Source organism: Protopterus annectens, chromosome 3.part0, assembly GCF_019279795.1.
Source record: "Protopterus annectens isolate FY-2018-M chromosome 3.part0, PAN1.0, whole genome shotgun sequence".
NCBI classification, from domain to species: domain Eukaryota; kingdom Metazoa; phylum Chordata; order Ceratodontiformes; family Protopteridae; genus Protopterus; species Protopterus annectens.
This window is the reverse complement of record NC_056731.1, coordinates 1,990,686,305-1,990,758,393: the sequence shown is the minus strand read 5'-3', so window position 1 is coordinate 1,990,758,393 and position 72,089 is coordinate 1,990,686,305. Positions and strand designations below refer to the sequence as shown.

At 39.8% G+C, this 72,089-nt stretch overlaps 1 pseudogene; it reads right to left on the bottom strand.

Annotated features, from left to right (window-relative positions):
- Positions 1 to 38,406: 38,406 nt before the first annotated feature.
- Positions 38,407 to 48,338, bottom strand: LOC122797238 (annotated as a pseudogene).
- Between the last annotated feature and the right edge of the window lie 23,751 nt (positions 48,339 to 72,089).

Sequence of the window (72,089 nt, the reverse complement as noted above, 5' to 3'; positions counted from 1 at the left end):
AGTGAGCAAATGATATAGCCCTAGGAGGAGTGTTCAAACACAAATTTACAGGAGGGGCGGTCAATTCCAAAGCCACCAAGATAAATACCACAACAAGAACAGGGAGTCCGGGTAGGAAAGTAACTGCAGAGACAGAGAGAGACCACGGTATTCTATGAAACAATTAAATAGAAAAATAAATAACTACAGAGAGACACAGACCACAATATTCAATGAAACAATTAAATAGACAGAAAAATAAAATGCAGTACAATTTTTAACACTGTGAGTTTGTACTTAACTCAGATAGTAATGCAGTTGATTGTAGGTATGTAGCAGGAGCCACACAACTCAGATATTGAGCAGTAATAAATTCAAAGATATGTGACTAACACTTATAAATACAGAGAAACCCTCTAGGCTAAGAGTTTAACACTGAATATCAATGAAGTGAAACACAATAGCCCCCACTTACTGCAGAGACAGAGACCACAGTATTCTATGAAACAATTAAATAGAAAAATAAATAGCTACAGAAAGACACAGACCACAATATTCAATTAAACAATTAAATAGACAGAAAAATAAAATGCAGTATAATTTTTAACAACTTAGGTTCATAGGTAGGTACTAGGCTATTGGCCCAAGGGCCTACATAAGCCTAGCCAACAAGGTTCCCTGGCTTATGCCACCCAAGAAAGTTATTTTCCTGTGCCACTGTCGAGCAGGGACACAGAAGTGATCCCGGGGTGTATTTCCTATGTCCCATCCACTCATAAAGTTTTTTCTTGAAGAGTGATAATGAAGAACTTTGCTTGACATAGATGGGTAGCCTCCTCCAGAGTATGGGAAGTCTCTGGGACAGGAATCTATCCCTCCAGCATGTCCTGTTTATTGTGGTGACAAGGTTTTGGTCCCTAGGGCATGTAGCTTAACTCAGCTAGTAATGCAGTTGATTGTAGGTATGCAGCAGAAGTCAAACAACTCAGATATTGAGCAGTAATTAATTCAAAGATATGAGACTAACACTTATAAATACAGAGAAGCCCTCTAGGCTAAGAGTTTAACACTGAATACCAATGAAGTGAAACACAATAGCCCCCACTTACTACAGAAACAGAGAGAGACCACAGTGTTCTATGAAACAATTAAATAGAAAAATAAATAGCTACAGAGAGACACACACCACAATATTCAATGAAACAATTAATTAGACAGAAAAATAAAATGCATTACATTTTTTAACACTGCAAGTTTGTACTTAACTCAACTATTAATGCAGTTGATTGTAGGTATGTAGCAGAAGCCTAACAACTCAGATATTGAGCAGTAATAAATTCAAAGATATATGACTAACACTTATAAATACAGAGAAACCCTTTAGGCTAATAGTTTAACACTGCATATCAATGAATTGAAACACAATAGCCCCCACTTACTGGAGAGACAGAGAGAGACCACAGTATTCTATGAAACAATTAAATAGAAAAATAAATAGCTACAGAGAGACACAGACCACAATATTCAATGAAACAATTAATTAGACAGAAAAATAAAATGCATTACAATTTTTAACACTGCAAGTTTGTACTTAACTCAGCTATTAATGCAGTTGATTGTAGGTATGTAGCAGAAGCCTAACAACTCAGATATTGAGCAGTAATAAATTCAAAGATATATGACTAACACTTATAAATACAGAGAAACCCTTTAGGCTAATAGTTTAACACTGAATATCAATGAATTGAAACACAATAGCCCCCACTTACTGCAGAGACAGAGAGAGACCACAGTATTCTTTGAAACAATTAAATAGAAAAATAAATAACTACACAGAGAACCAGACCACAATATTCAATGAAATAATTAAATAGACAGAAAAATAAAATGCAGTACAATTTTTAACACTACAAATTTGTACTTAACTCAGCTAGTAATGCAGATGATTGTAGGTATGTAGCAGCAGCCAAACAGCTCAGATGCTGAGCAGTAATATATATATATATATATATATATATATATATATATATATATATATATATATATATATGTATATATATATGTGTATATATATATATATATATATATATATATATAGAGAGAGAGAGAGAGAGAGATACAGCACAGTCCAGAGTGTCACAAATGTAACCCATGCCATCAATGTTATCACACAGCTATGTATGTACTGTGTGCATCACCAGATCAGGTATAACAATCTGGTTTAACACCTTGATGGATGTTCTGCACCATCACACAGTAATGTTTATGCAACAAAAAGAATACCTAGGTATGTCCAATAAGATATGTCACAGCTCAGAGTGGCAAAGGTGTTGCACTTCAATTACACATCACTTGAAGATGCGTAAGGACGTAAATGAAGAAGGGTGCATTGTTCTCAATTATTGGTGTGATGAAGACTTTGATCTATGGAAGTATTATGGCCTTTGGCATGGATGTCCTTCACATACTCAGTAGTTGTGTTACAGACAAGGAAGTAGTCAGCACTGTGGCCACATCCTGGTGGATGTTCTACATACCTTTAACCTAAGGACAAAGGTCACATACCATTTTGTCTGCTTATAGGGTGTGATGTCTACATTATCCATACATTTTGTGTTTGTTTTCATAACATAAATCCCCTCATGTTTTTGTTTAATCTCATGTGTTGTCATGGCTGTGGCAGCAATCTGTGGTGTGTGTTGATACTGTCTGTATTATACTAATATCACAGTTGGAGTCAATGATTGCCCACAATCTGTAGTCCTTCAGACAGCTGTTTGGACAGAGGAAGTGTTTGTCTTTTGTGATGTCTATGACTTAAATAATGGACAGGAAATGGCCTAACAGATAGCTTGATGTATGGACCTGATCACTGGGCCTGATATATAGGTCACTTCATGCATTTCAACATATTTAAATGTCACGTCTGTGATCCGATTGTCTACCCATTTGGTGATATAGGTGTTTATGGCCACATCTGATAGTGTCAAGTGAATATCTCAGTGTGGATTTGTGTTAGATACTTTGGCCTGGTTAGGTTCCACAGGATGATAGTGTTGTTATCATACATGTCCTCCATGACCTCTTTGAGGACATCTAACAGATGTACCAGACATAGATGTAACATTAATAACTCACACATGTATGTTGCACACAGCCGGGATATTTCTAGTGTCCATTTAGAAAAGGTCCATGATGAGATGTTGTATACATCATAGATGAGGAGAGTCTGGATGTCTGTATACATGCATGCATCAAGTGCTGTCCCCCCACCTAAGGTGGGTGCATGTTGATGTACACCCTTCTACAGGAACATAGTCCATCTGTAGGGTGTATTGAAGTGTGTACTCAACCATGTCAGGAAGGTGTATGTGCTGAGTCATGTTAAAGATGCTTTATGAGATGTTGTCACAGCCCATTGATTCTGTGTGATAGGTCTGGATGAAGGTAAGACAGTGCATACTGCCCATCTTGATCTGACCTAGGAGTCTGACACAATACCCACTTAGGTATCATAGAGAAACTCTCCCATATGGGGGTTAAGCCTTATGTATCTAGATGGTTAAGCAGTTGGCTCACCAACAGAACACATATTGTACTGTGAAAGTTGGTGAATCAACCTCTAACAGTACAGCTATCACCAATGGGGGACTCCAGAGATCTGTGCTTGGCTCTTTACTGTTTGTAAGTTATTTCTCAGCAGTCTAGGCTAAAGTGCACATCATTTGGCTTATGTAGTTTGCTGATTTTTGCATATTGGGTGCAACCACTGAGTCCACCAATGATGATAACATTCTACAGGAGGGGCTAACACAAATGACTGGTGCCATAGCCACATGTCTACAAATAAATAGGAACATGTGTGTTTATTTTTGCCTTCTGCAAAGTGGAATTCCATGCTAACTACAGCATTGACAATACTCCCTCTGTGCTGAAACCCAGTGGTGCAAGACCTGGGAATACACATAGACAGCAATCTGAACTTCGACCACCAAATGCCCACATTGGTATATAAAGGCTATGTTGTGTACCTCATATGACATCCATTGTATTCAGATCTGAGGATTATATAACAGCACTGTACTTGAATGTCATCAGAACACTAATAGAGTATAATGCTCCCTTTTGCATATACCTCACCAGACACCTGCAGCAGCTAAAAAGACAACAGGGGTTTCTCACCAAGAAAATACAGGGCATTATGTATGTGGATACACTGAAAGCCCTGTCACTGTAATCTGTATCGTACAGGATGAGGTGATGACTTGTACCTGACCTCCAGGCCAGTCTTTGACCCTTCCAGGTGGTAATACTGCCCATCCACAAATCGGCCATAGTGGATGACATCAGTAGACTCTGGAGAGGAGAAAATGCTAATAGCAATGTTGCACATGCTGGTGTAAAATGCACGCTGTAATGTCAAGCAAGGGCACATACACAAACATCCCCCAGCTCCCTAGCTAACTGCAATATAAACAGAACCTCTACCTTTCTAAATACAAAGACTGGAGAACACAATATTTTAACCAAGCACCACAGCACAAGTTTGCCTCTTGCAAGTCTGCAGGACAACTTATGGTGGATAACATCTGCACTAGATGCTGGAGATAAGATGTTAGGAGGCCTGCATAAAATGGATGTGTAGGCTTGGCATGTGTCAAAATACTGTCAGTGCATAGAATTGGAGTGGTAACTATTAGATACACATATACACTCCTGGCTAGATAGAGAAACACGCCCCAGTTGACTGCAGTGAGAACAGAACCCCTACACATCTAAGTACATAGACTAGAGAACACAGTACATTATGGAAGTGCCACAGCACAAGTCTGACTCTGACAAGGCTGCAGGATAACTTATGGTGGATGACATAAGCACTGGATGTTGGAGAGAAGATGTTGGGAGACCTGCATGAAATGGATGTGTAGGCATATGCAAGTGTCAAAATACTGTCAATGCATGGAATTGGAGTGGTAATTGTCAGATCCACACTTATGATGATCTTCTGGCTAGATAAAGACAACCACATATACTGACTGTGGTGAGAACAGAACCCTACCTACCTAAGTACACAGACTAAATAACACAGTACTTGAAGCAAGTGCCACAGCACAAGTCTGAATCCTGCAAGGCTCCAGGACAACTTATGGTGGACGACATCAGCACTGGGCGTTTAAGAGAAGATGTTGCCAGGCCTGCATGAAATGGATGTGTAGCTATGTGCAGCTGTCAAGATAGTTCAAGTTCTGTATGTTACCAGATTGATAACAGTGCAATGAGTCGTATTTGGTTGTTATGTTCCAATGTGCAGGTATAGTGTAAGAGACAGCTTTACAAACTATATGCAAACAGGTGTCCACATTACTACTATCCAAAAAAGACTGGTCATCCAAATATTAAAAAACAAGTAGTTTATTGAAAATGTACTTCCATGAACTTAGTGCTATCATCCTTATAATCAACAGAACATTTTCAAAGTTGAAACTTTTATGTCATTACTTAATTATCTTAAATACTCTTTAAAATGACACACTCACCAATTAAAATTGATTGAATGTAAAAAACAATTGATCACAAATACATCTAAGTTAAAATTACAAAACACAATATTAAATAAAACAGTTCTGGTATGTCTTGTATAAAAACATCTACATTTCACTAGATCATCTGAGTAAGGAGATGAAAAAATGTTGAACTTGTTCCCAATGTAAATTCATTAGGGAGGGGGAACACGCAGACATCCCCAGATATGGAAAAGTGTTTTGTCCTAAAAGATGCAACTACAATCCGAAAATGGTTATGTGGCCTTTTGTATAGATTGTACCTCCAGAGTGCAGAAGTTGAATCTGACAATGATGTTAGCATTCAGCCGTTACCTGTAATTCCATGGGACACAGCCAGTAGGCCTACACCAACCCATTAGAAGTATGAGTCAGACAAATGCCCTTTGGAATCGTATTGAAAGGAACCAAGGCCACTCATTTAGGATTTTTATTCCAGAAGGTGATCAAAGGGAAGGGCCAATTAAGATTAGAGTGGGATGTAAAAAAAATGGAATTGCAAATAAAAACTAATGCTTATATTTACACTATACATTATATTTATACATACTTATATCTGCCATGGCTTAGTGGTAAATCACTTTGTGTATGGTGTACAGGGTCCTGGATTTGAGCCTTGCAGAGGCTGTTTATTCAGGGGTCCAGGGAAGTAAATATTGTGGGAAGAAATATCCAGGGAATTGTTATGGCTGGGCTTGTATAGGCCCTAGGGCTGATAGCCTAGTACCAACCTATGAACCTATAATGCTACTGGATCAAGGGGTCTGAATGCCCATATATCCTTATCTAGTTTCTTAAAAGTGATTGGCAAAAGATTAAGATAGAATGTTCTGTGTTTAAACTGTAGCCATGCTTCAGGGACAGTTCATTTGATATCAATTTTAGCATTTCACTGATGATTTGTCAGCAAGATGTGGAATTTACCTGTTCTTTTGGGTGGGGAGAAAATTTGCATTTATTTTTTAGCACAAACAAGGATATGTTGCTATTGCTACTCCTTGTTTAGCACCCAACCTTGCTTTGTCTGTGAATGAAATATGCTACAACCACACTATTCCTTTTTTTTATATTTCAGTACCTTGATTCATAGGTAGGTACAAGGCTATTGGCACTAGGGCCTATATAAGCCTAGCCAAAAAGGCACCCTGGCTTTTGCCACCCAAGAAAATTATTCTCCTGTACCCATGTTGAGCAGATCCACAGAGGTGATCCCTGGGGTGAATTTCCTATTTCCCATCCAATCATCAAGATTTTTCTTGAAGAGTGCTAATGAGGAGCTTTGTTTGATATAGATAGGTAGTTTGTTCCAGAGTATGTGAAGTCTCTGGGACAGGAATCTACCCCTCCAGCATGTTCTGTTTATTGTAGTGACAAGGTTTAGGTACCTAAAGCGTGTAGCTCGGAGGGATTGGAATTTCTTAAGTGGAGCATGTCCAACAGCTCTGGGTTTGACATAGCTTTGTATGTTAGGCAAAGATCACCTTTGAGTAGGCGATATGCGATGGAGTAAAGCTGGAGTTTTTTTGAGATGGTCTGCATAGAGCATCTGTTTGAGGCTGATAATTCTCTTTGTGAGGTATTTCTGTGGCCTTTCCAGTTGTTGTAGATGTCTTGTGAGGTACATACCAAAAGGGGCATTGTACTCTATAATGGGTCTAATGAGTGACGAGTAGAGGGGGGAAATGACCTAATTTTTCCTGGATGAGAATCCTTTTGTGATGATGTGTGCCACATATAAGGATTTCCTGACTACTGTGGCATTGTGATTATCAAAATAGAGACTACTGTCCACCTGTTTCCCAAGGTCTCATCAAACTTTCAGTGTTAAGTACACTACCACCTATGTGGTAGCTCATGGGTGCAGAGTTTTTACCAAAGGGGATGACATTGCACTTTTTGGCATTGAGCTTGAGGCCATGGCTTTGACACCAGGCATCTGTCTCAGTGAGGCCCTTTTGTAAGATGTCCACATTGAAAGGAGTTTCGATTATGGCTCCTAGTTTGCAGTCATCTGCCAACTTCATTAGCCAAAGACCTTCCGTGTTATCCTGTATGTCAGAAAAATAGATACCAAACAAGAGAGGACCCAGGACTGAACCCTGTGGTATTCCACTTGTCATTGGTCTGAAGTTGGATTTGGAGTCTGCTACTTTCACAGTGTGGGTTCTATCAGTGAGCCAGTTGGCAACCCATCTTGTGACATAGGGATTTATACCTAGTTTAGTGAGTTTATCTATAATTCCAGAGTGGGGGATGGTGTCAAAAGCCTTGGTGAGATCTAGATAGGCTATGTGAACCACCTTACCCTCGTCTACGGCTTTGGTGACTGCTTCAAAGAAGTCTATCAGGTTTAAGAGACATGATCTGCCTTTTACAAACCCAAACTGGGTGGGGTCCAAAGTTTGGAGATTATCAATGTCTTTATTTATAAGTCCCATGATGATACATTCCATGGCTTGCAGACCAAGCTCGTTAGGTTAATGGGGCGGTAGTTGCTGGGGTTCATGGTAGCTCTCCCTTTGTGGAGTGGGATAACCGTCACTGTGCGCCATTCAGTGGGCACAAAGCCTGAGGTGAGGCTATGATTGAACATGGTGCTTAGGTGGGGTGCCAGTTCATTCTGTAGTTCATGTAGAACGCAGCCTGGGATGTTGTCAGGTCCCATGGATGCTGTGTTCTTGGCTTTGGAAAGTGTGGTTTTTACCTGTGCAGCCATGATTACAGGAACTTTGCATTCTTCTAGTACAGAGATGGTCTCTTTAGGGAGAGAGAGGGGGAGTAAAGTTAGCACTGAACCTATCTGCCAGGATGTTGGCAATATCAGTTGGTTCTGTATATTTAGTGCCGTTGTGCTGTAACTCAGAGCAGATATGAGTGCTGACATTGAGATTCTTGACATAGCTATAGAATGCTTTGTGGTTGCCTTTAGAATCAGTGGCAATTTTGTTTTCGTAACTAGCTTTGGAAGATTTTATGAGGGATCTCAGCTTCTTACTGAGGCTGACTTGAGAGTTCCTCCAATCGTGTGGTTTTTACTCTTTTTTTTGCAACAGATTCTTTCTTCTGTTGTAGAGTTTGTTTATGGCAGGGGACCACCAGATTGGCTTCCTTTTTTTTTTTTGGAGGATAGCATCTTGCTTCTCATAGGGATAGCACGATCCATGCACGTGTGTAAGTGCTTATAAAGTGCATTTGTGTAGGATTCAGCAGTCGTGCCTCTATTGTCTGTCTGCATGAGTGTCATGCAATTTGCCACTTCTGTCTTAAGAAGCGTGAAGTTGGCTTTGGAGAAATTTTTTACAGTGGTTTCCCTAATGGGGGGTGGGGGTGGGATGTGGATGTCTAGGGTGATTAACTTGTGGTCAGATCTGACCAATGAGGAATTGACCTCTAGTATGGAACACCAGTCACCCATATTGGTAATGACGAGGTCTAGGATATTGCTGCCCCTGGTGGGGGTGTGGATATGTTGATCCAAGATGTTGGAATTTACGAATTTATGAATTCCAAAAAACGAGCAAAAAAATTTGTACATGAGTAGTTTTCCCAGTTAATGGTGGGGTAGTTGAAATCACTCATTATTAGGGTGTTGGGTTGTACCCTAATATTTTCCAGTGTATCAAGAAATGAGGAGTGGGAATCCTGGGGCATGGTGGGGGATCTGTAGCATGTTACAATTTGGATTGTGGTCTTGCACAGAGTTAGTTGTACTTGGATAACCTCAGATGCATTATGCTGAGCAACTAGCCTGGAGGTGTGGATATCCTTAATGAATATGGACATGCCTCCACCTTTAGTGTTTTGGTCCAGGTTAGGTGGCCGAAAGGTGGGTATCAATTATAGCTTGGTAATGCAGGGTGCTCTCTGGATCCTTGAACCAGGTGTCTGTCACTGCACAGATGTCTATGTTCTCCATTTTAAGGAGTGCCTTGAGTGAATGCATTTTGAAATTTAGACTTCTAGCATTGAGTAGCATTACCCTCAGATTTTGCTTGCTTGTACCTGTTACGGTGGTGAATTTGTCATTTAAACCTTGCCTAAAAAAGACACTATAGAGGTGGCAAGAGCCTTAGCCAGTATCCAGAATCCCAAGGGCGACATGTGCAGGCCATCTCTGGCAAAGCATCATGGTCTGTTGATCATGTCACCCCAGGCAGACAGATACTGGATCCCCTTAGAATGACACCAGAAGCTTAGCCAATTGTTGAAATCAATCATTTTGTCCTTGTACTGTGTTATCATTCTGGGTGATGGCAGGATGCTACTCAGGGTTACAGTCATACCTACCTGGGCTATAAGATCGCAGAGCTCCTCCTTGTCTCTTTTCATGTAGTCCAGGGAGGTACATCTCAGGTCATTCACACCAACATGGACAATGACAGTCATATTTGTACTTGTTGTAGAGTGACCTGAGTGTGTGCATTATGTGATGAATCCTGGCACCTGACAGCCAACTGACAGTAACTTTCTCCTTGTTTAGCCTTGTGAGTGGAACATCAGTGTACCTGACTATAGCCACCTATGACTAGAGTGCTGGCTATGTTGTTATGCCTTATGGGCTGTGGTTGAGTGGCACACTGAGATTGTGGGCTATGTGTCATTTGTATTGTGTTGAGGGTGGAGGTTGCTTGTGTGTCTGCTTTGCAGGTTTCTGTTGCTTGAACAGATTTATATTGAGAGCCTCTGTGAATGTAAGTGTGTGTTTTGTGTTTCTATGTGTGTGTTTTGGTGGTGTAGGTTTTGAGGGACTATGTGATGAGTGTGGTGTGGTACAAGTGATTACCTTCTCCTCTTGACTGTCTAGTCCAGTCTTGGGTAAAGAGAGCTTTGCTTCCAGTTTGGGTATATAAGTGCATCTCTCACAGGTTGCAGTGTTCGGTGGTAGGAGGAGAGGGTTGTCTGTGTACATGAGGCAATTGCTGCATTGCCCCAAGATGCCCAGATTCTTCAGGTAGACAGGAGAAAACACTGGGAGCTGAACCTTAGACATGCATGCATAGGTGCTTATGTATTAAGTGCTAAAAACTGTTTTCCTCTAGACAAGTGAGGAACATTGAGTGTTGTAGTAATTTGTAGCTTATTTAGTGCTTATACTAAGTTTTGAACAAGTGCTGAGCTCAAAGAAACAGATCTGAGTGCTAAAACTAAATAAAACTGGCTAGTTCTAAGGGAAAATTTGAAGAGCAGACTTTATGGCACCGGATATAGTTTAACCCTAGCTAACTGGCGATACATAAAGTGTGTTTTTTTTAATATAACAGTAGCAATGAGCAAACTGATTTAAACAAATTAACCAATAAAAAGCTAAAAACTGAGCCCCATTCCAGCAGTCTTCGATCAGACAAGTTCTGACTGCACACTTCTGCCACAAAGGTGCAGGGAAACCTTCTCCAAAAAAAGATGGCCTGGATTAGTGCTTAAGTTATACAAAAAAGCTAGATGCAACAGGTCTGACTTTAGTCTGTGCTACAGCAAACAAGGCGTACCAATTTCAGAAAGAAACAGTTCAAATCAGAAGGCGCAATAAGCCTTTAACCAGAAACTCCCAGCTCAGAAGGACAGAATCTACCCTTCCCTCCCACAAGAGTGCAGACCACACCTTTTTAATGTAAAATAACTGGCCCGAAGCCCAAGTGCTTAAACCAGAACTAATACATTTTTAGAATAACAGACACTAAGCCTTCAATCAGCAACTCCCAACTTAGAAGGATGTAAGCTACCTGTCCTGCCACAACAATGCAGACCACAAACTTTCTTAATGTAAAACAACTGGTCAGAAGCCCAAGTGCTTCAACCAAAGGCTTATAATAACAGTTACAATTTAATCAGGCTACTAACAAGCAGAAATAAATGCAGCAGAATAAATGCAATTAAGTACTTTTAAGAACAAGCAGCAAAAGCAAAATAAAGTAATAAAGTAGAAAGAAAAACAAATACAGTAAAAGCAGATGAATAAAGTGCATTTTTCATATAACAGAAAACGAGCAAACTGATTTAAACAAATTACCCAATTAACCAGTAAAAAAGCTCAAAACTGAGTCCTGTTCCAGCAGGACTGTTTTATGTGTCTCCAGTGGTTAATAGTTAAATGCTACCTTTTATGTGTTATCTGGAAACATGACTTTTAGTTATCTGATACTTATGTATATTACCTTTCTGTTGTGTTTTAGCTCACCTAGGACTATGGCAACCTGGTGTCCCAATTCCTGAAAACCACCCTTCAGTGACCTTGAGAATCAGGTTATTGTGGAAGCTTCTTTTAGGTGACATGTTGCCTTTCTGCTTGAGAGGGGATGAGGAGTTATGTCAGGCAGAATGCTAATTTGGCAGCAGATAGTTGCTGATGTGAAGGCAGTAGGCCACCATAGCAGTACATATGATCAGGTGCACCATAGGCCCCTGACAATATTTCATCTGCACTGAGGAGACCAACTGTAGTGGCCATTGATCGGATGGATTCTGGGGGGGGGGGGGCGCTGCTACAGATCCACCAATAACAGCAAATGAAGAGTCCCTGTCCACTGTCAGGGATCCACACAGTTCTCAGGAAAGTGCAGAATAGCATGTCCTTGACATTGGTGCTACTGTTTCAGGAAGAATAAGTAAGTCACAGGAGGAGCTTCCAGGTATCCCAATTGTTAAATACTCTTGTATAGTAATGTTCTGAGAGAAATATGCAAGTTCTGTTTAATAATAAATTTGTTTGGGGGGGGGGGTTGTAGATTGCTACAGTTAAGAACACATTCTGACTGATTACACATGACCTGCGGTTGGACTTGTCATCCAAGTTCTTGTTAAAAGTATCGTTAGTGGACATATAAAGGGAAAAATGTTTTAACCCCCTGTGTTACTTGTTAATTGTGAGGATGTTGTCCTTACCTTTTGCTTAATTCCTTCCAAGACCATCATCTATGGGAAGCATTGCATCAACTGCACATGGTAAGCCAAATATCTTTGTTGTCAGTAGTGATGAGCAGTTCAAATAATTTATATATTTTATCCATGTGTGTGATGTGGGTGTCAAGTGATGAGCAGTTCAAATAATTTATATATTTTATCCATGTGTGTGATGTGGGTGTCAAGGCTATGTGAATTGCTGTACTGTCTGTAGTAGTGGCACCACTGTTAATTTGCATATATTTGACTATAGTAGTGTATCTATTAATTTCTTTCCTGTGTTTGTTGCTTATTATCACAGGTGATCCTGACAGAGGAACTGTAGGACTCTTACAAGCTGATGTCACAGTTTCTACAGACTCTGATGTTGATGGTGGTCAAACAGAGGCACAGCTGAGGGGTTGCAGAGGTTGAATCTGACACTGAGGTTGGCATTCAGCCATCACCTGTAATTCTACCGGACACAGCCAGTAGGCCTACACCAACCCATTCCAGTGAGCCCTCTGTTATTGCACAAGTGGAGGGTGAGGCACTCGATCAGGGAAATGTGGTTACTATGGCTTCAGTGTCCGTTGACTCTGGAGGTAGGCAAAGTGTGGGTGCGGTGCCACTCAGGAGGGTTGTTAGAGCTGCTTGGAGGATGCCTGCTGTCCATCCTCCACCTGATACAGGTGTGTTTTTGTGTGCCACTCGATGCATGTTTAGGGTCATCATGGAGGTGCAGACACTTTCACATAGGTCTTACAGAAAAATGCTTAGGGTTGTCAATGTAGTGCAGGCTGACATACATGACTACCTCCACCATGTTGCCGATTCAATGGATTGGAAGAATGACATATTGGAATGTGCAGTGTCTGTGATGGAATGTCTGCTTGGAGGGGATGGCATCCTTGTGGTTGTAGGTCAGCCACATCATCTGCTGTTAGCCAATGTGGTCGTGCCCAATCATGCTCCTATAGTGACAGTACTTCCACTGATCTGTCAGTGGTTGAGGTGTCCACAACCAGATATGGCAAGCCATGGGTTCATGGTACTGGGCATCCTCATGAAGGGAGCTCATCCAGTGGATATCCATCACATTCAGATAGCAGAAGTGCATCTGACCATGGGTGTGGTCAGGTCAGTGCTACTACTGGCAGAGCCAGTTCTCATGGTTAGAGATGACAACAATGAACTGCCACTTCTACCATGCACAGCTCACACCTGTCTGACATACCAAGATGGAGAACTAGCACAGAGCTTGGCTGTGTTCATACAGACATGCACACACTGATTTCACCTGGTGGACCCATACAGATACACATACAACAGGTATGTGGTTCAGCAGTGAAGCTTAAAGCTCATTTTGTCTCACTGGCCATTTGTTACTTTATCTGAATATCTGCCTACTTCTCTTTTTTACTCACACACACTCACCAACCTTTTGTGTCAGCCTAGGCTTCCTGCAACCAAAACTCCACACAACACCCTGTGCAAGTGATGATAACTGTGGCATATCCTTGTTTTCTGTATTTTGGATTCAGGGATACACAACATTTGGTTCTGATGCTCAGGATGCATAGCTTACATAGTGCATAGTATATCTGCATTTGTGATGTTGTTTTGCTAATTGTACTTTTAACATATTTTGGGCTTAGAAAATTTGACAGTTGATAGAATCAAACATCTTTTGCATTAATATTGTTAATAATCTTTTATAGGTTCATATGTTCATAGGTATTTACTAAGCTAACAACCACAAGGGCCTTTTTAAACCTAGCCATGCATCCCAGATCTTTGACAAGTTCTGATACCCTTGATAAGTGTAAGCATGGGCCTGGGAGATGACCCATTTACAGGTTACCTGTGTCTATTGGACACATAGGTGTCAAACTAGGGATGATTTTCCGTTTCCCAACCAATTGTCCAAGTTGCACTTGAATTGGGTTAGGGAGGAACTCTGTTTCACATGAACTGGGAACTGTTCCATAGATGGGGTAGTTTCTGGGATATATACCTATCTCTCCAGCAGGTCCTATTTATATCACAGGCAAGGTTTAAGTCTTTAGAATTGATAATTCTGGTACTGATTCTTTTGTGGATATGCAGGAGGTCCATCAGAGTAGGGTCTGATAATGCCCTGTATGCCAGGCATAGATCACCCCTCAAAAGCCTGTAAGAGACAGAATACAGGGATAGGGCCTTGAGGTGGTCTGCATAGGACATATTACTTACACCCTGTATTATTTTAGTGAGGTACCTCTGTGAATGTTCCAATTGCTGGATATGCCTGGTTAGGTACATACCAAAGGGGGCATTGTACTCAATGACAGGTCTGATGAATGGCAAATATAGTGGAACAATGACTTTCTTAGACTTAGATGCCATACCTTTGTTTATAATTTGTGCAACATACAATGATTTCCTCACCACTCTAGACAGATGAAGATCAAAGGCTAGATTACTATCTATGTGTGTACCTATGTCCCTGACTACTGGGTCAACTCTAAGGGTGTGCTGTCAATATGATAGTTACCTGGGATGGATGACTTCCCAAAGGATACTATTATGCATTTCTTTGCATTTAGTTTTAGTCCATGGCTCTGTAACCAGTTGTTTGCCTGTGTCAGCCCCTCATGGAGGACATTTGTGTCAGTATGAGATTCAATGACAGCACATAATTTGCAATCATCTGCTAGTTTAATCAGCCAGAGACCACTGACAATAGCCTTGACTTCAGAGAAGTAAATGCCAAAAAGGAGTGGTCCAATGACTGATCCTTGAGGGACTCGACTTGTGACTGGCCTCTTTGTAAAGTTGTATTCCCCAAGTCTAACTTCCTGGGTCCTGTCTGTGAGCCAGTTGGCTATCCACTGGGGGACATATGGGTTTGTACCTAACCTTTTGTGTTTGTCAACAATGCCTGAGTTGGATATTGTGTCAAATGCCGTGGCCAGGTCAAAGTAGGTAGTATGAACAATGTTGCCCTCATCCATTCCTTTGGTGGCCTTCTCAAAGAAGTCCACCAGGTTGAGTAGGCATGACTTGTCCTTCACAAAGCCAAACTGGGTTGGGTCCAATATGTGTAGGTTTACTATATCTCTGTTGATCATCTCCATGATAATTCTTTCCACGGCTTTACATATAAGACTAGTGAGACTTATGGGTCTGTAGTTTCCAGGGTCTGTAGATGGCCCACCTTTGTGCAGAGGGATGACTGTTGCCTTTCTCCATTCAAGAGGTGCAAAGCCAGTTTGGAGGCTACAGTTACATAATAATTCCAGAGGTCCTGATAGCTCATGTTTCATGCTATTTAGAAGCCATCCTGGGAAACTGTCTGGACGCATTGATGCAGGAAACTAAAAAAAGGAATGGTCCCTGGGTAAAGGTCCTCAAACATGTACAACAAACTTCAAGTTCCAAAAATAAACAATTGAGGACCCACCATGGCCAGTGTAATAAAACTTTATTAAAAATAACAAAAGAGTAAATGTGTTTATGCCCACACAGATGCTTCTTCAGACGCAAACATAGCAAAAACACTTTCAAGAAATGTATATAGCAAACTGAACCAATCAACACAACTCACTCATTAATGAACCTTAAAGGCATACAAACATACTAAAAAAAAAACAATAAAACTGCAAATCATCAGTGGAGTGTGCGTGCATGTAACAGTGGTTTCAAAGAGACCACATCATTAATGCCTGGTGCCCTATCTATATTAAAGTACAAAATCCATCTTAATTCTGAAAATTCTGTCCTGTTCCTGGTGTCTCCCGCTCTAACATTCTCTCTTATGATCTCCAGCACAAGAAACCTGAATTCATGATGTGGTCCATGCATCTTCGTGTGTCGTGCCAGTGCATTGTTCTCCTTACCATTCCTAATGTCCCACATTTTCCCTATATAGAATGCTTTACACTCTGTGCAAAAACTATAATATACAACATTCCTAGATGCACAATCTGCACAGAACTTACATTCTATAAAGACCCCTGTGTGATGCCTCTGCACTGGCCCAGTAATCAAGGAGCCTCAGTCCTCACCACTGGCAATAGTGAGTGACATACACAATGGGAGGATGTCAAGTACACACCCAGTAAAGTACAATTTTCCTTAAGATCACAGTCATTCTGGGACTGGTTTCTGCCTTTTTCTCCAGATCTCCAATAAGACTCCCCACTGGCACAGCTATAAAGTTAAGATCTCAGCCGAGTGATCAAGACAAATCCTCCAGCACCCTCTCTGTCCAACCATTGCTTCATCTCCCTGCCCAAGTAGCTCACACACACACACACACACACACACACACACACACACACACACACACACACACACACACACTTTGAGATTTGATTTATATACAAATGCACAGGAACTCCTGGGGAAAGCTGGCACAGGTTTACTAGCTATGCCTCCTTCTGCCCAGATTATAAGGTAGTTATCACTGGCACCAACCATGTCTTATCAGCTAGTCTAAGGTGCTTACAAAGGATGCCCAGTCCTGCTGTGTAATGTTACTATTATCCAAATGGTAAGTGTGACCAAGAGCAAGGCTATTGAAGTGACCTATACAGCATCACCAAATACATATGCAAGTACTCTATGAGCTTAAATATCTCTAAACAAACCAGCCACATTTAAAAGGTTTAAATATATTTAATAATAAATAAGAAAAGAACAAGACAATACTCAAACAACACAGTAACTACAGAGTTTAGAATCACAGGAAATATTTTAAAACAACATTGTAGGACAGTCTCAAATAAATACAGAAAACACCTAAACTAATATTTACTATATTCCTATCTATATCTAAGAGAAATTAGTGTACCCTATACTTACTTACAGAGCAAGGCAAATGCAGATGAGAAGTGCTGAATGGATGTGTCTAGGTCCAAGACAAGATACAAAATGCCCTCTCTCTCTCTCTCTCTCTCTCTCTCTCTCTTTCAAAGAGAGTTCTTAAATTAATATCACATATTACTGCTGGGATAGCCACTCTTTATCACTTGTCTTCAGTTCCCAGACTAACAGAAACTTAACAAAATTTAACATTTCTGTGTGAAAAATACATCTCTCTCAGATGTTTGCTCAGAACTGGAAGTCATAAAACATTTAAACACATTTACATTTTAGACCTAGCAATTACTTCTTTCCAAGACAATAGAGAGAAACTTCTAGCTCTAGACATCCTGTCTCCTGGCTGCATTAACTAACTTTTATAGCACACCGTAAAGCACTTAATTTCAACTTATTTTCTTGAAGTTTTGTAACTTAATCTTCTGTTTTCCAGCAGGGTATGCTGTGGTTACATTCTTGAAGCTCAGTACAGAAAATACAGTTCTGTATAAATCATATCAGTATTCACAAATGACATAGAATTATTTACAAAATACCAGATAGCTGGGCTGGCAGTGTCACACCCTGTATGTTCATAGGTTCATAGGTTCATAGGTTCATACTAGGCTATCTGCCCAAGGGCATTTATATGCCTAGCCCATAGTTATGTGGCTTTCGCCACCCCTTTAGTTTGAATAAAAACTATACCTATCATTTTTCTGTGCCTCTGTCAAGCAGTGACACTGAAGTAATCCCTGGGGTATATCTGCGATCTCCCATCCATTGGTCAAGATTCCGCTTGAACAAGGCCAGCGAGGTGCTCTGCCTCACATGTACCGGGATTTTGTTCCACAGCATAGGGAGTCTCTGGGTGAGGAATCTGTCCCTCCAGCACGTTCTATTTATAACCGTGTCAAGGTTTAAGTCTCCCGCCCTTGTGGTTCTGAGGGATCTAGATTTTTTGAGGTGAAGCATATTCATCAAATCTGGGTTTGACATGGCCTTATATGTCAGGCACAGGTCACCTCTGAGCAAGCGGTATGAGACTGAATAGAGCTGGAGTTCTTTCAGTCGGGCAGCATAAGACATATTTTTGAGACCCTTTATCCTTTTGGTGAGGAACTTTTGGGGCCTTTCAAGCTGCATCAGGTGTCTGGTCAGATACATTCGAACGGGCATTGTACTCAATCATAGGTCTAATGAAGGATGAGTACAGGGGGAAGATGACCTCCCTTGATCTAGATGTGAATCCCTTCATGATCAGGTGGGCGATATAGAAGGTTTTCCTAACTACTTTAGCAACATGAGTGTCAAACGAAAGGCTACTGTCAACTTGGGTCCCCAGATCCCTGATGACTTTTTCTGTGCTCAGTGGATTGCCACCTATATGGTAGCTAGGGGTAACCTTGTTTTTCCCGAAGGGTATGACTATGCATTTTTTAGCGTTTAACTTCAGGCCATGGCTCTGGCACCAGTTATCCGTTTCTGTGAGGCCCTTCTGGAGGATATCTGTGTCAGGTGTGTTTTCGACTATGGCGCCCAGTTTGCAGTCATCTGCAAACTTTGTCAGCCATAACCCTCCTGCATTTGCTTGTACTTCAGAAAAGTAGATGCCGAACAAGAGTGGACCCAGGACTGAGCCCTGTGGGACACCACTTGTGACAGGCTTTGAGTCTGACATGGCTCCAGCAACTCTGACCCTGTGGGTTCTGTCGCTTAGCCAGTTTGCAACCCATCTTGTGATGTATGGGTTTACATTCAAGCTGATGAGTTTTTCGATGATGCCTGAGTGGGGTATTGTGTCGAAGGCCTTTGCCAGGTCGAGGTAGGCTGTATGGACTGCCTTTCCCTCATCAATGGCCTTGGTGACTGTCTCGAAAAAGTCAACCAAGTTTAAGAGGCAGGATCTGCCTTTGACAAAGCCAAACTGGGTTGGATCCAAAGTCTGCAAGTGTGTATGTAAAAACCTTGAAACTGCATAAATATACCTATATCCATTACATTTCCTAGAGGGATAAGGCCCTTTTCTCTGTGAAGTGACTATAGGTCTCTCTATTTCAGCCCTGTAGCATAACTGTCTCTCCAACAACAAATTATTCTTAAATGAAAAAAGAGATCTCTAATTGACTATACCACTCAACTCATCTGATGCCTTGAGAATATTCCCATTTCTCTTTATAATGTTACAAAATATATTCACATTACTAGAGAAGGTCAGGGGGATGCTAATTCGACCCTCATCTCACCAATCACAACCTGCCCCATCCTCTGAATAACATTCAAAAAAGTGGGGTTTCCCCCTCATCCCTCATCCCTCTTTCCGATAGGAGATGTGAAATACAATCATTTATCTCTTTATCTGAGTACTCCCTCAATAAAAAAATATTTCCTCAACTCAAGTGCTTCCATCAATAGATGTTCTTCATTATGTAATCTCATCATCCTTAAAACTTGTCCTTTCAAAACATTTTTAGGGACATGTATAGGGTGCATACCATTCTTATGTAATAATGAATTCTTCCTACTTGGCTTCCTATACACACCTGTCTGCAAGTGCCCTAACTCTGATTTCTTTACCATCATATCTAAAAAAAATCTATCTGGTCCCTAGAAAATTTAAACGTAAACCCAAGAAACGGTGTAGTGCTGCTCAAGTAGTCTATAAATTCTATCAACATTTCACTTGATCCTCTCCATATGAAAAATATATCATCCACAAACCTTACATACCAAAGCAGGCAGTGTACAAATCTATTTTTGTGCAATACACACATTTCCTCCCATTTTAACAGTGCAAGGTTGGCGTAGCTATTTGCACAAGCCATGCCCATAGCCATGCCAACCTTTTGCAAAAAGAAACTACTATTAAAAACAAAAGATTATTTTCTAAAACAATTTCAAGCAAAGCACATACAAGATCAATCTTATTGAATGTTAAGCACCTTTTACTCACTAAAAACTCCTTAATATTCTCTATTCCCCATGTATTGGGGATCAAAGTAAAAAGTGACTGAATATCCAGAGTAGCAAACAAATAACTGTCTTCAGCAGCAAACTCTTTTACGACATCATAAACATCATGCAGAAATGATTTTGTATCTTTTAAAACACTCTTATTATTCTCCAGCACAGAATGTAATGTTGCCCAACCTTTGCCTGAAGCTATAGGCCTGATTGATGGACACTTTACATTTTTATGAACGTTTGGTAGGCCATAAAGTATCAGAACCATAGGATGTAAGAGACTGAAATACTTAAACCGCTCCTCTGTGATCATATTAGTCATAAAAGAGTCAAGAACAACAAAAAAAAAAAAAACTTTCTCAGTAACCCCTCTCACAGTCCTGTCTGAGATCTGCACATAAGTCTCTTCATTTTCCAACAGTTTCTGTATCTGTGTATAGTAAAAGTTCTTGTCCATGACTACTATCCCCCCACTTTTATCAGCAGGTCTAATTTCCAGTGAGTTCATCCCTTTCAACTCAGAAAGTGCTCTGTGCTCATCTGTAGTCAAGTTATGGAAGTAAGAGACATGCCCTGACTTAAAAGTATGTTTAATCTCATTCTCACAGACAAATACAAGGGTCTCAACCACTGGATGCAGCTTGGGAATAAACGTGCTTGGGTTCCTAAAAACATTATTACTATATAGTGTTCTCTTCTGGAAACATAGCTTTCAATGCCAAATTCATGGCTAAAACCTTCAAATCAATCAAAATGTCAACCATATCTGACCTTTTAGCCCATATAAAAGAGAGTCCCTTGTTTAACAATGAGATTTGCATGTCAAATTAAAAGAAGAAATATTGAAAACTAACCCATTTACTGTCTGCTATGTGTCCTCAGTCTGCTCCGTTGTCTCTCTGCTTTCTGCTGTTGCATAATTCTGCCTTCCCTCGCCCTGCTCCTCAAGCTGTCTTTTGTTTTTATTGATAGTGGCTGCTCTAACAAAAATGAGTTGTATTAGAACTAGACAAACTAGCAGCCCAGGAACTTATGAGGAGCTCACAGCCATCTGTAAAGTCGTATTAACAGATTCAGGAAGCAGTATGATTGAGTGTAGAAGCGCTGCTTGTGTCTCTGTAATGGGAGGAGTTTCAACACGTTGTGAGTCAGCTCCTGGCAGCAAATCATCAGTTGCAGTCACTGCTCATTCCCTGGGCCAAGAAAAGACAGTGCCTTTTTGAAAATCCAATACATTGCCCTGTACTTTCTTTTATTTAGAGACCTGAAGTCTCTTTTCAAAAGCCAAGACGTTCTCATACACGCAGTCTAGTCTGTCTCCAATCACCTCAACAGGAAAGTTATTAACAATACAGGTGTGCATGCATTTACTCTCTGCCAGCAGTTCTGCTTCCTGAGGTAAGAAGAAGCTTATCAAAAGCCACATATACTCAAAGCTAGTTTTAAGGTTCAGACCACGGAAAAGTGTCTCCATATATCGGCATTTTTTTATATTCTAAGGCCTCTGGGGATGACCTTAGAGTGTATGGATGCCTCCATGTGAAATGTTTGCCATTGGAGATGTCTGTATTTGAATAGCTTATTCTCCAAGTCTCTAAAACACTTCATAAAGCGGAAATGAACACCTTCATCAGGGATACCACTGATGCAGTATTTTTAGTCTTAGAGAGAACATTAAGAACCTGTCCCTAGTGATAGTAGGGGGAGTTATATTTGATGACATTTCCTGAGGGAAGGTTGGGAGGAGGAGAGAGGGGTAAAGTTGGAGCTGAATTTATCAGCCAGGAGGTTTGCTATATCTTCTGGTTCAGTATAGGTGGCTCCATTTTACAAAGAGATCTGCACACAATTGTGTATTGCCTTTGAGGTTGCGGACATAGCTAAACAATGCTTTGTGGTTGTCCTTGGCTTGGGAGGCCAAACTTAAGATAAATGTGGCTTTTGTAAACTGTATTTGTCTTCTGAGTTGTTTGTTTAGTTTGATGAGAGTGCTTTTATCCTGCTGGGTGCTGCACCTCCTAATTTTTGCCATGATTTTCTTCCTCTTCTTATACAGCCAAATGATTTTGTGATTCCACCAGGGTAATTTGTTTTTGAGTTAGTTCTGTACTTCTTCCTGGGGGGTACAGCTGTGTCTATGCAGTTATTAACATGCCTGTACAGGGTTTCTGTGAACAGTTCTGCATGGGCAGAAGTGTTCTCAGGGTTTATGAGGCTTAACATTTTGCCAGGTTCTCAATTAGTAGCAGGAGGTTAGCCTTAAAATAATTCCTGAATACTCCAGGTTTAGCTGGGGGGGGGGGGTCCAGATTTTATTTTTACTTCAAAAGAGGCCATTTTGTGGTCTGACCTTACTAAGGAAGGCATTACAGTAGGGGTGTGCAGCAGTCTCCCATATTAGTGAGGACTAGATCCAGTATGGTTGCATCCCTGGTTGGTGTATTGACTATCTGGTCCAGGGAGTTTGTGTTTACAAAATCCAATTATCTCTGTGCATGTATGTTTGGTGTTGTATAGTATTTCCAGTTAATGGTGGGGTAAATAAAGTCACCCATGACTATGGTATTGGGTTGGGTGGTTGTGTTTCTAATAAGTTTAAATACATGGTATCGGCTTCCTGGGTCAAAGAAGGGGACCAATAGCTTGCAAGGAAATGGTACTGGATTTTACCTATGGTGATTTGAACATGGAGCACCTCAAGTGCATTGTCCTGCTTGACCAGCATTGAAGAATAATTATTTTTGATGTAAATAGAGACACCTCCACCTTTAGTCACTGCCTGTGAAGTAACTGGCCTAAATGTGTGGAAGGCATTATAACCTTGCACTGTTGATCTGCTCTCCATGGCTTTAAACCATATCAGTGACCAGACAAATGTAAGCATTCTCAAGGGTAAAAAGAGCTTCTAGGGAATGGAGGTTTTTGTTCAGACTCTTAGCATTGAGCAGTAACACCTTTAGATTTTCTTGGCTTTGATTTGCTATGTCGAAAATACTTTCAGTCTGGCATTGCCTAAAAAAAGACACTATGGGGGAAGACAATGTTTTAGCTAATATTTGAAAGCCTAGATGGAAAGGTGCAGACCATCCCTGTCAAAGCAGCATGGTCTTTTGACCATCTCCTTCCATGCTGACAAATATTGCACCCCTTAGAATGACACCAAAAACTAAGCCAATTAAAGTCAATCATGTTTTGTTCATATTGTGGCATCATCCTTGGAGAAGCTAATATGCTACTCAATGCTAGGCTCATACCAGCCTGAGACACATATTCTGAGAGCTCCATGATGTCTCTCTTCATATAATCTAGGGAGGTACATCTCAGGTCATTTACTCCCACATGGACTATGGCTGAGTCATATTGGTAATTGTGTCCAATGACCTGAGTGCATGCATAATGTGACAGATCCTAGCCCCTGATAAGCAACTGACAGTAACCTTTTCCTTACTCAGCCTGATTAGATGGACATCAGAGTGCCTCATGATGGAGTCTCCAATGACTAGAATGTTGGATTGTTTGATGGCTTGCCTTATCGGCTTAGAGGTAGAGTCTACATGAAATGTAGCTCTATGTGTTGATGCGAGTGTTGTTTGGAAAGAGTGCATTTGGAGCTGCTGAGGGTTGTGAAGTCTGAAACTGAAATGTGGCTCATTACTTTCTAACTTCTCTCTTTAATGATTTTCCAGTACAAAAGTATGATGCTAAACTGAGGACATTTGGTGACCATCAGTACTTTTGAGAGGTATGACTTTTGTGAATCGTTGATGCCTGAGGCCTACTACTTGATAGACAACACATGTAGAACCATCAGTCTCTGCTATCACATGTTAAAGTAATTTCTGTACAAATCACCCACCTTTTACTTACTTACATTACCAACTAATAACATGCAAGGATATCCCATTCATTCATATTATTACACAATATACTCCAGGTTCAGCACTTACTTTGTAAATCCAGCAGTTGCAACAGTTTTAGTTCAGGGCTGACTCTGTCTGATGCTAGGAGTACACAGCCATTACAGGGGTAAGTAAGGCCTGTCAGCATTGCCTGGCATGAATGTTACTATATGTATGTGCATAGGATGAAGGTTTTTAACCCTTTAGAAAGGGAGTGAGTGTGCCAAGCATTGCCTCGTAGATAATGTGAGAGCATATTGAGAATGCCTGTATCCGCCTGCACCCACAGTAGCTGCTGGTTCCCCCACTGAGCCCTCACCTGGGTGTGGCTGTGGTGACCTTGCCATTGGTGGTGGGATGTTTGCCCCTTCCCCTTATTGATCCTGTTGATGCTGCTTTCTCATGATGATGCTGTATAGTATGGCACATACTGTGAGTATTTAAGTACATGCCTGTGGATTGTACTGCAGGGCTCCCCCAGCTGTATCTAGGCACTGGAACCATGACTTCAGCAGCCCAAGCACACGCTCTGTGATATTTCTGGTTTGAGCATGTGCCTCATTATGGCATTCTTCAGTGTGTGCATTTCTGATGGGTGTCATCAGCCACAGTTCCAGTGCATAACCTGCATCCCCCAGCAAATGACCCTCTGGGATATCCCCCTTTTGAACATCTGATGCAATTTGGAAGTGTGTCAGATATGCTGAATGGGTTGCCAGCACAAACATTCAAGATGATTCCCTTGACACATGACTCAGCAGTTAATAGAATGGACACCCTTCCTATTTATGTAGAGTCTTCCTTGTTCCTTGGGTGGTGCATATTTCTATATATGTACAGTCTAGTCTTGCAGTACTTCAGGGTAGTGTGCTACAGGGTAGAACTGTTGCATATTTGTGGCCCTGTCCTCAGTGAAAATATATCTGGTCACTGGCATGTTGGAGCATAGCGTTCAGGAATTGATGGAAATCCCAGATGCTTATTCCTGTGACACCCCCAGTATGTCCCCTGTTGATCTGTGAAAGGTTCCTGTAGCTAAAATTCTAAGTGTTACACATACCATTGTCTCCACTGGTAATTGTTTCCCTTGGTTTGCCCTGTCTCTGAGTTGGGAATGACAGAGATTGCAGAGTTCCTGTAGTATGTCTCTATCCACCCTGTAGCACTCTTCAATTTCCAAGTCATGCAGATTGTGATAAGTTAAATGGGGTCTGAAAACTCTTCTTGGCCATAGTCTATTAGCAGGAGCAGCAGCAACATAGACTTCAGCCTATTGTACAAACACATGAATTAATGCAACAGCTGCCCCTAACATTTTGTTTCTGTGTAAACTCCTTTCCATGGCTGTATTCCAATAGGTTTGAAATTTGCAAGGAAAACCAGCACTGAGTGTACATGGTTGCTTTAAAGCTTGTTGAATAGCTCCTCCATCTTGGATTATTTGATTAGCATACAGTTCAGCTGCGTATGCTGTAATTACAATGCCATGGTGCTTACCTTGTTTGTGCGGCTCTACACACCATGTAGAGCCATAATGCACACAAAGTGTAAAAGGACTGGGTAAGGTTTAATTAATATGGCTGTATATGTATAATACTTGGCATGCTGTCTCTATTGGTTGCTCATTTCTACTTTAAAACTGTTTACTTACTGATTTGGAGCTGCTGAGGGTTGTGAAGTCTGAAACTGAAATGTATCTTATTACTTTCTAACTTCTCTCCTTAATGATTTTCCAGTTCAAAACTTACTGATGTTAATTAAATCTAATTACTACTTTACTAAGTAATTACTTATGTAACATAACGCAAAAAGGCTTCTTGTTACAAAAACAATTTTATATTCAAAGTGAAATGTGTAAAGTAATAACAAATGCCCAACTTCAGGATTATCTCTGTGTGATAGGTCCTACAAACAGTTACAAAAGCAAAGGGCCTGAAGAATTAATTCTTTATTTCATTCAACATGATCTTTGTATATCTTTAATACCTCCCAAATACCATATAACAGATGAAGTGAAGGAAAAATTAATTTTCCAACAAAATGTGACCAAATGTTTTTACATATACAATGGTTGGAAATAAAAATGATGCCAAGACACTAACTGTCCAATAATACAAGATGAACAATCATTCATATTTATAAAGAAGGTTCTTCTTTTCCTGACTTTTCCTGTTAGGGCTCACCACAGCAGAAGAACAGTCTGCCGCATGATTGGCAGTGGAGTTTTTATGGTGTTGAGTTGTCAGCCTGGCCCTCAACCTTCCACAGAAGGTGCACACATGCACTCCTAGGGTCAGTTTAGAGTGTCCAATCCACCTGCAGCATGCCTTTGCAATGTGAAAGGAAGCTGGAGCACCTGGAGGAAACCCACATGATCACATGCAGACTACACAGAAGGTACCCCAGCCAAGACTCAAATCAGAAAACCTCTTGCTGTAAGGTGGCAATGCTGCCCTATTTATAAAAAAAGGTTAAGAAATGTAAATATGTTTAGGACACTTATGGTCCGATAAATGCTTAAAATTTGAAATCCTAAGTCATCCTGAATACTTGGATGTAATTAGTCTATCATAAACAATTTTCTGAATTTTCAGCAACTGTCTATATTTATTAATTACAATCTTTATTTATTTTAATATAACATGCTTGAGATTATGAATGGAAATATTAATAGAAAAAAAACAATCTGGGGAATAAAGTCATTCTAATTATTATTTTAGTTGAGAATACAAATGTTTGTACTGATCATCTTTTTAAGGTCAATATTGCAGATAGTGATTTATGAATTACTTAAATAGTATACTGCTATAAATTTATCTGTTTCCATGTGACTTCTGGTTTACATTTTATAAATTCAACAAATTAACACACTGAAAAGAAACCGATGTCTAATAAATATTTTGTGGAATGGCAAACTGATCAATGGTTTTGAAAGCTACCATAAGTGCAAATCTACCAATATATGCTTGAGATTCACAGACAAGCATTTTGCTTAGACAGAAGCTGCACATAGTAAATTAGTGGAGCAATATAAGGATAGACGGCACTAGACAACGTCACTGCAAGAGTCATGCACAGTTTTCTTGATAGTGATTCACATCACAAGCAAAACAGGTGAGCGCACTCAGGGCTGTGCACAACAACAGGCACAATGAAGCTTCAGCACTGCCACATGCCTACTTACAGCAGGTCTTTGGGACCAGCATAGAAATGTGCCAACCTGTTTCAAAATATAAATGAGAAAGAAAGAAAGTTAGAAAGAAACAAAGTTAGAAAAGGGGAATATCAAGCAAAGGGAAACACACACAGTGGTGACCATAAGGAATTCCTTGGTAGAGGGAAAGATGTACTTTTTAAAAAAGGCACCATTTTTCATATACGAAGAAGAAGGGTAGCTGTGGAAGGTAGTAAACATTTATTCTGGAAAGGATAGAGGTAGAAGTAAAGGATGCACCCGGGGTACACAAAGAGCCATATAACATGCAGACAGCCATAACAGTACCAGTGGATGGACACAAATTGACAGAGGCTGGATAATTGACAGAGAACATTTGATGTCAAAAAATGTATGAGGAATGACACTCAAGCTATATGGGAAGGTGCACAGCACATTCCAGAGCAGGCCAGAGGTCAGTCCACTCAGATATCAGTCGTATTTGAGCTGAAACATCTTTAGATTTTCGTGACTATTTTTACTAAGTTTCATAGTTTGTCAGTTTGGCATTACCTAAAAAAAGCACTATGCGGAGGACAATATCTTATTCAATATTTAAAAGTCTGGAGGAGATAGGTGCAGATAATCCCTGGCAAAGCACCATGATCTGTTTGTCCACCCATGCTGATAAATAGGGTCTATATTACAATCTCGAAGGGACGAAATAGTGAATGCTCATATTAGCGAAAATGGCGGACATCGAAGGGGGTCTTTTGGGATTGTGGTACAGTGGAGAATGGTATATTTGCCCTTTCCTCACTATGGTGCAATCTTGGAGTTGGAATATATAGTTAGCAGGGGGTGTGGGGGCGCAGCCCCCCAAAATAAGGAGTTTGATGTTTTCTGTTTTCGCTCATATGAGCATTCGCTGTTTAGTCCTTTTGAGATCCTAATATAGACCTGATAAATATTGTATCCCCTTGGAGTACCAACAAAAACTAAGCCAATTATTAGTTTCAATTATCTTCTTATCATATTGCAGCATTCATCACTGGAGAAGGTAGAATGTTATTGCTCAGTGAAAAACTCATACAAGGCTGGTACACAAAGTCTAAGAGTTCTATCATGTGTCTTTTCATATTGTACAGGGAAGTATGTTTCATGTCATTTGCACCCACATAGAGTGTGACTGAGCCTTACTGGAAATTGTGGTCTAATAATTTGAGTGCATGTATGATGTGGCTATTCCTGACCCCTGATAGGCACCTGATGGTGACTTTTTCCCTTACTGTTGAGTAAGACATGTATTTGTCTCACACCAGAATCTCCTATGAGCAAAATATTGTGTTGTGTTATGACTTGCATTATGGGCTTAGAAGCTGAGGCTCTGAGCTGTTTACTGTATGTATTTCATGGTTAAACGTGTTAGCAACATATGCCTACAGTGTTACTATGAATAGCTCCCTTAACCAGACAGTTCTCAATGACTGTTATGAAATTGGACTATGATCCTCAATGATTTATAGAACCACGTGCCTAGTGAATATATGTAAAACCGGTTAACCTATGAACCACATTGCTATGATGCTGTCATGTCCAGCTGTGGGTGGGTTGGCACACCAAGGGGTACTGTGTACAAAGGACAGGATATGATGATCCCTGTGTATAGGATGTGGCATGGCAATGCATACTGTGAGTGGGGTGATATGATATGCAGTGTATTTCAGGGTTTCAATATGGTGATGCGGGAAATGGTACCATGATAACATACTCACAGTTGCAGATTGTATAGTAAAGGGGTGAATTTTTCAACACATCAGTAGACAGGTGAGTCAGCACCATATAGGTTCAGAGTGCAGCAAACAGTTATACATGACATCTATACACACATTGTCTGGCCTTCTTCTTCTTTCAGCTTTTCCTGGTTAGAGGTTGCCACAGCGGATCATCTGTCTGCTCATGATTGACAGTAGAGTTTTACAGTGTCGAGTTGCCAGCCCAGCGCCCAACCTTCCACAGAAGGCACACACACACATTCACACCTAGGGTCAATTTAGAGTGTCAAATCCACCTTCTGCATGTCTTTTGGATGTGGGAGGAAACTGGAGCACCTGGAGAAAACCCACATGACCACAGGGAGGAAATGCAGACTCCGCACAGAAGGCACCCCAGCTGAGAATTGAACCAGAGAACCTCTTGCTGTGAGGCAGCAGTGCTAACTGCTGCACCACCACAGCTGCCCACACATTGTCTGGCCTATGTAACCCAAACATATATACACGTCATGGGTCCTCAAGTGAGGCGATGAATTGAAAAGAACTCCACACAGGAGGTGAGGCTGTCTGCACAACAAGGCTTTTCAGGAGCAAGTGTGGCAGGGAGTGGTATAGAACATCAATGCTGTGAGTTGCCACATTAGAAGTATGCATCAAGTTCAGCTAAAGGTAACATATTATACTATATGCCATGACATACCTCTCAACTGTCCAGATTTTCACAGAGTATCCAGATTTTTGCCCCATATTTTTGGTCCGTTCCTTATAAACGTTTGGTTTACTGGCAAATCATCAAGGGCTGAAGTCAGAAAATAATGATAAATATTTGAGTTTCAAACTTCATACTATTCAGAAAATCCATCTTAATGTAAAACATATTAGTCTTTTGACTTTCTAAATTTATAAGAGCAATATTTAAAAAATGTCCCTATTTTTGGGCCTTTGTCTCCAGATTATTTATGGCTTTGTCCAGATTTCTTGGTCTAAGAGGCTGAGAGGTATGTGCCATGAATAAGGCTAAGAATCTAGCCAAGGGCATGCCCACTACAGGGGCTAGGATATCAACACAGGAATGGTTTTATAGGTGAAATAACTGCTTATTTCCCTGTCAAGGGAGGGGAGCAGGCCTGCATACCCAGTGGCCTGTTTGGATGCAGAAGATGTACTGGAGATGATTGCACAAGTTCTTTAAGGATTGCACCAGTTTAGTAATAGCTGTTATGTTGCTGTAGTTTACAGTTCACTGCAAGTGAGGCAGAGCTTATCAGCAAGAGGCTTTTGCATATGTGCTTTCTGGGTATCACTGGACTGTGACTGCAGTACTGTGTAAAATAAGGTATGTAGGTATATGGTGTTCACAAATTTTATCACTTTACTGTATTCCAGAAGAGAGTTGAGGGTTGGTTACCATTTATTTAAATGCTGTCAAAGGTATATAGTTTCTATGCCTTCACAGGTTCTACTGGTGAAGAAGCTGGCACAGTGGGATAGAACCTGCTGGAAAGCAACGGGTTACTTGTGGTTGATGATGGTAGTATGCACACAGAACAGTCTTGTGACACAGTAGCACTCTCAGCAGTATTAGCATTGGGTGGAGCAGTCACATTCCCCACATAAAAGAGGTCTCGGATGCATGGACAAGACAAAGCTCTAGCATCTCTAGTGTTTGGCAGACTTCTTGTAAATAAGCCCCATTCATGTTACAAAAGAATCTTCAACTTAAATAGCATCTGCAAGCTGCACTGTATCTGGCATGTACTCACACCTCACAAAGAAGTGGTACAGTAGTCAGTGTTGCACTCAGGTCCAGGTCTGACCATGGTCTGAGTGCAACACTTGGCATTAATTAAAAGATGTGCCGATCGCAATTCAGGCAAAGACATCTGCTACCCACATCATTATGCACTGTAGATAGTGAGTGTCCTGTGCAAGCTTTATGATGAAATGCAACATCTGAATTGCCTATAAGATGGCATCCAGCACCTTCACATTGACAAAGGGTATAGGTAGAAATCGCAGAGAGTGTTGCTGAAATCTCTGGTGGCTAATAGTAAATCTGTTTGTGTAACCATGAGACAAAGTCATTCCCAGATTTGCCTCTGAAGGTCCAGCTATGCATGAGCAGTGAAAGGTACTGATGGAATATGGCTGGTCACAGGAAGACATACTCACAAAACACAGAACCCTGCTGAGACAGCATCAGTGTTAGTTCTGGCCACATCTGGATGGAGCCAGTGTCATGTATTGATAGAGTTCATAGGAAGTGGACATAATGACCAGGATTCTTCAGGCTCACCACTTCGACATATTACTGGGTTACACATTCATTCTACCATACTTCTGTACCATCAATATCCCCTGTTGACATATGGTGGACCATGCCTACTTTTGGCCATCATCTGGCTCAACAATACAGTAAACATGATAACTCCCAATATAGCACACCCTTTCTGTGTGTGCATGCATGCATGCTCTAATATTCTTCACTATCTATGCCATGAGCTGTATCATGTCTTGAGACTGCAGGCCATCATACATCACATTGCCAATGCTCATACCATAGCGACTTCTCCTTGTGAGACTTCACTGTCCAAAACCTGCAACATTACTGCAAGGCTTCTGCATCTACTCTTGCTTGGCAAATGATGGTGCAGTGGTGCAGTGGTAGTGTTGTCTCACAGCCAGAGATTCTCCAGTTTGATTTTCAGCTAGAGTGCCTTCTGTGCAGAGTCTGCATGTCCTCCCTGGATTTGTGTGGGTTTCCTCTGGGTACTCCAATTTCCTCCCACACTCAAAGACATGCGTCTGGATCATTTCTCCCCGGGCCTCCCCTGAAAATTGGCTACGTTCCAAGTCAGACTTTCCTGGTTAATAAATGTTAAATAAAATAAAAATAAATTATGGTGACTGTACCCTGCTTCCACCCTAACCTGCATGTGTAATGCAAAGTCTGGTGGATGACATGGCCTCTCCATATGTTGTATTGCATATCCTGGGTTTGATAATGCATGAACTATTTTGTTCTGTTTTGGCTGCATTATAGCTCACAGTTGGGGATTAGAAAATGCCTTTTTGCCAGTGTTGCATTCCACTGAGCCTTCCTCTGCCTCACATGGTGTCTTTCCGCTGCCCTACTCCTTGCCTAGTGCTCCAACAGCCATGCTGGGATTTTTACCCTGTTACTACAGCTGTTCTTGCACAATTACGGTATATAATCTGGCATGTGGCACATGGCACACACAGCAAATATCCAACTGCTAGTCTCATATGAATAATGTAGTGCCTCAAAGGATGCATTAAGGCAGTAGAAATATCCCTTAAGCAGACTGAAAACAAATTCCATCATGTTGTGTGTCTGCGCATGCACAGTATTAGATGCCATCTTTGTCATGGGCTGAGGGGTGCAGACATACCTCTCAGTCTTAATGCACGATATCTGGATGTAGCTTAAAATAATGGGGGAGCAAAGGCTTAAAAATAGGGAAAGATTTTAAATTGCACTCTTGGCAACTTAGGAAGTTGCTAGAACAACAGGTTTTATGTTAGCATGCATTTTCTGAAGGATATGAGGTCTGAAACTCAAATGTATGTCATTATTTAATGATTTCAATCCTCAGTGATTTGACAAAAAACACACATTTTATAAGGAACAGACCAAAAATAGATGGCAAAAATCTGGATAGTTAAGAGGTGTTGTTGTAGAGGCAGGTCGTTGCATATCAGTATATTCTGCTGCACACATTGAAGACTCCATTATATGTGACCTGCTATCTGATTACATGGTACCTGTATAGTCCAGGCTTTGTACCTGCCTAGGTGTGCACTTACCAATTAAATGTCACTCTGGAAAGTCATCATATATGAAACACTCATATAGGTAGGCTACCTGCCAGATATATGAATAACAGGAACTGCCAGAATGGTGCACACAAACTTTATAGGTGATACCCTGTTATTGGAAACTAGCAAGCAGTTTAGGGAGGCAAACCTTTTCCTACTGATATAGGTGGCACCCTGTGGACTAGGTGGGGAATTTGTGCTAATGTGCATATAGTCAATGTCTCCAAGGATGTCAGGGAAATTGAAAAGGTTGTAAATCACCTGGGTAGTGATGGTTTTATCTTCACCAGTCCTTTGTGACCATATGTGCTATAGCATAATGTACAGCAATTGGTTTAGGTTGCTGAAGAGTCACTATAGCTAAGATGGTTAAAACTACTACATTAATGTCCACTGGGATGAGTATCCATGCATAACACTTGATTTGGAATGTCAGAGACATAATTCGATAAGCCTCCATACAGTATCTTTATCTGCATACAAGCTGGCTATAGCCTGCTGGTCTGCTGGTTTATAATAAGGTAGGCACAGACAGTACCATCTGCATTGATACACAGGGCTGAAGCATGTCATATTAAAGCCAGTGTCTCCATGGTTGACCACTAGCACATTTTGCTCTGATATAGCTGCTGAACTGCAAACATCCATTTTCTTGTATATTGGCAGCTCCTTGCATCCCAAGTAGGTGACTGCTGTAACACAACATGCCTGCTTTTTACTTTGCTGAATTGTTCCACCGCATTTGATGGCATTATTGCATATTTGCTATCTATCATTTGCATCTGGAGCCTCATTCCTATAATTTTACAAAGTCATTTCTATATGTGACATACTTATGAATACTAGCATAACAACAAGGAAGAGAAACAAAATCACATTTTCAAGATCTACCTCAGTGCTAAATATACTTTATTGAAAAGATACAAGATAAAGTAAACTTGTTATGCAACATCAGAGAATAAGTCAGAAAGTTTTAACCTGCTTCTACACAACTGCAGTAAAAGCCAAAAGGTATGTGCGTGCATGCATACATGCCCTCGTGCATGAACACACACAAGCAGGCGCACACATGCATGCATGCACACACACACCTATTAGTGGTTTAGAAGATCGATTGTTCATCTGTGCTCATGACTGAAAAAACACAGTTTTCTTGTTTAAGACAGAAACATCTGATGTTAGTATAGTGTCTAGACTAATACTGTAGTTATTTATCAGGGAAGTTATTAGCAATTGGACAATAAGCCTTCTTACAGTATGGCATACAAAAGGAAGGAAGTAGCATTTCTAGTTTACATATTCCATGTTAGGCAGGGATATATTACTTTCTAGTATTACTTATTTTTTGTTTTATTTCATTTCAGCTTCTTTTGTATTCATTGTTGATGTTTATATATGCATATGGACGGCCATGGACTTACCTGAAGGAGTTCTCAGTCCAATTCATTTATCTGTTTAGATATGTACAAAGCTAAAAAAATTAAAAAAACTAACAGCCAAATAAACAAAACAGGATTAATAGCATTATTTTATCCTGCCAAAGTTTTCAGTATGGATAATATTTTTTGAGACACTTGAATCTGCACTGGAATCCCTTGAGAGTGACAATATAATTTTATCTACAGGGGATAAAACATGCAGGTATTCTTTTTATCTTTTTTTTTTTTTTTTTTTAATTTTCGCTTCAGATTGACAGTTGATGCATGTCTAAAGAAAGGCAAATGTCATGTGCCTGAAAGGTTGTTTACCTCAAAACCTGACTAAGATTATTGGATTGTTTGTCTGAGGCCAGAAATCCATGAGGTCAAAGCATTATGCTACGAAAGATATAAATCGTTCCTGATTGAGCATCCTTTGGCTTTAGTTATTTTAAAACAGAATATTCTTTATCTTTGACAGGTTAATGGCTTGTTTGTTTTTTTTCATGTGTATACTTATCATTTTAAGGGATGCTGTCAGGTATCCCTTAAACAAACTAATATAGTTTAAATATTTATTACTCCCAAAAGGGAATAAGAATATAGACGTCATATATGAAACTTGGCAAAATCATTCCTTTCTAACAGCTAAATTAACCTGAATAACGAGTGGAGTCGACCGTTTAGCTAATGAAAGAAAGGCGAACTTTCCTGAAAAACAAGATTAAATTCCTTATCAGTGTTTGTGTGGGGCGGGGTGAGAATTCTGGATTTTGCTCAAGTTTCTGTGACCTTAGAATGATTATTATAATTAGTGGGACTGCTGTGAGTATTGGCAACTCTGTGGGTAATGTGCATTCATTTTTTGTTCTAGTCATCTGTGACTTTAGATCAATATCTTTCAGTGATCAATAGTTTGGAATTAGAAAGTGCATTTGTTTCAAGTAGTTCAATGAATCATCCCGATGCCAAAAATAAATGTTACAGTCATATTTGATAGGCATTTCCTCTACACTGCTCATTAGTTTATACGTCTAGCCAGGTTGTCCATCTAGTTTGCTAGCATTATTCTTGCAACTAGCTCATCCTACTGTATTAAGGCTAAGCAAATGGTTTGACTTATTTATTTTATTTTTTGTGATGTAAGCCTTCTGGCAGCTCACAAGCACACAGTACTTTCAATCAAAGTCTCTTCAAAATAGAATGCCAGTCTAATTAAACTATGAACTATACTAGTTAATAGCAAAAACAGTAAGAATAAGTAAGTGTTGTTGTTTAGGCTTCAGTGTACCCAGCTGCAATTTTATGACAATGACACATGCAGCTGAATCCCTTTGCCAAACTTGTTTTACATTCATCTTGTATACAACCGTAAATACAAATCTACCTAGAGCTGGATCATTATTAAATGGACCCCTTGGCAGGGAATTGGCCAGGTCCCCCCAGGTAATGGACCAGTCCCCCTCCTCCCGCAGTGATTCCAGTGTCAGATTACTTGGCTGTCCCTCCCAAATTACCATGAACGATGTTCAAGCCTATCAGTGTGTATACTATTTTTTTCTTGACTTGTACAATAATTACAGAGATTTGGATATAATTAAAAACTTTAATTTCTAATTTTAGAGCAGAAACACCGATGATCATTTGCTAAATAAAACCGTCTCACAATAAAAACAGACTTAACAAGAGCAACAGTAAACTTCTCTTCCCTTAAAACTCACATTCAGTGGAAAAGCATTGAAACTCACATTCACTAAAAATGCATCTGGTCAATGGTGGATTAAGTGTACATTAGGCCCTGGGCTGTTTTTAAATCATGCCCCCTCAAAAACACATTTTTAGGACCATGCATGGATGCGTGAGTTCTTTGATTCACCTTCCCAATTGTTTTAAATTATATTTCTTGTTTAATACAGCAACATTTGTTAGTGTGTTTTAAATTTGTAATTTCTGAACATTTTTCCAGTAAGCAGTGAAACAAAAATGCATGCAACAATAATGAAAAATTACCCATTTAGATCATTTTAGCCATAAAAGACTATTCCAATTGTTGTCATTAGAATCCAGCAATATCTACAAGCAACAATTATGGTCAGTTTATTGAATGTGTACACATCACATGTCTGATTGTGATAGAAAAAAATGGCCACAGTAAAGTATTCAAATTTGCTTTATACAACTGCACACTAGTCCTGTAAAGGCAGAATAATGACTTTAACTTAGCAGGATCAGTCATTTTTATCCACAAACATCCCCAAACCCAGTAAGTATAGCTAAATTGTTGACTGCATCCTTCTCAGATATTGTGTAAAAAAAACAAATAACAACAATGACCAGAGTCACATATTTTAAATTTGTTTCACACAAGCACACAGTAGCCAATGCATTCTAACTTAATGTACACACACAGACACACACACACACACACACACACACACACACACACACACACACTCACTTGGCCTGCAAAGCCAGATTAAAGGCAGCTTAAAACTAACCAGATGATAAGAGCATAATCATCCACAGAGCTGCCCCCAACCCCTGCCAGTAGTTAGCCTCTTGGCTGTCTTATGTACATTCCTTAATTTTATGAAAAAAACAAATTACATGTACTTTTTTGGTAGCTTTGGATGAATTATGTGAAGCTTTATAAAGATCATTTGCATTTTCATACCATAAAATCCAGGCACTTGTAGCACAGTTTATACAGAAGAGTATTTATGAGAGCATACAAAATATTAACCACCTGATAACATACACTATGTCAATAAAAATAATCTCTTGAAGAATAATTCCATGTTAAAGGCAACTATAACTAATTCAAATGTTGCTGCAGGCAAACAGCTTTACATTTCAGTGCTCCATGTACAAATGAAGTACCTGATGCCCTTGAAAAATAACTTGCCCGCATCACATTAAAATTGTTATGCTGGTGATATTGCCATAACATTTCCTGAACTAGATAAGCTATGCAAAAGGGAATGTCTGACAAATAACAACAGGTACATAGTTACTAGACATGGTATACCATGGTGGTACAGCGGTAGCGATGTTACCTCACAGCAAGAGGTTCTCCCGTTCGATTCTCGGCTTGGCTTGGGAGTGCCTTCTGTGTGGAGTCTGCATGTCCTCCCTGTGGTTGGGTAGCATTCGAAAGACATGCGTGCGTAAGTGGGCGTGTCTTCGTTGAAGGTTGGGCATCGAGCTGGCACCTCGGCGTTTCATAAAAATCTGCTGCCAATCATTAGCGGACTGGAGTTCCGCTGTGGCGACCCCTTACTGGGAAAAAGCCAAAAGACAAACAACAACAACAACAACATAGTTACTAGGCATGAAATCATGGAGACCTTTAAGGATCCTACCCCAAATTCACAAATGCTCCAAAGCACTGTCTGGTTATGTGAATTGCTCATAGGTTCATAGTTTGGTACTAGGCTATCAGCCCTAGGGCCTGTACAAGCCTAGCCATAACAATTCCCTGGATAATTCTTCCCACACTATTTACTTCCCTGGACCCCTGTCTAGCAAGGTGACTGATGTGATCCCTGGGGTGAATTTCCTTTCTCCCATCCAATCGTCAAGGTTCCTTTTGAAGAGGGCCAAAGAGGTATTCTGCTTGACTCCCCCTCCCCCCAAACAAATGCCATGCTACTAAAAACATCAAAATCCTAAACACTTTTCCTGACATTAGGCATAGTTTACCAACAATTAAATGAAGGTCTTCCATAAATAAATGTTTCAAAGAACAGTAACAGACTGCTCATATAACTCTAACCCACTGAAGTGAGCAGCACAAGGGCAACATCTGTTGGAAGGAAAGCACGGAATTTTGCAAAATCATACTGACAGTACAAATCAGCTTGTTATGAGGTAAATTCTGCAATCAACTTCTCATACAGTGAACCACTTCAAGTGATGTTACAGCAGATAATCCCAACAAAACTTTTTCAGTGTAAAAAAAAAAAAACATCTTCAGAGTAGTCCAATCCTTCCAGCAGCTTGCTGAAAACTTTCCTCTCCTTCAGTGTTACATCAGCAGTTGTTTTTTTTTCTTGTAGTGATAGCTTGAAGAGATATTTTAATTTTTGTGACCAATTAGTATATCATAAACTGCTGGTTAGCTTTCTGCCACAGGACTATTTTGCCAAAACCCCCTCTTCCAGCATCATAATTTGTGCGATATTCATCTCTGACCTGTCCTCCAATCTTCCCTCTACCATACTGTCGACCTTCTTTAAAACCAACATCCCAGTCAGTTTGGATAATTCTGTCATCCAATCATGTACCCTTAATATATATCATTGTATGTTCTGCTTCTTGTCTTGTATAGTATTCTACAAAGCAGAAACCACAAGGAGTTTTCTTGACTTTGTCCAAGCCCATGATGATCCTCTTCATGTCCCCGCACTTGGAAAACAGCTCATGGATATGTTCTTTTGTTGTATAAAATGACAAATTCCCAATGTACAGAGTGGAAGAATACAGCAAATATTTTTCCTATTGATTTCTGCTGCCCCTGAAATGCTGGTCCCGATACTGACTGATCTCACAATAAGAGTCGCTATTTAATGCGTTTAATGAGACGTTAAGAAAACTTGTTATGGCTAACTATAAAAACAGTGTAGTCTATTAACCTACAGTTCACAATGTCGGGTGTAAACTTTCTTTCGACAAAATTCGGGTGTAAACTTCCTTTCGACAAAATTCAAAGCGGATGTTCAGTGTCCTACAGTAGGTAAATGAAGGGAAAAAGATGCAAATTATACACCCTTGTCACAAGAAGCAACTCATTAACATGTCAAGGTTATATTCCTCTGCATCAACGGTCAAAGTATTAGTTTTTACCTAAACAGACATTCTTTATAATCTGATTTTATGGAAAAGACTATCACTGTAATGTGCAACAATGACAACATATTGAATGCTAAAGATCAGATGGTTCTGATCATTACTCCAAGTAATGCAGACCATATCACCTGACAAACATCTACCCCTATGAGGTTGTTGGAGGCCATAAAGAAGGCAATAACCATCTTGCTTTATTATTCCCTATTTATCCTACTGAATGTCCTTTTTTATATTGTGGGCAACTATTAGTCATTATGGTGTGTTCAAACTAGTATTCTTAAATATTTTTTGATATTTGTGTTTCTAAATGTTTGTATTTCAAAATGTATCTATTTCTAATTGTTGTATGTTAGTATTAACTGTCTTTAGAGCTTTTTTGCCCCTGGTCTTCTACTGAAAATGGGTTTTCACCCAGTTGGACGATCCCGGTAAACAAATGTTAAATAACTAAATAAATAAATAATACTTAAATGCAACATGATTAGACTAAAAAAATGTATATGTTTACACTATATAACATAATCCAGTTATATTAATGAATGAATTTATTAGTGCAATGAATAAAGCAAATAAAAGGCCACCTACATCTCATTTTGTCTGTCATCAAGAATAGCTATTCCTTCTGGCATAATATGAAAAATAATATTAAAACTTTTTTCTCTGTTTTTTTTCAATAAATCATGTGACCCACCTGCTATATAATGGAGGTTTCTGCAAGGCCTTTCATACTATAATTTAATTTATTAAGAATGTGAAGATGAAAAATATTTTTACTATATCAATGTAAGAAAACTGGTATAGAACATCTGTGTATGAAAACTGGTTTGCACATTTTGATTCTAAAATATGTTAGAATTTAGGCATAGTAGACAACTGTAAATCATTGCATTTCAGGTATGCAGGTCATCTGTTATATCACTTTCAAAATCCTTAATGAGAGTTGGAAGCAAAATTCTGATCTAAACAAACTTTTACTGAATATAAACTGAAGTAAAAAGAACGTAAAGGTGGATACACTCCAAAAACCCTCCGGAAAGCTTTGTAGACTAAAATGAAACACTCGAGGTGTTAAAATCCAAACTCGTATATTTATTTCGTCGGTAACACAACCAACTTCTTCAGAAATGGATACAGCGTCACTAAATCAGAACCTCTACTTATAATGAAACAAAGTAATCACATGTTCTTCAAGGTCTGCGAGACCACATTAAAACCCCTGGAACATTGCTGGACAAATAAAAGACCAGTCCACTCTCTCTACTGAAAAAAGTAGAGGGCTACACCATAAATAGTCATCAAATTGCTTGGTGTTGCTCCTGTAAAACTGTTAATCCCCCGCTGTTTATAATTTAAAAACTTTTAATAAAAAATACTTACTTACAGTATATACCATACTTGTAATATAAAAACATGCTTATGAAATAAAAACATAAACCACTGTCGGCTTAAAATACAAACAGCCCTTGCATTGTAACTAAAATCAAATGCAGAACATATATCAGCTTTTGCCTTATGTTGCTCTTAAACAAACTATTAACTCTATGATGAAAAACTAAACCACTGTCAGTCAACCATACAGATGTCAGTTCAGTGAAAAACTATCATCTAAATGCAGTACATTGAAGAACCTTATAACTGAACAGAAGAAAACATAAAATGTGTAAATCTATTGGCTACTAATTGAAAAATACATCAGAAAGTTCTTCGGTATGATTCAATGAATATATAGAATTTAGTACAGAATAAAGTTGAACTATATGTAACCAAGTCTGAAAAAAACATACTCCTAGTCGCTAATACACTGTTATTCATAATTCTGGATACTCCTAACCTACCACCTTTAGCCCTCATAGCTCCCTGCATTGAAAGAAGATTGCAAGGGAGAGAAAAAAATTATTATTATTTTGAGCTTATAAGTGAATTGACAACGTTATGGACTACTATATGACAAACAAAAATATAAAAGATGTGTGTGTTTAAACACTGATGCAACTATAAAGTATTGTCATCTATTTAACCTTTTGAGTTTTAATAAGCATGTTATAGATGACATACCATTTATACCAGGAGAATGACAGGCATCTAAACTAAGCTGCCACGTCAATTCTATACATTCCAGAATGAGGGACACTGGACCTCCCCTACCATCTGACTGCACTTGGTCTATAACTTGAAGAACATGTGATTACTTTGTTTCATTATAAGTAGAGGTTCTGATTTAGTGACTCTGTATCCATTTCTGAAGAAGTTGGTTGTGTTACCGACAAAAAGCATGTGTTTAGTGCTTAAAATAAATATACGAGTTTGGATTTTAACGCATCGAGTGTTTCATTTTAGTCTACAAAGCTTTCCAGTGAGTTTTTGGAAAATTCTGATCTAGTTATTTTATTCATCTGTTTCTCTTTTCAAACTGTACCTCATTATAAGGCACAGTCCTCATTTTGAGTTCTAAATAAGTCAATGCTACCAACTGTTTCACACTGACAGGAACTGTCACTAATATCCGTGGTATATAATTTAAGGTGACACATTTTAACTATCCTGTGAGCTTCCTAGATGAAATGTAATAATACTGCACAAAGGTTCTTGTATTTCATATAGGTCACTGCCTGTTCTGCTGCAAAATTAAATCTTGCACTAGTACCTGTAAGATTTCTCATTTGATGTGTGCCATCTCCAGTCTCATTGGCTTAATGGCTAAAATCATCTCACAGTGAAAAGGCTAGAGCTGTTGCATGCTAAGCAAGAAATCTTAAAGCAGCAGTACTTCTTCAGTGTTCAGACACAGGGAAGACCAAGAAAGAAGTAGTGTTTTTTTAATTTTGTAGGAAAACCTGTTTTTTTCTTTTTTTTTAATTGATGTTATACGGCTGGGCCCCCAAGACAGCATCAGGCCCTAGACAGCTGCCTAGGTAGCCCATTGCTGGATACAGCTCTGTATGAGTGTTCACAAAGTATATCTAGCCTGGATGATTATTTTTTTATTAAACTACATTTCACCTAACAGATTTAACAGATTCAGGCAGTGTGATGATTCATTCCCAGTGAATGAAATCTAATGGATTATTAGTCTGTAGCAAGAATGGTGTTTATGGCTGGACTTACTTGGAAATTACAATGTTTGGTCATGAGGGCAGGGCACAACAGACTGCTAATACAAGAGAAAGTAAATCCAGGACAGTCTTAATCTACTGTGCTTGATTATAATTACTACATCCTGGGTTTCTATTTTCACAACTCAAAACATAATTCCATACTGTATAAATGCCATCATTGTTAAGCTTCCACCTGAAATAAAAATAAAGCAAGTAAGTAAATGCAATGCTTTGTCTAAAAATGTCTTTGGTGAGACAGTGTAGCATCTTTGGTACAACTGAACTGCATAACAATTTGGACAAAATATTTTGTTCTTGGAAATTATTTAGGCTTAATTGACATACTATGTGCACCTATGGCTCCACTGATGTCATAGCTTAAGTATAGAACAAACAAATCAGGCATCCACCAATGCTGAAAACTAAAAAAGTCTTTAATATACAGGATAAGCGCATTCACACATAGTGTGCCTCATTAAAATAAGTTTCAAACTGTAGAAACTAAATGGATTATTAAATTACAGGCTGACAAGCTGCCTGGTCTTAATGCATCAGTGCCTTTAAAGCCAGTTCTTAAAAAACGTAATATACATCAATAATTGAATTTCTATGATGATTGGTTAATTGTTAAATACATTGCATTATTTAAAGGACTTATTTTAATGCCTTGTTGTATGGATCTGATGAAGCACACTATGTGTGAAAGCACTTATCCTGTATATTAAAGACTTTTTTAGTTTTCAGCCTTGGTGGATGCCTGATTTGTTTGTTCTACATTTATATTATATTTCTTACTGGACAATCTTTGGTTTTCTGTGATACATTTTTTTCTATTTATTCATAGCTTAAGTACCAAGGTGTTTATTTAGGCAGGTCCTGAAATGGGCAATTGAAAAAAGTGGGTTACATGTCAGGCCACAGAGCTCTGTCTTAAGTGTGTGACAGTAATTTCAAAACTGGAATGCATTTTTATAACCATCACTTCTTCATTCAGCAGTTACTTCAAATTTTTCTACTGTAATCATTAATCTTTGAGAAAAAAACTTAGTTAAGAAAAGTTATTCCAAAAAACTGTACAGTTCCACTGCGAAAATGTATTATTTTTGTTTTATTCTATTATTAAGTTACATTTCCCCTTAGAATTAGGGATTATTTTTCTTTTACATTTATGTTTAAAGCATTCTAATAGAAATAGCAAAGAAGTTATTACAGCTAGAATAAGCATTAATCATAAGTGAGTACACATTTTTCCTGATATAAATGCATCCTTCTATTATGTTTCATTTATGAATTAGTTGTAGCTGCTTTGGAGGCATAGAGGGATAAAGCCACATCTATGACCCAAGTGACCCAAGTATGAGTAGCAGCTCAGGTGACTGAAGGATGGATGGACCTATGAGCATCTATGGTGTACATTCTTGGTAGAGGCTGGGGAAGACACACTATTAGGCATTAAGAAAGAGGGGTATAGGTTGTAGGCATGGTTGAGCTGCTGTACAACTGGGGTGATACACTGCAAATCTCCATTGCATGTCCACCCCCATGCATACCATCAGGTTCACAAAGGGAAGGGGAAATTAGTAGGTTGTAATTTGAACCCCGACAGATTGATGCACAGACATGTTAAGGCCCTGAATGCCTAATTCCCACATGATTATGTCCAGGGCATGGGACAAGCAGCTGGTAGACCCGAGATGGACAGGTAGTGGAGTGCTGGGTTGATACAATCAAGACACAGTGGTGGGGAGAACAAAATTATGAATTAGTTGTCCTTCTTTTATACAAGACACTGAAAGTATCCTTGAAATGAATTACTTGATCAAGGACATTTTAATCATAATAATGTTTGCTGCCTCATGTTTTCTCACTGTTGGAGGAGAGTAACTGCTGCTTAGTGATTTGTTTGTTGCCATCATTATATACTTTCCACTAAAATTCCTCAAAAGCCCAAATTAGACATCTCTGTTTTTACATAGAAGGACTGAGAGAACAGAGTGCAGGTGTGTGTGTGTGTGTGTGTGTGTGTGTGTGTGTGTGTGTGTGTGTGTGTGTGTGTGTGTGTGTATCACAAGGTAGAGTGACACTAAAGTCAGAGGTAGGGACGATACTGTATTGTTCACATATTTTTTTTTCAGTGAATTTTTGTTCAGGCTACCATTGAATACCTTATTTTCAGAAAGTAATAATTTGTCATTCATTAGTCAGATTTTTATTGCTACACTATGCAATAATCTTTGATACTAGATAGATATGATTAAGCATGGAAAACATGTTTTATTTGCATATAACATCTTAGCTAATTGTTGAAAGGTAGAATGTATAAACACTACACAGTGAATCATAAAGGGAATCATAAAAACATTCTCCCAGACAGGCAAGAGAATAATTGGTATTGTAAAAATCATAATATTTTAAGTCAGTTTCACTGCATATGAGCATATCACACTATTCCATTATTTGACAGAAACAGTCCTTTTTTTCTGCAACTGATCCTCATAAGTGTACAATATGATTTTAAATAAATAAATATATAAATAAACAAATAAATCAACTGGAATAGTAAGATGGGATGTATTTTTCCTTTCTGATTGAGACAAAAATATTTATTTTCAATTAGAGCAATTCATTTAGTTAAAAAAGTATGAGACAATACTCAGATATGGATATAGTTACATATTGTTTAGACAGTTTGGGAAGCTATTACTGCTGTGAAAATACCATTCATATAACGTAAACTCAAATATAGATAGATAGGCAGAGATATATGGCTATAGATATAGATTTAGATACAAATATACGGTAGATACAGATATAGATATAGATACAAATATACTGTAGATACAGCTATAAATATAGATATAGATACAAACATATAGATATAGACATAGATACAAATATACTGCAGATACAGATATAGATATAGATATAAGTATAGATATAGATACAAATATAATGTAGATACAGATGTAGATTTAGATATAGATATAAATATATAAATATAGATATATATACAAATATACTGTAGCTTTAGATATAGATATAGGTATAGGTATAGATATAGATATAGATACAGTTATAGATACAGATATAGATATATATATACAAATATACTGTAGATACAGATATAGATATAGATAGATATAAATATAAATATATGGTGGATACAGATATAGATATAGATAGATATAGATATAAATATTCTGTAGCTCAGATAGAGATATAGGTATAGATAAAGGTATAGATATAGATATAGATATAGTTATAGATACAGATATAGATATATATACAAATATACTGTAGATACAGATATAGATAGATATAGATATAAATATATGGTGGATACTGATATAGACATAGATAGATAAAGATACAAATATGCTGTAGCTACAGATATAGATATAGATAAAGATATAGATATAGATACAAATATACTGTAGATACAGATATAGATATATATACAAACATAGTGTAGATATAGATGTAGGTTTAGATATAGATATATATACAAATATACTGTAGATACAGATATAGCTATAGATATAGATACAGTTATATATACAGATATAGATATAGATTCAAATATACTGTAGATACAGATATAGATATATATACAAACATAGTGTAGATACAGATGTAGGTTTAGATATAGATATATATACAAATATACTGTAGATACAGATATAGCTATAGATATAGATACAGTTATATATACAGATATAGATATAGATTCAAATATACTGTAGATACAGATATAGATATATATACAAACATAGTGTAGATACAGATGTAGGTTTAGATATAGATATATATACAAATATACTGTAGATACAGATATAGATCTAGAGATATAAATATGGATACAGATATGGATATAGATATGGATATAGATATGGAAACAGATATGGAAACAGATATGGATATAGATATATATATATATATATATATATATATATATATATATATATATATATATATATACAAATATACTGTAGGTACAGATATAGATACAAATGTACTGTAGCTACCGATGTAGATTTAGATATAGATACAAATATACTGTAGATATAGATATAGATACAAATATACTGTAGATACAGATAGAGATATATATATATATATATAAATACACTGTAGGTACAGATATTGATATAGATACAAATATACAATGTAGATACAGATATAGATATAGATATATAGATACAAATGTACTGAAGATACAGATACAGATATAGATATTGATATAGATACAAATATACTGTAGATATAGATACAGATCTAGATATAGATACAAATATACTCTAGATACAGATACAGATATAGATATATAAATATAGATATAGATACAAATATACTGTAGATATAGATATAGATCTAGATATAGATACAAATATACTATAGATACAGATATAGATATATAAATATAGATATAGATACAAATATACTGTAGATATAGATACAGATACAGATACAGATATAGATATAGATATTCCTTCACCTGGTAGTATTATGCTTCTGGTTAATCTTTGAATCTCCTCTTTTTGTAAGTTGTGCTGACTTGTTCACCAAGGGTCTGTGGTAATTTAAACATTTCCAGTTGTTATTACTTCTTGCATGCTGTCTCAGAGTTTGTCAGACTATGGGTCTAGTCAGTACTTCTTTACAATGATGAGTGATCATTTAGTATTTTTATTCTGCAAGGCCTGCACCCAAACAAGATGTACTTAGCCATTTGTTTTTTTTTTTTTTGGCTTGCACACATGAGCAAGTGCCTCATTGGTTTTAAAATGGCTGGAGTCAGAGGAATGAGAAAACAAACATGTCATCTATATAACTTGCTGGAAGATAAGAAACTGTCCATTTTTTATTACAAATAACTCATCTCTCATTTCATAATAATAATAATAATAATGCTAGAACAAAAACACAGTGTCTTGTAATCAACATCAAAAGGTTTAACAAAGAAGATAAGAGCAAGATTAAATTCTCAGAGAAAAGTATGAACTAAAATTTGCTTTCACCTAAAGATAACTACATGACATTCCTTATTTATAGTAAAGAAACTCAGAAATTATATTGAAAATTGCACCAAGCTTATCTGTAGTGGAATAACTTGCTCAGACCCCGAATATGCTGTTACTATCCAACTTCTCCCCTCTGTCACATGCACATTTTGCTGTCCAAAGCATTCAGTTCAAGCCACCAGTAATCACCTCTGAACAGATACTACAAGTACTGTCTGGGAACAAGATCAATAGCTCTATGTGGTCAAATAACATGCCGGCCTGTGTCTGGGACAGTATGTAATATGACCTAGCAGACCTCCTTAGTATGACAGTCAGCAACAGCTTCTTCACTGCATACATATATATATATATATATATATATATATATATATATATATACATATATATATATATATATATATACATATATATACATATATATATATATATATATATATATATATATATATATATATATATATATATACACTAAATGGCTGGCGACAGCTGTAGTATGTACCCATTACAAGAGATGCCTTACAATGGATCCTGACAACTATAGACTTAATAACATCACCAGCATCATTTGCAAAGTGATGGAACATATCATCATGAACCTCATAAATTATGACATAAGAATTCTACAATCTGGTTTCTACATGTGAGATCATGCAAATTAAACCTAGCTGATTTCTTTGAGGGAGTCAGAGATATATTAGGTGATATCAAATCTATGCATAAATGTAACTTCTATTTAGCTGTTATTTTTGAAATTATACCACACTCTGGCATCACCAAAGACTAGTCAATATTAAAAAAATCTATATATAGCCCATTAGATTGACATTTAGCTTAGTGTCTGACATCATTCGGTTAGAGATGATTGCACATTATTCCCAAGAGTCTAGCCAACAGTTGTGTATTCTTGAGTTCATTTTTAGACCCATTTGTATTTGTCATCTACCTCTTTGATGTCAAATCTGACATTAAAGATTACTGACTGAATAAGTTTGCAGACAATTGCAACCTTGCAGCCATCAACTTCCTGATCACTCTCAAATCCTGCAAGATAGTCTAACATGCACAAATTAGTGGTCTGTTAGGATTACGACCTAAAGCTAAACAAAATAAAAAAAAAATGTAGCATTGTATAGTTTGGAAACTAGAACCTCTCACACGCATACCACGTATATGACACGTGTCTATATTGCAAGCTCGAAAGCCCTAATAACCGAATACAAAAACGCCAACACGTATTCCGCAAACCACCAATACACTGAATGCCCTAAACCGAGAAATTCAAAACCTCGAACTGTCATACTTGTCCCACCCCACCGCCCGCTACATACTACCTACCCAAACAAACTAAACAAACACATACATACACCAACCAAAACCCTACTTCTAACCCTAAACTAAACCCTACTTCTAATCCTACACTACATCTTGCATATACCACCATCTATGCACTTACCTTAACCCGCACCCTAACCCTAAGGTCCGTAACTATCGCACACTTACCTTACGGAGCTATATCACAGAATGGCCAAACATGACAATTCAACATTTTGGATTTCGCGCTTCACGTCAATCGATGTTTACGTGGTTTGATGGAGATGTGTCTGCGTTTATGTATTCGGGTAAGAGCGTCTTCGAGGATGTAATAGGGAACCATATGACACCCCTTACATACGCATACTACATAAATGGCACCCCCTCACACATGCATACTACATTAATGACTGCATCCTAATACAGACACTATCATTAGAGATCACAGCACCTTCATGATACACACCCTCTTCTATGACCTTCATGTATCCAGTGTCATTAAGAAAGCCTTTCACCTCATGAAAATTATTACTAAGGGCATCTCCTGTCAATCAAAACAGGCCATAATCCCCCCTCTACTCACTGCTAATCAGGACCATACTAGAATAATGTGCACCTCTTGCTAGGTACCTGTCCAAACACCTAATCCAACCTGAAAAAAACAGTGGTTCCTCATCAAAAAGCTCATATATGACCCTCTTACATTATCTACAGTAAGCCCAGACTTCTCTGTCATCTAAAGACTCTTACATGTCGATTAATGATCAGCCTACAAATCTGTAAATGACTTAGTCCAGCTTGACCCACTACACATCTGCAAGACTGGTAATAACACAGGTACAGCATCAAGGGACTAAAAATCTATTTGCAATATATGTAGGACTTGTTGCATAATAGATGTCTTTATCAAGGAATCCCCCACCTCTGGAACAAGTTCCCACGTTTTGTAAAGGCAAAGCATATTACCTCATTATCTTCAAATCTAGTTTAGAAAAAGGATAAGAAACATCAAATTTACTTTCCATCCTAACCCCCTCTCCCCATTCCTTATGGAAAATTGAGAAACTAGTTGGAAGTACTAGTAGGACTGCAGTGGCTAAGCTTTAAAAGACTTAAGTGCTTTTTTGTGTAATTGCGACCTATGAACATATGAATCTATGATGTCATTCTAAGTACAAATGTTGTCAGCAACTACATCCTCAGTGACATAACAGAGGTGGTTCATATGTAAGAGAATCGAGTGAGGGTCTCTGATCATATACTGTCTGATGGAACACAACTGGCCTGGTTGAATGGTGGGCTAGAGTGTCTCTTACTGAATCATTATTTGACCTTTTGAATCCTCATCTGTTGCTAGATATAACAAGGATAGTGGATTGATTTTGACCGCAAATTAATGCATTTCCAAATGTGGAAATACAACTCCAGTCTTAAAATTAAATGTTAATTGTTTCAGGCTGTCATGGCTACTTCTGTATTAAATGGGGACAAAATCACATTCAGTTCAATCAGGGTGTGAACAGCAAGCAATAGTGTGACCTTGGGCTGGAACAATATCCAGACATCAACTAGGAAAATGCTTGCTGCATGGCGTGGCGGTCTAGCACAGCTGTGTTTGGCCTTTCTTTTTGTGAATAGTATTAATCTTTTCTTACTGACCTATTTGGTAGATGTAGTTAAAAAAAATGACTCAAGAATGTTTAGTCATTGAGATTAGACCTGACTTTTGTACTATTATAATTCCAAATTTCAGCACGTTTCATTTAGTAGAGAAAAGTGCCTTATATCCCAGAGCTATATGTAGCTTGAAACCTTATCATCCTATATTAGACCTTATTAAAAAAAATAAATAAAATTGTTTAGGCTGAAATACAAGGGCAAGTTGTATAGCAACAGGCTGTACCTACATAGGAATCAGCAGCAAACAGAGATGCTTGTACCGTCTCATAGACCAATGTTGCACTACAGTGCAGGGAGCATAAATGTCCAACATAATATACATGCAGATGGCTACATAATGACATGCAAATGAAACAAAGTAGCAAAATGAGATCCTAATAAGACTAAAAATGTGTGCAAGTTGAACAGAGTTGTGATCCTTAATTATGTATAGAAGAAATCACACAACACTATGTGTCTGACTATAAAAGGCAAAAGCATGACACACATTTTATCGCTGCATATAAAAAGAATGATCTAAGGCACAATAGTGATTGTACAGCAGCATACTATAGCTCTTGGTGTGCCAGTTCCCACTGTGTGCATATGGCGCCCTGCAGGCTCAACATGAGCAGTACCATTCACAGTTAACATACCACGATTCACTAAGCATGAGATTCTCGATCACTTTAGAATCACTCAGGACATTGTACAGGTGTTTGCTAGCATGAGTCACTCATGCATAGAATACATAAGCAGGTACAGTCTTCCCATGCCTTTGGAGACCAAGATATGTCTAGCACGTTTTGTACTGACTTCTGGACCTTTCAGAGAGCACTCAGTCATGCAGTAGGCATTACACAGTCTTCCACCTCTGTTAAGTACTCAACGTGTTCCTCAGTACAATGCTGTGATACATTAAAATCATACATAATGTTTTAAAAAAACAGGCCTGAGCTACAATCATGCATGCCATCTATGATGACACACACACACCTAGACACTCAGTGCCATGGACTGTACACATAGTAATACAGGCCCAACCAGATCAGCAGGCGCACAAGTTTGTGTACAGGAAGAACGACAATTAAGTGCCTGCCAGGTAGTTTGCTGTGGGTGTCATACCTCTAAACTGTCCAGATTTTCGAAGTATATACATATTTTTGCCTCATGTTTTTGGTATGTTCCTCACAAAATTTAGATTTTTCTGGCAAATCACTGGAAAATCATTGAGGATGGAAGTCAGAAAATTACATGCATTTGAGTTACAGGCTTCATACCTTTCAGAAAATCCATGCTGATGGAAAATCTGCTATTCTATCAACTTTCTACTTTTGTAAGATGAATATTTAAAAATTGTCTCTATTTTGGGGCCCTTATCCCCCCATTATTTATGGCTTTGTCAAGACGTCTTGCTCTAAGAGGTTGAGAGGTATGATAGGGTGGCTTCATAACCAATGTACCCGCACAGCACTGACACAGCTTGTCTTATTCACATATGTAGCACACATCATAGCTCTGTCATCAGTTATGCATTCTAACATTTTACAGGACTACCTAGCTGGTAAGTGCAGGCATTGTGGTTCATGTGAAACTTTACGGCAACATATCTGTTGTGCTTATATGTAGAACGTTTTCTCATACGTTTATTTCCTGGTGCAGGTGATGCTGGATATCTGTTGAAGCCCTAGGTATATGATACCTGTATGGAACCCATACAGAAGAGCCAAACTGCATTAATCTGACATCATATAGCATGTACTCAGTCTGCTCAATGTCCACCATCATTGCCTTAGTATGTCGGGGGAGAGGGCAGTTTAGAATGATCTTGCTACAGCCTGCAGGATGTTCATAGCATGGAAGTGAGAAAATAGGTAGTGCAGACTGATGATACTGGTATACACACACACACACACACACACACACACACACAGACACACACACACACACACACACACACACACACACACACACACACACACACGCATGCACACACACACTAGGGAATGGGTACTGATAACAGTAAAACTACAACATAGCAGTGGAACCACAACAGCTACAGCTGGAAAACCACATTCCCAGTCAGTGACGGATGGAGTATGTGGTAATGGGTACAAGGAAGTAATGTCTATTCCATATGTATGGGTCTTGATAAGCATACAGTTATAGTACAGTTTCACACACAGTGGGCATGATGCATGCACTGTAGATATCAGAGTGTGCTGGTCAGTACAAAATCAGCCCACACTATGTAAAAGAAATCCCCTCATTTAGCACATGGATGAGTGGTTCATTACCATCTGCATACACACAGGCTGCTACAACTCAATGACACATGTCTGCCTGAGTACATAGACTGGATAGGGAATTTATCACATGAGTATTTAAGGTGGTTGATATTCTGTGTGGCATGCAGTGCCCTACTGTGATGGGATGGGAGTTCAGCAATGTGACCATGGCTTGATTTAGGAACAAGCATCCTAAATTAAAGGCTTTTCTGTTTCATGCACAATTTCCTCCTGCAATGTATTTGTAGTTACCCTATGTGACTGTGATCTGCAAATATTACTCTGGCATGTTTTAGTAGGACTTATGGTACCCTCTATCAAGGACAGTATCCAACTGTGGGAGCTTGACCTGAATGAGGTCTATAAATTTGGAGTCCTGCCAATAGGTGATAGCTGGATCATCCCATGATGCAGGGGTTACAGAGTATAATAATCATCCAGGTGAAGCTGTGGATTGTGTACCCTTTGATGACCCCTCCACATGGCCCCACTGATCAGAAACAGAACAGCCACTAGGCACATGTCCTATTCTCTCTGTATACCGCTACACACACAATATGCATATTTTCCAACCAATGAGAACAAAATGTACGAGATTTGAAATGCACTGGAGCGGGAGGGAAGCAGTATGGATTATTCTTACAGGCTGACTTTAAGACATAATGTCACAACTTCTGTGCAGCATGGCTAATTTGAGCTTTAATATCAGAAGTTCTGGCAAGGTACTGGTGCAACTCACAAGATTTTACTGGAGTGACAGAGTAGCAGTATGAATACTACTTCAAGCAGGTTGGAAATGTGTGTGCGTGTGTGTGTGTGTGTGTGTGTGTGTCTGTCTGTCTGCATGTATGTCTGTGTGTGTGTGTGTGTGTGTGTGTGTGTGTGTGTGTGTGTGTGTGTGTGTGTGTGTGTGTGTGTGTGTGTGTGTGTGTGTGTGTGTGTGTGTGTGTGTGTGTGTGTGTGTGGGTGTGTGTGTGTGTGTGTGTGTGTGTGTGTGTGTGCGTGTGCATGTGCGTGTGTGTGTGATGCCTTAGTTAAGAGAACAAGTTAGTTAATTAACCTGCTCTGGCTCAAACCCTGTACCTGAGCTATAGGAGATAGAAGCATTAACCTTCTACAGGAACTACCAGCAAACCTCTCGACTATCCTTGATTGTGACTCAAATTTTAGCTCTTTACCTCTTGATCCCTCCTAAAACTGGTGACATTTGGAAATAAAAGTGGTGAATTTCACTGGCCAAGACAAGTATGAAAATAAGGTATGTAAGGAAAGTTGTTGGTGGAATGCAGAAGTCGGGAAAGTCATCAGAAGAAAGAAGGAAAGCAGGAAAAAAGTGGGAGATAGAAAAGATTGCCAGTCTAGGAAGAAATACTGGTTGGCTATCTAAGAAGCTAAGAAAGTGGTTGCAATAGCAAAGAACAGGGCATCAGAGGCACTGTACAACTTCTGGAAAGTGACTCAGTAGGTGGCACAAAGAAACTTTATCAGGTTGCAAGGCAAAGACAGGAAGGTAAAGAAGATAGTCACACACTCTTCATAAGGGATGCCAGCAACAACCTGCTCACCAGTCCACAGGACATCAAAGGCAGATGGAAGGAGTACTTCCAGCAGCTTCTAAATGAAGGAAACCCCAAAGAAGCTGTACTGCCCCAGCCACAGCCTACAATGAGCAAAGAAGAAGATCCTACCCTAGAAGAAGTAAGAACAGCACTAAGGAAAATGAAGTCAGGGAAAGCAGCAGACTTAGATTAGAGTACAGCAGATATGATAAAGATGTTGGAAGAGATAGGGGAGAAATGGCTCCTGAGGGCACTCATAGCTGTGTGGAGGGAAAGGCATATCCTAGATGACTTGAGAATAAGCATGCTAGTGCCAGTGTTTAAGAACAAAGAGGACACCCACAACTGCTGACAGTACAGAAGCATCAAACTCCTATCACATTGCATGAAAGTTCTGTTGAGGGTGATTAATAAACGGACATGCATAGTAGTAGGATGACTCCCCAAAGGATACTATTATGCATTTCTTGGCATTTAGTTTTAGTCCATAGGCTCATAGGTTCATAGATTAGTACTAAGCTAACTGCCCTTGAGAGCCATTTTAAGCCTAGCCAATTATCCCTTGTGAGACTCAAACCCTGCACCTTGTGTTTGTAAGGCAAACACCTTAACCATTAGGCCACCCTCCCAACCCCCCCCCATGGCCCTGACACCAATTGTTTATTCTGTCAGCCCCTCCTAGAGAACATTTGTGTCAATGGGCGATTCAATGGCAACTCCTAATTTGCAATCATCAGCAAATTTAGTCAACCAATGGCCATTGACATTGGCCCTGACTTTGGGGAAGTAAATGGCAAAAAGGACTGGTCCCAGGACTGATACCTGAGGGACTCTGCTTGTGACTGGCCTCTTTATAGAGGTGGACTCCTGAATTCTAACTTCCTGGGTTCTGTCAGTGAGCCAGCTGGCTATCCACCAGATTACATAAGATTTTGTACCCAACCTCTTAAGTTTGTCAGCAATGCCCAAGTGGAGGATTGTGTCAAATGCTTTGGCCAGGTCAAAGTAAGCAGTGTGAACCATTTTGCTCCCATCCATTGCTTTGGTGACCTTCTCAAAGAACTCCACTGGGTTGAGTAGGCATGACCTGCCCTTGATGAAACCAAATTGGGTTGGGTCCAGTGTCTAGAGTTTACTTATGTCATTACTGAGTGTTTCCATGATAATTCCTTCATTGACTTTCCATATGAGACTAGTAAGAGTAGTTTCCAAGGTCTGTGGATGTCCAATCTTTGTGCAGAGAGATGACTTGCTGTGCTCCATTCATGAGGCATGAAGCTCATTTGGAGGCTACCGTTAAATAGCAATTCCAGAGGCCCTGATAGGTCTTGTTTCATGCTATTTAGAAGCCATCCTGGGATATTGTTCATAGAAATAGCATTAAGGACCTGTTCCTTAGTGATAGAAAGGGAAGTTATATTTGATGGTATTTCCTGAGGAAAGGTTGATGGGGAGAGAGGGGTAATGTTGGAGCTGAATTTGTCAGCTAGTATGTTTGCTATATCTTCTGTCAAAGTATAGATGGCTAGGTTACATTTGCAGTGAGCTATGCACATGACTGTGTATTGCTTTTGGGGTTGCAGACATAGCTACAGAATGCCTTGTGGCTGTCCTTGGCTTAGGAGGCCACATTTATGTCAAATCTGGCTTTGCTAGACTTCATTTGCCCCCTGAGCTGTTTGTTTAGTTTGATGAGAGTGCTTTTATCCTGCTGAGTGCTGCACCTCCTAATTTTTGCCATGATTTTCTTTTGTTATACAGCCAATTGATGGTGTGATTCTACAAGGGTGGTTTGTTTTTTGAGTTAGTTCTGTACTTCTTTCTGCTGGGTACAGCTGCATCTGTGCTTGTATAATGTTTCTGTTAACAGTTCTGCATAGGCAGCAGTTGTCTTGGTGTTTATGAATGTCCATTTAGACTCTTTTCTCAGCTCTAACTTCTCAACAATCTGCCTCACTGCAAACATCAGGTCAGTTGTCCTGCATGCTGATCTGAAAATAAACTATTCATCTCCATTCTTATTTTCTACTACTATCTGTATTTGTTTGTCAGTCACCCTCTCCAGGACTTTTATGCATTGTAGCAGGATTTTGACAACTCTGTACTGCCCACAGTTGTGAATGTCCCATTTGTTCTTGTACACTGGCACTAGTATGCTTATTCTCCAGTCATCTGGGATAAGCCTTTGTCTCCAGACTGCTTTCTCCCTTATCTCATCCAATATCTTTATCATACCTGCTGTGAACTCATCTGAGTCTGCTGCTTTCTCTGACTTCATTTTCCTCAGTGCTGTTCTTACTTCTTGTGGAGTGGGCTCCTCATTGTCCTTCATTGTAGGCTGTGTCAGAGCAGTACATCTTCTGAAGGGTTTTCTTCATTCAGAAGCCGGTGGAAGTATTCCATCCATCTGCCTTTGATGTTCCATGGGCTGGAGAGCAGGTTGTTCATAGGTTCATAGGTTGGTACTAGGCTATCAACCCTAGGGCCTATACAAGCCTAGCCATAACAATTCCCTGGCTATTTCTTCCCACAGTATTTAATTCCCTGGACCCCTGTCTAGCAGGGCAACTGACGTGATCCCTGGGGTGAATTTCCTTTCTCCCATCCAATCATCAAGGTTCCTTTTGAAGAGGGCCAAAGAGGCATTCTGCTTGACATATATGGGCAGTCTATTCCAGAGTCTGGGGAGTCCCTGGGTCAGGAACCTATCCATCCAGCATGTTTTGTTCATTGTGATGACAAGATTTAGATCCCTGGAGTGTGCATCTCTGAGGGATTAGGATGTCTTTAAGTGTAGCATGTCCAACAGCTATGGGTTTGACATGGCCTTGTATGTTAAGCAGAGATCGCCTCTGAGTAGACGATATGCGACAGAGTATAGGTGATGTTTTTTTAGATGGTCAGCATAGGGCACCTGCTTTAGGCTTGTGAGTCTTTTAGTGAGGTATTTCTGCAGCCTCTCCAGTTGTTGCAAATGTCTTGAGAGGTACATACCAAATGGGCGTTGTATACTATAATGGGTCTAATGAGGGATGAGTACAGTGGGCCAATGACCTCCTTTTTTCTGGATGAAAAGCCCTTAGTGATGTGGTGTTGCTGGCATCTCTTATGCAGGGTGTCTTACAGTCTTCTTTACCTTTCTGGCTTTGTCTTGCAACTTGGTAGAGTTTCTTTGTGCATTCACTGAGACATGTTTAGAAGTTAGTAACATTTCTCTGATGCCTTGTTCTTTGCTATTGCAACTCCTCTCTTTGCATCTTTCTTATCCAGACAGTATTCCTTCTTAGCCTGGTCTGTCTTTTCTACCTCCCACATTTCCTGCACTCCTTCCTTTTGATGATTTTCTGGACTTCTGCATCCCACCACCACCTTTCCTTATGTACCTTGCTTCCATATCTGGCTCAGCTGCATATCTCTTCTATAGTCCTCACATATCATGTTTTGAGGAACTGGCATTATTCTTCATCTCCACCTATATCAGTTCCTTCCTGAGGTTCTAGAGCCCTGAGTAATTCCTTGAACTGTTGTGTTTTTCTCTCCAGTTAACTTCCAGCTCTTTAACCTAGTCACTTGTTGACCTTAGAACCTTCTCTGACCACTGCTTGCAGCTGATTGTGGCAACCAATGGTTTTTGCTGTGATCTGACTTTTTCACTAGGGATGACTTTGCAGTCAGTGATTCTACCTCAGTGCCCTTTCTTTACTAGAAGAATGTCTACCTGAGTTGTATGTTGGCCTCTCTTGTATGTGATCTTATGACAGTCTCTCTTCTTGAATAGTGCGTTGGCCACGATCAACCATTTACCAGACAGAAGTCTAGAATTTCCTCCCCTTTATTTCTGTTGCCCTAGCCATGTGGACCCAGGCAGTCCTCATATCCTGTTCTGTCTGTCCTAATATGTGCATTCAGGTCACCCATTATTAACAGCAGTTCATGTTGTTCTCCTTTATCTAGTAAGTCATGCAACTGCTGTATGAATGCACACTTTTAGTAAGTATCACATTCCGGCTGTGGGGCATAGGTTGAGATTATGATTAATGTCCTATCCTTACATTGGACTCTTAACTGCCATGCGTCTATTACTAATTCTTATGACATCTCTCAATGCCTTCTTAAGCTTCTCACTCACCACAATTCCTATCCCATTTCTAGTCTTTCCTATTCCAGAATAGTAGACTCTGGATTCTAGGCCAAGAGGCTTTGCTGCACCACCCTTCCAGCTTGTCTCCTGGATACATAGGATGTCCAGCCTCCTCCTCACTATCATGTCATTTTCTTCCAGGCTGCATCCTTTCAGTGAACCCACAATGAGTGTAGCAATTCTTAGTTCATGTTTAGGAGATTAATTGGTTTTACATCTAGCTTTTGTTCAAAAGAGCTATCCCAGGTAACCCAAACTGGACCAGTAGCTTATTGATCTAAGGCTGCTGGGTTGTAGGTAACTGCACACTGGCCAACAAGGGCACATATACCCCTCCCACTGTTAGCATGGGTCCCTGACATACATCAGAGTAAACTGGATCCTCAACCTACTTATCTCCGGTAACTACCCATGGCCATGTTTGGCGACATTGGTCAACATGAATGAATCACCTAGACCCAATTTTTACACCGTTGAGTGCCTAGCTCTGACACGGTGTGCAGTCTGTGATCCATATTCTCCTACCTTGAGGATACTGCACACAAACTTTAATGCCTAAACTGGTTGGCATATACAACTCTTCCCCCTTACTAGTACCATCTAATGTTTGTGATGCTGCCCACACCTCCATTATTTGATGTGTTTTGAGATGGAAACACTCAGCATGTTTTTGGGAGGTTGGAGGAGCCCCACAGAGACACAAGAATAACATGCAAAATCCATACAGGCAATTAGTCAGAGGGCAGGATCAAATATTGTCCCTTGTGCATGGGAGGCAAAGACCTTAAGTCACACAAGGAATGCTGAGAACAAATCACTTTATAACGCAAAGCTTTCGGGTATGAACCCTTTCTCAATACTATACTAATATACATACATACAAACTGGTATATGTATGTATTTAGTATTGAGAAAGGGTTCATACCCTAAGCTTTTTGCTATAAAGTTGTGTTTTTGTTCTTGGTTTGTTTTTTTTTGGTCTTTTTTCTTTTTTGAGGCAAAGACCTTAACCATTATGCTAACTGGCAGAGCAGAGCTATCTCAAATGCCATTGTAACTATTTTTCCTTGTTTTTAAAGTTTTGTGTTTTCTCTTTTATCCTGGTTTATGTCAAAGACTATTGTTGCTACAGGCACATAATCATTAAGCTCAAACTAAAGCTGTGGCCTACCAATGTGTGAATCATCTGTGTGGGTGAGTTTAGCATAATGGCTAAGGTTTTCACCTTATAGAAACATAGTTTAGGGTTTAATTCTGACCTTGGGTAATCGGCTAGGCTTAACACGGCTCTGTAAGGTAGTTAGGCTAGTATTCTCCTCACATGCTGGTGGTAGCAGTTGTAGTGACACTGCATGTGATGTGTTTACTACATTTTGTGTGGGTTTCTGCAGGGTCTTGTACTAGAATGGGGATGCAGTGTACCATGTTATGGAGACTGCTCATAACCTCAAGTGTCGCTATGCATATGTCTGTCATATTCAGTTTACAGTCTTAACATATATAAAAAGGACACTCAGCTCCATGCTGCCTACCATTTAACTTATGCAGCATACATAAGCATGGTATCTGCTGCTTTAGCATCTCAGTTTGCAGATATCACAGCTGGCTAATGTGTCCTTCCTCTTTCAACTTGAGCACAGTGTGATGCAAATGTGTCACCTTCCACAGGAGCAACAAGACCCTTGCAGCAAGGAATACACACCAAGGATGGATACATGGCAGACCACTCACAAAGTCTGACATACCTATGAAATTATTAATTTCAATGTCATGACAGATTAATTTACAACTATCTTCTTATTTTGTGTTCTCACTGCATTTACGGAGGATACATTTACTCCCCAGGCACTTCATTACCTCCTGACTTTGTGAAGGATGTGGTTGAGGATTGTGAGGGTGATGAGGCAGGGCATACTTCACTGGAGAGGGTCACTGGCAGGTAGCTCACCTGCATTGCCTCAGACAGCCCAGCCACAGCTGAAACAGGAGGGGCTGTGGTTATAGTGGAGAGAAAGACAGAGAGAGAGATGATCTTGGAGGGAATAAAAGATTTGTCTGACCATCCATCCCTAGGATCAGAGCATTATGGGATGGTATAGTCCAGGTCGCCAGTCACTCTGCTCTGTCACATGATAGCAGATCTCCTAAATGTCTCTCTGGGCTGTAATAGGCAATGACACATCAGCTGCTCAGAACTCATCCTGTCATCAGCCAAGTTTGCTCTACTTTCCTTTTATGTCAAGTCCCATAATATGTGCATTCTCCAACCCTTTCCATCACCAGTTTTCTCCCTTTTTTACCTTCAATGTCTCCACATTCTGTTGTGTACACTTCTACCCTTGTTCATCTGTGCTGCTCTGTGCTTGTCTGCTCTTGCATTATATCCCATCTCCCTGTCCTGCCTTGCTTTTCCTTTCTCCCTTCCTTCTATTCCCTTTTCTCCAAAAACAACAAAAAGGTAGCCATGTCTCCACAAAACAAGTTTCCCTTCCTCCACCCACCCTGCACCCTCTTGCATGTTATCACTTTGTGTGACTCTACTTCCCCTTCCCCATTTCTTGCTTTTCTGGGCATCTCCTTCTTTCCATTTTTAAAAATCCTGCAGGTGAGTGTCCAAATATATGGACACTATAGTAGCGAAGCTACAAATAACAAATGTGCTCCCAGTTATATTTCTTTCTTTCATTCATTTGGGAAAGTCTGCAAATATTTCACTCTTGTATGTCAACCAAATATAAAACTTTATATATTTCTATAACTTTAACCTAAATGATACACAATATTACAATAACATTTACTAGAGAAAATATAGTTTCCATTTTTTATATCATGGAATCCTTATAGTCCCCATCTCCTTTCATGATCCCATTAATATTAATTTAAAAGCAATATTTATTTTTCGTATTGACTACATAAGACCTTAACATTTACAAAAAACATCATGCACTTGCATTATTTGCACAATTATTAATTTTAAAACATTTATCCTGTAACACGTTATGGCAGGAGTTAATGCTTTTGTTCAGTTTTATCCATTTAGATGACTACGAAGCCATGCCCTAAATATCTGGCTCTTAGTTATGACAACTATGTTTCTGTCAGGCCTTCAGGGCTGCCTTTAAATATGTATAACTGCTTCTAGCTTTGACTCTAATCCTATTGTACTGATCTGCCCATATCAAAAGATGGTGTTCAGATTTGATCTACTGGTAAGTGATTAAACCACCACTGCAGTCTCATTAAGGCTCGCCACTGGCTGCCTGTAACTGAATGAGTTCCCTATCTGTTCCAATGCCTGTGTTTCACAGTAATAAATGTAGACTACTTCTCACCATTAAGATCTGAATTTAGCTTCAGGGAACAAATAGCCAGGATGATGATATAGTAGTAATTAGGCCAACCTTTGCAAATAAAAATAGGGGACATAGTGGAAAAATGTTTTATACAGTTAAGACTTACAACCTGGAATCATCTACCTTCTGAAATCAAATCAGTTTCTACACTAAAAGAATTCATAAAAAGCATTACAAAAGTATCTAGTTGAAACCATCAGCGAGTGCTCTAGGTATAATAGATAATCCCTGCCTAAACACGCAGCATTTCATAATTCTTCTGCATTAGTCTCCTACTATATTTTGGGCAGCCGTGGTGTGCAGCGGTTAGCATTACCGCCTCACAGCAAGAGGTTCTCAGCTTTGATTCTTGGCTGGGGTGCCTTCTGTGCAGAGTCTGCATGTCCTCCCTGTAGTCATGTAGGTTTCCTCCTGGTGCGCCGGTTTCCTCCCACATCCCAAAGACATGCTGTAGGTGGATTGGACACCCTAAATTGGCACTAGATGTGAGTGCGTGCGTGTGCGTTCTGGGGAAGGTTGGGTGCCGGGCTGGTAACTCGGCACTGTAAAACTCCAATGCCAATCATGAGTGGACAGGTGATCCGCTGTGGCAACCCTTAACTGGGAAAAGCCGAAAGAACAGCCCCCAGATTCACTATCCTTCCTTGCATGACTAAGGTAGTCATGCACGGAATCGGCCATTTAGAATCCTGACCGCAGCGCACCATGCATATTAATGAAGGCGCGCTGGCTGAGCTCTTAATCCTACATGGAGCATGGATGAGTGTAGGGGAGTGTCTGAGAGCAGAGCTCTCACAATATACACATGCCTGCAATGAAGAACTGCATAATGATAGTAAACACTGAACGAGACCGCTCATAGATGTATGTATATCCCCAGTGACACCCCTCCACATGTATAAAAGCAATACTGAAGAACAAAAATAAAAAGTTTTTTTTTATAACAAATGGACGAAGTTTAACTGTAGGTGCGCAGGTTTGCCCATTGCTTAGCTATAGTTAATACAGGTTAAATAGCAGAAAGAGGATAAAAAGCAATATATATGCAAATGAAGCAGTACAGCAATAGTGTAGTGGGCAGAGCATTTGCCTTACAAGCAGTCATTCCCGGTTCGAGTCCAACTGCAGTACTTTCCATTTTCCCTTCCAAATCACTTGTTATGATAAATATTTTCATTGCATAACCTAACAAATAACATATATTTCTGAACTGCAATATTGCATTTAATATAGATGTGAGGAGTCAGGGTCAAAATGTTGCAAAGTCCATAGATAATCACGTGACCCGTACAGTTTCACAGATACAAATGGAAGGTAAAACTGTGTAATGAATGATAACTCCATAAATTTCCCACCTCCCTAAGAACCATTACACTATTACTGTCTAAAATGTAGCACTAGTAAGTGGTAGTAAGCACTCTTAAGCACTAGTAAGCGGGTTTAAGGCCGTTTGCATGGGGGTAAGCAATGCGCACGCAGGTGAAGCAAGATTGAAGCTAACTCTCTGTAAGCATATGTAACCGGAGGTTAGCATTGCTTACCCTCACGCAAAGCTGCACAAACCTGCTTACAAGTGCTCAAAGGTGCCTTCATCACTCAGTATGCATTAGCCGCTATTCTGGGCAGGAAAAAATAACCAGGCTTTGCAGGTTGTGAACCCAGGACCCTGTACTCTTCAGTCACAGTACTTAACCACTAAGCCAACACAACAGTACATAAGATTGAGGTTTTAATAGACAAACTTCTCCATAGGAAAACAAGCTGAACATGTGAAAGGACTTTCTATACAGCCTTATGTTGTATACCCAGCTACATCACATAAATATGTGAACTGGAGTACTGCAGTAAGCACAGATGTGACGTGTTATTGTAATAAAGTGTAGAAGTCCCTAGGACCCCATACAGTGCATGTACACATGAATCATGGATACCAGACACATATATAGCCTGTAATGAATAATAAATCACTGCCAGAAAGCAAATATAATGCTAATTAACTATTAAGCAATGCTAACCACTGCACAGCTCAGCTTAGTAAGTGTAAGCAATGTGTAGGGCAGCCAATTCAATCTGTCTGTTGGTATACCTCTTTAAGCACTGCCGACCTTAGATAAGCAGATATGCCCATAGTTTAGCCTATTCAAAACCGGCCAATCACGGAAAAGTGCGGGAAATTGGCCATATTTAAACCTCACAGTTGGGAATGCTTTACATAACTGGTTGTAGCTGCTTACTGCAGGCAGAATGGCTGGAGTGGGTGAAGGCACTTGATTTAAAGCACAGTGCTGGGGCATCCAGGAGTCAAAAAGCATGGTATGGCTCCTGGTAAAACACCATGACCAGAGACTACTGCAGGGCCAGTAACAGGGCTCACAGTATAAAGAGGATGCCTGGGACAGTCTTGTCTTTGACCTCACCAGTGCCACAGGTATCCCCCGCACTGTTGAGCAGGTCAGGCACCACCATGCTGACCTGAGGTGGTGGAGGGGGGATGTACTGGAACAGTGGATCCAGGAATCTCAGCAGATGCCTAATACCTCAGTACTGAGTAAGTACTCATTCTATTAAGTAGTTAATAGTTGCCTAGCTTGTGTATACTATGGATAGGTATGGCTAAATATCACTGTATTTCTCTGACAGCTGCAGATGAGCAGGCTACGAACCAGCAAACCCATGATGCTAGGTTGCAAAGGCTGCATCGTAAGGCAGGTTAGCAATTATTCTGCATGTACTTTCATAACAAATAAATATAAGAGCCTTACGAAGTGTCGTACCAGTATAAATAAAGGTGCAATATTCTGTGAATAAAGGTATAACCCCTGGAGTGCTTCTGTTTACTCTTCCTTCATATCTTGTTGTAGTGTTGCATTCTATAAATAGTACTGTTGTATTAAGCAGTGTTACCCACACTGTGGTATGCAGATAAAATGTGTATGAAGTTTTGTATAACAATGTTGGCAGTGCTAAGAGGTCAGTCATATTGTACAACTGAGGGAGACTTACACAGAAAACATTAGAAATCTTTACAATAATTCCCTGATAGCACAATGTACTGCGATGTTAACTGTAATGCTTTTGTCACACACAGCAGGGGTTTGAATCACGGGAGTGCTAGTAAGTTGTATGCATAATCATACCCCACAACTGTACAGATTTTGTTAGAATGTTCAGATAGAAAGCTGTATGCATAATTACACCCAACAACTGTACAAAATTTGCTAGAATGTTCAAATAGAAAGTTGTATACATATTCATACCCCTCAACTGTTCCAATCTGTCCAGCATGTCCAGATAAATGGCCCACATCACCAGCCTGGTACCCTGTTCCCTTGAAAAATCAGTGTGATGATCCAAGACATGTAGGCAGCCATTAATGACATATAACTGATAATCAGATCTGTACATAGTCAGAGAATATATATGAAAACAAACCTGTCATTCTATCATCTCGCCCAAAGTGTATGAGAGCAGTTCTTAAAATATGTTGCATTAACACCTGCATCTTGTCACATCTGTATGTAAGACACAGGTCAGGTATATAATAATCTACAAACATACCATTGTACAAAATAAGGCCATTGGGTAGTGTAATAATACATGTAAGGGACAGATCACTGCAGTGACTAAGAATGTTGTGAAAACTACGATATTTTAGTTGTTAATTGAACTGTCTCTCTCTCTCTCACCCCTACCATATGTGCAAAAATAACCCAATTACACACCTCAATCGGTATGTGTACACGCCAAACTTTTGTTGGAACATATGTGCTATTGGTTTATAAATATTCACATTTGTTTCTATGCATGTGCCATGTTAAAATACCCCCATATTGGTGGTCTGTTGCCATCAATGAAACCTGCATGCTGGTGTAATGGCCACTGTTGTTCCATATATGCATGTGTCTTGGGTTAATGGGAATACCTATGCATGCTGTTATAACTAATCCTGAATGCTGTTGACTATTACTAACCCATATCACTCTTAAACCTGCTACATCACAGCTCGTATGGGAAGGCCAGTCCCAGCGGACCCACCTGTCCCACCTCAGCTGGCCATGGCAGAGGGTACCAGCGCATTAGGGGCCCAGCCTGGGACCTCCTCCTCCATTGGCCTTGTGCCACCTTCGGGTGGAACCACCACAGGGGATGGGGCTCATCCCAGCCCCCTGGGAGTGGTGGCGGAGAGGAACCCGTCACCCATCGTCAGGTTCGGGCCGTGGTGCATAGGGAGCTCGATAGGAAGTTTTGAGACCAGCTATGCCAGCTTGAGGGATGAGTGGCGCAATTAGAGGGTGAGCCTAACCCTCCTACACAGCCCCCAGCACAGCCACCTCTGGGGCCGTGAAGGTGCAGTGGTGACTGCCCATGGGTGGGGACCTCAGTCCCACTGTGTCCATTTGGGGGCTCATGGGCTTGCGACTTCCAAACACTCCTCCCTGACCAAGGTGCCCCCCCACATGTATAATATACTGCCCCTGTATGCTGTCTTGTCTACCTTGTCTGTCATCCTACCCAACTTATCCTCCCCGAGCATCCCAACTCTCCTTGCCCAACATCCCACTCTCACCTTAAAAAAGGGGCAATCTGTTCCCAAAAAAAAAAATCATGCCCCATACATAGCTGCTCATTTTGCACACATGTCCACTGGACACATGTAATCTGGTCTAATTGGTATCACAACATATTATAGTTGTCCTCACCCCTCTCTCAGGGGTTGGAGTGTTCAAATGTACATCCAAATTCATTACATATGCACAGCTGTTGCTGTTGAAGAAATTGGCAGCTATGGACCTTCCCTACACCCTTCCTGCACATCCCTAGCTATCTTGCCTACTGTCTTTCCCACTTTGTGTCCCCTTTTCACCACTTTCCTATCACCCCTTTTTACTTTTCTTTTAAAGAAATTAGCACGGGGGTAAGCGGGAGTAAGCCCTTTTAAGTAGCAGTAAGCGGGTTTCAGCCTGTTTTCATGGGAGTAAGCACTGCCTACACAGGTTAAGCAATTTAGAAGCTGAGTGTAATAAACTAACCAGAAGTTAGCAGTTCTTACCATCGCACAAACCTGCACAAACCCACTTACAACTGCTTAAAAGTGCCTTAATCACTCTGTATCCAATGACCCTTGTTCTGGCCAGCAACAAAATAAACAGCCTCTGCAAGGCTCAAACCCAGGACCCTGCATACCACAGCCAATATGATGTACCACTAAGCCATGGCAGATATACATAACCCTGATGTTTTCACAAACACAGCATACAGTAAAATAAGTCAGTGCAGGGAATGTACTTATACATGTAGATGGATGTGTGTGTGTACATGTATTCACAACTAAATAGATATATACCTCTCTCTCTATTATATTTATCTATCTAGCTATATATAAATATCTACATATATATATATATATATATATATATATATATATATATATATAATATATATATAATATATATATATATATATATATATATATATATATATATATATATATGTACACACACACATATGCTTACAGCTAAGCATATATGCTTGTGGTAGGGCCACTGTTCATCCTACCCCTGGCAAAGGCACCACAACTGGTACCACCAGGTGCATGTTTCAGGCTGTCATGGAGGCACAGGCACATATGGAAATGTACACCAGACAGGGCCTGAGGCTGCAGAGGGCTGCTTACTCATCTGTAAGTGATAACATCTGTGAACTTGCTGCTGCCCTCCATGAACACAACAAAATCATGAATAGGTGGTGGGGTGAGATATTGGGCCTCCTCGACCATGGTATCTCCGTGCTCAAACACCTGGTGGGAATGGTGCGATGGCCACGTGGATGTAGGCCACATAAACCAACATCTGACAGTTGACGTGGATGTGCTAGGATGCCAAGCCACTCCCATAGTGGAAGTAGTAGTCCCAGCACATCACTGGGGGTGCTGTCAACACCTCACCAAAGCAGGCCTCATGCATGTGGCCCTGGCCAGTCCCATGTGGGACATGGTTCCAGCGGACACCTGTTATCATCAGAGGAGAGCAGCACCTGCAGGCCTGTACCTGCACATGCCCATGGAACCCCTGGCAGGCACAGTCACTGTGTCCATGGCCAGAGGCAGTGAAATGCACACCCTGCCAGGTATGGTCAGCAGCTGTCCAAAAACACCTGTATAGGGCAGCCACATAGCAGAACTGTGTGCATGCATACCCACACACTATGCACATACCTAGGCCAACACCATACCAACACACACCACATCAGCATGCCCCATTCCAATAATTCAATCCCTCATCCACACACATGGTGTCAAATGTATGGACCACCCCTGACCTCTGGCAAACCAGCAACACACCCTGTGCATATGATGATACCTGTGCCACATCCCGGTCATCCATAACATTGATGCAGGGACAGGCTAATATAGTTCTGATGCACATGGTGACTGCAATACAGCGCAGCAACATACTGCAGTATAACATGTTGTTAGTAGTAATTTTTAATGCATACATGTCAGGTAGTGTAGCCATCCAGCTATGATGCATGTCAGCTGTTAGTAACACTGGGTGATTGAGATCTCTATAATGTTATCCATATGTGTTGTAGGTGTACATGTGTCAGCAGGAGAATGGCATGCAGTCAGACTCCACAAGGGTTATGGCACTGTAATGACACCATGGCTGTGACATATCTGGAGTACAGTTGTACACATGCCACATAACAGTTAGTGCCTGTGCCACATAGACAGGTGGCCCACTGGGACATGTATAATTTGCAACCTTATGTAGACCCATCCACATACATGCACACTCTTACTTGGCAACACCCTGAATAGACCCTTACCTAAGTAGGTAGTGCTAATGACCTGTGTGGCTTTCATTGCACACACCACACAATGTGTAGAGTGAGGTGTGCACCAGTTTACATGTTACTTGCAGAACATAGACAGACATGTACAGTATGGTAATGGGTGATGTAATGGTTGTATATGGATAATACATAGTGTGACATACCATCATACACACATTGACAGACACATAACAGGCAGACACACATCCAAGATACCTGGTCCTATTGGTGATAACTAACTAGTCCATTGCCCAATGTGTTGCAGGTAGGCTGCACACAACACATGTGTAACTGGCCTGTATTGTGGTGTCACTTACCTGTATGGTTGGTGGTGGTAGTAAACATAAAGTGGTACAATGGACATATACTGGGTGTACCATGGTGTAATAACAGGGTACACATGACCCACATCCCCCATTGGTTATTGTATGCACTGCAACCCATGATGACACTGTGGTATACCCACTATCACACATTGGCCACAACTGCAATACAACCCATTGTATATCACAACAGTGGTACTACATGGATATGCATGTAATGCACATGCCACAGGCATAGTAGGGTGTTGCATTGCCATGCCTCACCTATGGGCAGCAACAACAGTATCTTTATGGCTTTGTGGCAATGTGTAGTGTAATAGGAATATGTGGTCTCAGAATGGTGTACCCTACAGATATGCAGACATGCACTCATACACACACTTGCCAGACCTCAATGGGTTTCCCATGCCTATCGACCCATTTGTACAACACTGTTGTGCTGGTACTGCAAGGCTCATGTAGCCGTTAGGGAGAGGAGTGTAACAGGGTACATGTCATGTCCAATACAGCTGCAGCAACATCTGACTATGTCAATGTCTGTTGAGGTGGTTGTGAAGGCTGTCATGGAATTCCCAACTACAGGTGTACTAACACACAGACACTGCTATCATTAGTAATGCACATGTACACATGTGTCGGTACTGTGGTGCATTGCTGCAGGTGGTCATACCTGTGTACCTGGCTAGTGTCCATGGAGAGATGGGTTGTGTAGGGGGTGTGCTTACATCGGTATCATGCGCGGTTTTGCTCGATTTTGCATATAGTGCAACATTGTGCAACATAGCACAGTGTCGTTTTAAGTGTTTTAAACTATTCCCGGCTCCACAAAGTCTGCTCTTCAAATTTCCCCTTAGAACTACTTAAACTCTCAATGAAAGTACTCTACTTTCGTCTTACAGTCCAACACTTACTCTAGCTTCTCAAGGAAATCTTTTGAAGTACTCAAACTCTTCAGGAAAGCTCTCTACTTTCCTCTTACAGTCCAGCACTTGCCCTAGCTTCACAGTAAATGCAAATAAACTATAAGCACTTACCCCCTCATACAAAACAGTAGTAATAGGCTCCGGATCTTCCCATAAACCAATATTTAAAACTCTCCAGGCATGTCCAAAGTGCAGTTTCAGTCATACTCTCCAGTCCAGCTGGTGAACCTGGGAATCCTGAGGCAATGTTACAATTGCCTCATGTACACAGACAACCCCCTCCTCCTGCCATCAACCTCTAATGTATGTGAGAGATGCAACTATACAGCCAAACTGGAGGCTAAGCTCTCTCAACCCAAGACTGGTGCCACCAGTCAGGAGGAGAAGGTAAACACATACACCTCAAAACCTGTCACACATAGACTAATTACACCTGAAAACATGACACATAAACCCACAAAGACATACTTGGAGGCTCTAAATAAAAACTTACCAAAACAGCAGAGACCTCATAAGCAGACACACAAGCACTCACTACCCAACATAAACCATACACAAACCTCACATAGACAATATGCCACAAAGTCACTGCCCTTAAGGCCAAATGATACCCCTAATACACTAGTAATAGGTGACTCTATCATCAGGCACACTGATGTCCCACTCACCAGACTGAACAAAGAGAAGGTCACTGTAAGTTGCCTGTTGGGTGCCAGGATCCGCCACATAACTCAAACACTCAGGTCATTACACAGCAAGTACAAATACGACTCTGTCATTGTCCATGCTGGTGTGAACGACTTGAGACATACCTCCAAGGACTACATGAAAAGAGACATTGAGGAGCTCTCTGATCATGTAGCCCAGGCCGGTATGACCCTGACCCTGAGTAGCATCCTGCCCTCACCTAGAATGATGCCACAGTATAGAGACAAAATGATAGACTTCAACACTTGGCTAAGCTGCTGGTGTCATTCAGAGGGGAGCAAGACAAACAACGTTCTCAGTAGAAAAACCACTTTAATGTGAAGAGCAAAGCTTTCGGATAAAATCCTTTATCAATACTGAAAATACAAATGCAAAGGTATATAGGCCTAAAAAGTCATATGACCGGCAGCCAAGAGTCACATGACTCAACCATTAAAACAAAACATGTAAAATAAATAAATATGCAAAGCTAAAAAATGCAACAGCATAATGCATATATGAAAACAGAAAACATTTAAAAAAAGCAAGAGTGTATATTTTTAAAAAAAGCATACTTTTATACCTATTTCTATTTCCTATTTTTATACATATTTCTCTTTATGTATATGATTGTACATTTGATTTTTAGGTATAAAAGTATGCTTTTTTTAAATGTTTTTTGTTTTCATATATGCATTATGCTGTTGCATTTTTTAGCTTTGCATATTTATTTTTTTTTTTTTTTTTGCTTTAATGGTTGAGTCATGTGACTTCTTGGCTGCCGGTCATATGACTTTTTTAGGCCTATATATACTCTGCATTTGCATTTGTATTTTCAGTATTGATAAAGGATTTTATCCGAAAGCTTTGCTCTTCACATTAAAGTGGTTTTTCTACTGAGAACATTGTTTGTCTTGCTGGACCTCTTGGCATTTGTGTTTGGTCATTCAGAGGGGATCCAGTGTCTGTCAGCTGGGGACGACATGCTAGACAAGCCAAGTTGCTTCGCCAGGGATGGCTTTCACCTGTCATCCCTGGGCTTTCAAATACTGGCCAAAGCTCTTGCCACCCCCATAGTGCCTTTTTTAGCCAAGGCTCAAAAGACAAACCCACCTCCTTAGACAATACAAAGAATAAAAAACTAAGGGTAATGCTACTCAACGCCAGAAGTCTAAACCTAAAGATGCACGCACTCGAGGCACTCCTCAGTATGGAGCAAATCGATATCTGTGCAGTGACAGAAACCTGGTTCAAGGCTCCTGAGAGCACCACAGCATTACCAGGATTCAACTCATATCATACTTTTTGGCCACAAAACTCGGACAAAAGCACCAAGGGAGGGGGTGTATCCATCTTCATCAAGGACACCCACATCTCCAGATTAGTGGCATAGTATGATACATCGGAAACAATTCATGTGAAATTAACAGTGGGCAAAACTGCCTTCCAAGTCACAGCCTGCTATAGATCACCCTCTCTGTCTCAGGACCCACACATGGCCTTCCTGAGAACACTAGAGAATATGAAGATCCCACCAAACACCATAATATTGGGGGTTTTCATCTACCCAAACATCGACTGGGTAAACTACTAGAGTCCAAACTCATTTGCCTAACAGTTTCTAGAATTCATCAACTCAAATGCCATGGAACAAATAGTCACTGTTCCTTCAAGAGGGGAAAATACATTAGACCTAGTCATTACAAACATAAGGGATCAATGTTCCACACCAA